This window comes from Mya arenaria, chromosome 8 (genome assembly GCF_026914265.1).
Source record: "Mya arenaria isolate MELC-2E11 chromosome 8, ASM2691426v1".
NCBI lineage: Eukaryota > Metazoa > Mollusca > Bivalvia > Myida > Myidae > Mya > Mya arenaria.
In genome coordinates, this window is record NC_069129.1 from 20,767,766 (window position 1) to 20,839,854 (window position 72,089).

A 72,089-nucleotide genomic window follows, 5' to 3' on the forward strand; every position below is an offset into this window, starting at 1 on the left:
ATACGTCTTTTTCATATACATTAACAGATGTGACATATGCCCTTTAATGCGTATTCATTGCTTAATTATTATCTTTCGCAAATATCTTTGCGGTCCAAAACAGTCGATTCTGAGATATATTTGCAATATGACATTAGAGATGTGGAATTTAATTATCCAAGTGCCATCTGTTTCTTCTAAGTTAATCTTGACATTTACAACAAGTATTCTATATGAGGAACACAAAAGACATAATATTACCATGATAAACAATATATTATATAAATATGAATCGATAGCAACATCCGGGCATTGCAAAATAAAACCCTATTACTAGTAATACAATGGAAACTGCAGGGGCAATGGCTTTAGCGAAATGTTTAAAGATGCACTCTTACTCCCATATAAGATTTACCACAATTAATGATTTTGATGAAATGTTCAAAAAAATAAATAAATGTAGACAACAATGGTTCTTATGAAGGATACCGAGTTAAATTTGAAAGAAATGAGCATTAAACACGGTATTACTACCCTATGCGACCCTAGTAGACCACAATAAATCTTTAAGCACTCACCAATCATTTAATATTTTTGCGATTTCTGCTATTAAATAAGCGGTTACAATCTTGTTATCAGTAGTAACTGTTTTTCTTAAATGCATAATTTAGTAAGTTTTTTAAGGTTTATTAGTAAAAAAATATGTTTGTTATACATGTGTATGTATTGATTTTGAATAAGAGGGTCACTTTAACAAAGACCTTGCCCCAACATCACAAACATACTTAAGTCACACATTTCACCATATATCATCAAAAGTTATTAAAGTTCAGATACGATTTTACACCTTTTAAGACAGCATTCTATCAAAACATTCTGTTAAAAATATAAAGACATGCACAAATTGAATAGTACTATGTTTTTATGTGGTAAAATGAGTTGAGTCTGAGATTGAGAATTGACTTAAGTATTATTGTGATATTGGAGCCTTGTTTAGAAGGAGAACTGATAAACATGTACGCTTCTTATACCAATAATTTGCAATGTCGTTATGTGCTGTAAACAGCTTAGTTTGAGAAGAACACGCCATTTTTTTTCCATAAAATCCTGAGTAAGATCCCTAAGCACGTCATACAAACCATTTTGTTCTGAGTAATTCTGAACATGTGTTGCACTCTTAAGAATATCCCATTGACTCAAGCCTTTATGGCCAGAAAAATAACTTCTATTTTAAGAAATGTACAGAAAAGTACGTAAATCAAGGCAGTCAGTTTTTGATTGCTGGTGTCCAGAATACACCCGTAATCCACGAACAGACTGGAAAGGTCAACTTTGTATGAGACCCTTAGTGTCACACATGGGCTGCCTATTTCACGCTAATCAATCGCCTTTCCGTCGTAAAAAAAGACATTGATAGAGAGAGAGAGAGAAAACAAAATCTGTGATGCAGGAACCAGCTTGGATTAAGTAGGCAGCGAATGTGGAAATGCAAGCAGTTTTCCTATGGCGCTTTGAGAAGTAAGACGTGCCTAACAGTGTCTGACAATATCGTATTGGTTATGGGTTTTTTAAGACAATTTAGACTTAAAAGCAAATAGAGTGTGAACGTTAAGTAGAATCGATTGGACATTTAAATAGAAATTTTCTTTGACGAATATAACAAAGAAATTGATTCATTACTCGTTCGCAGGCGGACGCAGCAAATAGTGTGAGGTATTTTTGGACCAAATGGCGTGTTACATTTTTAAGAAATCAACAGGATTACTAAATCGTGTTTTGTGATAAGCTAATAACGGTTTCAACGATGGAGTGTCCTATATTTTTAAACGTTGAGCCGGCAGAAAATGACAGTCCATGTAGCTTTTATTGTGACAATCTTTTTGTTGATGATACCTCTACAATGCGGAGGCACAGTATGCCACCTAGTCCATTCCGATTATCACTTTCATCCAATGACGTAAGAAATCCTGAAGTATTACGTCGCGTTCGGTCGTTCAAAACAACGTCTAAAGGTGTTGTAAACAAGGGTGATATTTACCGCAAACGTGGATCGGTTGGTTTAAATGTGACGTCAGGACTTACTGTAACGTCATCTGATATTGATTTAACCGCATCAACGCGTGATCGATCACGCTTACCAAGCGTGACATCACAAGCAAGCAGTGCCAACAGTTTTGCGTCATCAGGAGCACCATCATACTACAGAGTTCTCGTCCTTGGCTCCCCTGGGGTTGGGAAGTCAGCGCTCATTAACCAATTTATGTCTTCAGAGAACAATACTAGTGATGATATGAGCGGTAAGTTTATGTTTTATATAGTAATATTGTACGTGTTGTTTTAAAATTGAAGATTTGAAGTAAGTCTGGGGTTGGTCGCCCATAAATTGGTTTAAATCTCTTCAATTCCCAGTGAGTTCTAACTTGGTTTGTTTATGTTTGACTTGGATCCTTGTGCCTTAAAATATCATGGTTATTTTTTTTGACTTCTTGGCAAATGTTTTATAAAAATTTAAGTAACCTAAGATGTCCATTAAAATTTAGGTAGCCTAAGGTGTTCATTAAAATTTAAGAAACCTTAGTTGTCCATTTAAATTTAAGTATCCTAAGGTGTCCATTAAAATTTAAGTAACCTAAGTTACCTAAGTTGTCCATTAGAATTTAAGTCACATAAGTTATCCATTAAAATCGGAGTAACCTAAGTTGTCCATTGAAATTTAAGTAGCCTTAGGTGTCCATTAAAATTTCAGTGTCCTAAGTTGTCCATTAAAATTTAAGTTACCTAAGTTGTCCATTAAAATTTAAGTTACCTAAGTTGTCCTATGAGAATGCCATTTAATATTTTATGAATTTAAAAGGCATCAACTAAAGGATCCTTGATAATATATACAATGCAGCTCTCTGCTACTTGCAGTATGGGGGTTGTTGATATGCAAACTATGAATAAAAATCCACAGTTTTTATTCCTACGAATTGAAATACAAAATAAAAATCTTATAAAAACATTCAAAAGAGATATGATATGAAGCGGCTGTTAATATTTTATAAATTTAAAAAAAACATCAACTTAAGATCATTCATAATAAATACAAGTCACCCATCTGCTACTTGCATGTATGTGGGTTGTTATAGATATGCAAACTATGTATAAAAACTGCACAGTTGTTTTACGAATTGAAACACAAAATTTAAAGCTTATTAAAAGTCAGGACGGGCATGCTATGTAGCGGCCGTTAATATTTTTAAATTAAAAAAGAACAAACTTACGGATCCTTGAAAATAATACCACACAGCTATCTACTAGTTGCATTTTATGGGTTGTTATGTATATGCAAACTATAAATAAAAACAACATAGAGTTTTTTATAATTGAAAAACAATATAAAAGTCTTATTGAAAATCAAGGGAGACATGCTATATAGCGGCTGTACATTTCATATCAGCTCGAATGATCTTGGACACAGTATCGTAGAAATCGCACGGTATTTACATAAATATCACATTCACAAAACAGACAACAACTGGTTAATACTCTGCTGTCTTAATCTTGTTGCTGGCGCTGCCAGTGTGCGTATTTGTTTGATTTCACTCTTACTGATAAATGTGTAAGATGCTGACCCCACTGGGCATCTGTTTCCATGTTGGTGTTACCACCATGGGAAATTATAAACAAGAAAGGCAAATGTTTGGGATGCACTTAAAACAACTTGTTATTCAAACGTGTTATTGCCGTTTGCTACGACTTTGTTTAACAAATATTCATTTGAGTATAACGATTAGAAATTAATAATGTTTATGCCAAAAATTTACAGTACTATGTGATATGAAGTATGAAGAAAACAGCATTTAGCAAGGTGAATGCAAGATTCAGATTTACGGAATTGAGTATGAATCGAAAATACTTTTTGTTAACGTCTAATTCCGCGTAAGAGAGATACACTTTCACTTTGATTTTCTTTGTAATAAAGTTACAAAATGGTTCTTAGTTTTTCTTGAACGTACCCATTCGGAACTCCTCGTCCATTTTCAATCGAAAAACAACCTCGGATGTATGCAGGTCATGCATCATTAAAAGTAGTTCGTAATTTGTTATATAATCGTATTAATAACTTATAGTGTTTTACGAGTAGTTTGTATAACTAAGTTAGTGAAATGTATTATCGCATTTATATTAAAGATTCCAGAGAAAGTCATTAACAACTTAATTGAAATTACTACGCCATCAACTTGCAATGTAGATCAATGACAAGATTCCTGACATTGTAAACCGAGCATTTACGTCCGAGTCTGTTTTTGATGGAAAATTACCGATATGTTCCGAATGTAGTTTCCATATACAATTAAAGTAACACTCTTTTTTAAAATCAATACATACACATGTATAACAACCATAAATTTTGAGTGACAAATCTTGGACAACTCACTTAATAATGCATTATGGAGGATATTAATTACTGATAACGAGATTGTAACAGTGTATTCAATAGCTAAAAACCAATAATATTTAATGATTGGTGAATGCTAAAAGATTTACAGTGATCTACTATAGTCTCATAAGGTAGAAATGCCGTGTTTTCTGCACAACTCGGAATCGTTCATAAGAACCATTGTTTTCGACATTTATTCATCCTTTCTGGTATATTTAAAAATGGTAATAATTGTGGTAAGTCTAAATTGGGAATACTAGTGCATCTTTAATACATGAAGGCTACAAGTAGGTTATATTTATAAAGGAAGCCACGCAAGACTGCGTCAAAATAGATTGCAACAATCTAAGAATCTAATCAATGCTTTGTTTTCCATCTCTCATGCCATTTTCTAATAAATGTCGAGAAAGAAGCAATCTGCATGAATATGAGAGCGAAATGGCATAAAATATTATCAGTGTGGTCATATTGTGTTTTTTATATCTGTCTGGAAGCGTCTGTATGTCGTGTGCCATGTTTTATTACAGTATCTGTGTCGTATCGTGGATGTTTTATATCTCCTTTAAACTAAGTCTCTTCACATTATGCAAGATACGTTCCATAATTATTTGTCGTTATGTATTAAAATAATTGTTAATAATCTATAGAGCTTAGAAGGTAACTTGATTAATGATTGATTTAAAAGGCATTGATATAAAAATGTTGCTTTTAGAATATTATATTTTTTTTGTGATTTCATATATTAAAGGAGGGAAAGTATTAACAACAAAATGAACGACTAAAACAATGAAAGTACAGGAACACCCATTAGTCAATTTTTGTTAAAATTTTAAATGTAAACCCTTTTAGATTCACTAGATAATGGCACTTGAGTATGACTTTTTACATGTGGTTTGATATGCAAGCTTACTGCATTTGCTCACCAACTATTCTTGGTTGTTCCTTAAAGTGACACTCTTATTCAAAATCAATACATACACATGTATAATAAACATAATTTTTGAGTGATAAACCTTTAACTACTTACTAAATAATGCATTTGTAGAAAATATTACTTACTGATAATAAGATTGTAACCGTGAATATAATATCAGAAAATGCAAAAAATATTATTGATTGGCGAATGCTATAAGATTTGCTGTGTACTGTGGTCTACTTTAGTCTCATGACGTAGAAATACCGTGTTTTATGCTCATTTCTTTCAAATTAAACTCGGTATCCTTCATGAGAACTATTGGTTTTGACATTCATTCATCCGTTTTGGAATATTTTAACAATATTATTAATTGTGATAAATTTTATTGGGGAGTAAGAGTGCATCTTTAAATCACATAAGTCACATCAGCGCGGCTGCCAGTATACCTGACATACACGATGCGTATATTTTGCCAGCACGCTTAGATGCAACACGATATTGAATCATTTGTGACAACATGTGGCGTTTACTTTCTACGTACTTCAGCAAACATCTCCTCAATGTTAAGATCAGTTATAAATAGAAAGCTATTAATGATCTTCTTATTCTAGTTCTTAAAGCAGAATATTTATGACGACGGCTTAGAACTTTATGTTGCTTAATGATATACGTCTGGTCATAGATGACAGTATCAGTTCGAGATGGTGAACATTTGCTTTGAATAAAATAATAATTATATGTACAGGGTATATCATGATAGGACGCTTTTCTGGTGACCTGTATCACGTCGTGTTCAGTGTGTGTAAACACGGTCACGTATTTTACTCATTGAACGAGACGTGATACAGGTAACCAGTAAAGCGTTTTATCATAACATTCTATCTTATATATACCTTTCGATTTTTTCTATTTTTTCGATAAAAATGGATTTAAATTACCGCTATCTGTCAAATTTCCATATATGAAATAGCTGGCGCGTATGAATATGTTATGTACTTTTGTGTATTGATGTCAAAGGAGACATTACTCCAACGAAACAAGGCAGCAGCTAAAGAATTTTTATTTAGCAAAATAACTGGACAAAGTTTTAAATTGCAGCAAAATACCAAAACTGCTAATACGAAAACAATTATTAAATGTCACAGCAAAAAATAACAAAAATAACGGTTTTATGTTTTACGAGCATAAACAAATCGTCATTTCTAGTTCAGACGTAAGGCGACTATTTAAACATGGTTGAAAGCGAAAGTCATAGGAATGTTTGAGTATTATTATGTAGAATTGAGGATAGTTCGTGAATCAATTGCTATTATCATCGATGACGCGAATGCGCCTTCTGTTTTGCTTTGGCGAGCTGTATATCTTAATTTGTTATGTTACAATTCATCATTATTATCAGTTTTGACAAACAGTTGACTAGATAGATAATACATACCAAAGATGTTTGTGCGCAAAACACAAAATAGGGGCTAATTTAGTAATCAAAATCTATTTAATGGGATGTTTGATGATGTACTTAAAACTACAGGGACAGTTCAGCGACTCAAACCTCACTGAAAGCAGGTCAAAACCATCAATAGTTTACTGTAAAGAGCAAAATATCTACTGTTAGCAGGTAAAACATAAAGGAAAGCAGGCCAAATTACACCGTAAGCAAGTCAAAGCTCTACTATAAGCCTGTCAGAACCCTATTGTATATGCCAAAACCCTCTTGTAAGCAGGCAAATCTACTGTAAGCAGGCCAACAATCGACTGCAAGCAGGCCATAACTATACGGTAAGCAAGCCAAAATATATGTGAGCAGGCAAAACTTTGCAAGACAAATATTTACTCTAAGCAGGGCAAAACCTATTGTAAGCAGGCCATAACTATACTAAACGCAAGCCGAATTATATGTAGGCAGGCAAAAACTCTGCAAGGCAAACCTTTGATGTGAATAGGGCAAAACTTTACTGTAAGCAGGTCATAACTATACTGCAAACAAGCCAAACTTTAATGTAGAAGGCCGAACTTCTACTTAAAAGGGGTTTATGTTTACACTTTTGGCTACTGGACTTGTTTCTGTAGTTTTTCACATAAATATTAACACTAATGTAAGCGATCCAAAACTGAACAAGCAACATGGAACAGGTTAAGGGACTCTTAAATACTCGCCATACACTGCTTACAAACTTTATATAAATTTAGCTATTACGTTTATGGACAAAAAACAAACAGCAACTGGCAAATACGGAAGTCCAAGCCTTAAACCATTCAATTCTCAATTGCGTTACTGACGGTTTTCGGCAAATAGAGCATTTCCTGTCATATGTTTTCAGTGATAATGTTTTATCACTACAATAAAAAGTATTTTGCTCACATTCAACATGTTTTTTTTAATGGCTGATCCAATGAAACGTGATCAAAGCTGTTGAAAATAACACTGTTATCAGCATTATGTAAACAACATTTTGGAGATGCCGACTTGGAACTGCCACTGAAAATAAAACCGGTTTGTAAATGCTCAACTGTCTTTAACCAACAAAGTATTCTATTTGAGTTTTATCAAATTTGAGTATTTGAGGAATTAAACTTTAGATTTATTCCAGAAACGTATTTAAAAATACGCTATGATATCAAAACCATGGCCTTATGTCTTGCAAAGTAAAATTTCTTCGTCAATTGCGTTTGCGTGTCCAGAAATAATTCTAAAAGTGATATATGGATGAATTGTATACCAATTCCACTTTGGAGTTGACAACATGTTGCTTTGGCGGCTTTTACGCCAATATTGACAAACTTTTGGCTAGTCGTGGGCGTATTTGGCGACTCCTTCCAATAAAGTATGCCAATTCATCTTGAAAACAACAATTTTCATCACGTTACTTTGGGAGTTCATGTAGAGGGCAAATTACACCAATTCGGAATCACTACTCATTGCAACATGTGTTTTAGCACATGCCAATGAAATAAAGTATGGTTATACCATCTCAGATTATGTGCTTCTTTTTATTTTTGTAGTTTATTATGTTGATTGGTTTGTGATTTGAAAAAAAATACCACAAGTATATGTAGATACAATGTTATTTTGTATATACCACGAATACAAATACTTAGCAAAACTAATTGTCACTAAGTTGACGTATCCAATAACAACATATCATGTTGAAAATCCTTTTGGGGTGACCGCTTAGAACGGTCAGAGCATACAGATGTATTTTCACAAGTGGTTAACCAGTTTATAGGTGCTAAACCACATTGTTTTTTCCCACCAAAACAACAATTGTTTTTCACACGAAAACAACAACAACACAATAAATGACATTTATTTCCATGCATTGCTAACAAAATACGATTTGGCGTTAAACAATGACTTTATCCTTTTAGTGGACAATTCTTTGAAAAGTCTGTCTGTTGCGTGTTGAACAAAAATTCTTTAGGTAACATATGCATAGAACGTCCTTCAATGCCACTTGAGATTTGACAACAAATTGCTCTCGAGGCTTTCAGGCCAATATAATCAGACTTGTGGCCAGTCGTAGGCGTATAGAGTGTCTGTTTCCAATAAAGTATTTTAAATCATCATCAATCATTTTGCTTGACCTAATGCTAGAGCGCAAATATGATGAGTACAAAAAAGCTTTGGAGTACATCAAATGAAGAACAGTTATTGACTGTTAATGTCTTGTATGAAGATGCACTGATGCATGTGTTGTATGTTTGTGTTGTTTTGCGACGATTTGTGTCTCTCGTTTAGTGTTTTATGCTTTAAACAAGTGCCTATAAAATAGTGTCCTGATTAATTAATTGGTTTAATACTGGGCTTTTCCTTGTAGTGTCCATTGTTTGATTATTTTCATTAATAGTTTAAAGCCATTTCACCAAATATCATTCTTGAAGGAAATACTAGTTTGAGCGGAGACGGCATTTCTGTTTTTCATTTGACAAAAACTGAAAACAACTTGCAAACTGTTATTTTGTTAAACAGCACTGACGTGACAAAAATATACAACATAATAACACTGCAAACACATAGAACTTCTTATAATGAGATACTGACAGGAAATAAAAAACCCGAGCATATTATACTGAGTGTCTTGCTGATTCTTATCTGTGAAACGCAGATTTATTAAGCCTTACACATGCTTATTTCAAGTATTGAACATTAGATGATCACTCTTATTTTGAAAACATATCTATACCTTCGAAATAGCATCAGTTTCAGATAATGGTTATTGTTTTAACATTGAGAAGTAAAGAAGAACACATGTTTGTATTGTTTAGTGAATTCCGGGAAAATGTGTAATTTAGACAAATTTGTGTTAAACGTGTTAAATTCCTCTTTTCTGACACGTTCAACATGTTATGTCTCATAGAAACCCTTTAAAATATTTCATGAACTGACTTTTACCCGACGGCAGCCATGGTGAGAAATGCAAAAACATATTTATATAAGTCAACAACGCTCTTAGAAGTGCACATTTATAAGTAATATACGTTCATCAATAGCTGAAGACTAGTTACTTTTTTCGTTAAGTTTTAAGCCCTTAATGGGTTAACTTTTGATTTGATTTTTACTACTGGGTATGTGAGAAATATTCTTTCTGGAAAATTGCGGTAATAGAACCCCACCCGCAATTAATGCAATATAGAGTGTAAAATAATTTGCTTTAGTTTACTACTTGGCCTTTCTCTGGGTTTGTGCGTCTGATATTAATATACACATTCGTAGGCAGACAAAACAAACATGTTTTTGTTATCGATCATATTTTGAATTTATGAAACATATCACAAGCGAGCTTAGCGAGCGCCATGAGATTCAAATATGAACGATAACAAGTTAACAGTTTAATCTTATTTGTCACGTACGCATTTCAGTTTGATTATGTAGACGGCTTACTGGAAAAATAACTGTCAGACTTATTTTCTTAATATCAAAGCGTCTGGGTATTTAATCAGAATTTTTTTTTTTCAAATTTCAAATGCAATACAGCGATATCTTTGGCAAACAAAAACAGTCAAACTGTCAATAAATATAGCACTAACAACGTCCATTGCAAATAACAAGCACCAACAGGGCGATAATGAAACGCTCCTTTATTTTCCCTCTTTCACAATTGTACTGTAAGGGTTGTACCTGTTCATGCTCTACAGTTAATTTCGTCCTAAAAAATCATCTCGTTAACGTCTGTGCCAGTTTATTAGGCGTTAGTTGTAGGCATCCGTGCGTAATATAATTGGAAAAGTATATGTTGCTTGTATGCTTCTATGTCATTTAAAAAGATTAAGATAAAACGACTGTCATAGAATGCTGTATAAAAAAAGCATGATATAGATTGTCTTCGATGACAGCAACGGTTGCAAAAAATCACACATATTACACAGCATCGTATGGCAGAGTTCCATATTTGATATGCAGATTTCGTCTACAATAACTGTATATTGATTTATATATTTCGTGAAGGTTTAAGCCCTAACCTTGTTCCTCTAGACAGGGTTGACATTTGACAACTAGGATGGTCCGAGTATTTTCATAGCATGAACACTATTCGCGGTTTTCTCTGGAATCTATTAAACAGATAATTTAACCTAGATAAATAGTTATTTTCCTATATTTACTGAGTAAAAATTGACGCCTCGCAAAATAGCCTTGACTAACTATCGCGGAAAAATGCACCCCCTCCCCCCCCCCGCCTCACGAACAAAAGTAATATACATTGTTAAACTATTTGCTGTAATAAAATGCTATTGGACAAATAACAACATTAGTGTCTCCTGAAATGAGCTCATGGTGCTATCAAGGCATTCGAAAAACCTAGCACTTTTCTTCATTTTCAGCATCTAAATCACTCAAATAATATTATTCGGTCATTTATAGAATCCAACACATTTTTGACATTCTACACCTAGCACACTCATGGTACCTCTCAGCCATTCGTATAATCTTTTTTATACTCTTCATCTGGACGAACTCAAGACTCTATCCAGTCACCGTAAAATATAGCACCTTTTTCATATTTTTCTTCTACACACATAACACCCAAGGTACCCTTTAGTCATTCGTAAAACTTTTTTATTCTACATCTTTGAACACACTAATGACAGTATTCAGATATTCACAGAATGAGCTTACTGGTTTCCAATAATGAACGTAGTAATATATGATACAATGTATATAGTTTCATAATTGCTTAGTCTGTTACAACATAAAGGTAAATGAACCTATAGCAATACACACACACACACACACACACACACACACACACGCACACACACACACACACACACACACACACACACATATATATATATATTTACATAACTTATGAAGTTATACTGCTTTATACACACATCAAGCAATCAATCGTTGGTATAATCGTTCTATATTAAAAAAATATATATAAGTACACAAGTTAATAGTTGCATGAATCATAGACTGAAAACAAACAACATTTGTAATAATATCACTTTGAGGAGATGGCGGTTATAAACCTGTATAAAATTTATATACACATACATTTATATAAAATTAAAAATGTTATGAGCAATTTACACGAACTTTACGATCACCCCTGGTATATACGTTATTGAATTTTAAAAATTGCGTTTCTTAGTTCACAACCCTTATGCAAGTACATCGCTTTTTTCAATATACAACTGGAAAACAAATGGAACAAATCAAACCGCCAAACGATCTACTTTTGGCACGATAATAATATATTAATTGTCTTGGTTTTGGGTCAAATAGTGCAAATTCCATATCCAGATCAATCTTGTACGCAGAAGATTGAACTAAGAGTTTAAAAGTACAGCAAGATAATGCAACATAAGCTTCATGTTTTGGACAGCTCGGTCGGCTAGACGTAAGTTCTACATATTGGCGTTTAATGTCAACAATGAGGAAATCCGTGGGCTAAATATAAACGATGAGTCAAAAATGAAATGCGTCAGAAGTTGTTAATTTCGTGCCGGCTGGGGGCAAATATTCCTGAGACTACCGTAATGAAAATACGAACGAAGAAAATCAGTGAAAATTAAACGGAAGGAGTGAAAAACTAATTCAATAACGAGCTTGTTTTCTTTTTCTTTTCTTTTTTTCTAAATAATACTGTATTCAATGTATTGTTTATTTATGTGTTTCTTTTTCGATCCATATTTCCACACCTATGATATACGAGCTGTGTATTTCAGCACATAAATATGAAGGGGATAACACAATAATAAGATCCAAACATTAATCGGCTTGCGATATTGCATTTATAACGAATTATACAATATTCCAGTGAATAACAACAATCGAAGCATGTTCTCCTAAAGAGTGTTATGCTACAAGGGTATCTGCATATTTGTATATATTTAAACCAATCAAATAGGAAATAATCAAAAGCGTATCTTCGTACTAGAAATTGATATGAAAGTAACATTAATGCTTTATCTTAAAGGGCACTCCCACAGATTGACAAGTCACTGAAAAGTTTAAACACAAATCTTATAGTTGAATTGGTTTAGTGCTGACTTTTTTATTTATTTTTGTGAGTAAAATGTTAAATTCAAGGTGCGATAATTGAATATAATCAAAAATTCATCAATGAGATATCCCAACATTGGTGATAATCAATTATGTTCATCAATTATCTATTTTCTTCGAATTTTATTATTTTGATTAAATTCAATTAAAATGTATGGGAACATTTATGAAGACGCATGTTCGACTTAGGGTTCCTATAATGATGAGATGGAATATGAGCATTATATCATCGAAAAAAGGTCCTAAATTCATGAATAAATCACTTCTTATATTCATTATTTAATTATACCCCCGAATTTCAATAAAATATTTTTAAGTTGTTTAATGAAACGGAAACCAAATGTATTCTTATTAGCATCAGCTAAGGTTAATGTTTATTTTAGCATACATTTAAAACACCTAGAAATTGTTGGGCAAGTGAGCTTTATAGAACCTACCTATGTATCGTTTATATCTATAATATACCAGGAACAATAGTTGCCAAAGCACAACTAACCTTGTTTAGAGGCACGATGTCAAGGCATGACAGACAATTAACGAAAGACACACGACCTCAACAAACTAACTTTCATCTTACAACACATCCATATATGTTTCTGTTTCATATTATAAATTCATTAAATACGTTTGATTTTGTTTGGTCTATATTGTGTCGTAAGCGCAAGGAACTACATTGTAAATCAAAGGAACAGCAGACACAATATAAACATATAGGAAAATATGATTCTAGTTGATTATTAATCATTTAGGTTATTTTACCATCTTTGACAGTCAACCAAAGCGCAAACCGGTTTAAGATGTCTCTACCTCAAACACGTCCAAATATTTAACAATAATGCCAAACTTTAACCTTACAACAGAGAAACAAGCATCGATACCGATATCACAAATGGAAGCACAGCTAAAACACACAGCACCATTTAGCAAAGAAATTCAAATCTTTATCTAATGTTTTTGTGTGTTTTATTGTCAATAAAATAAGAAATACAATACATTAACTAGAACACTTCCACATAAAACAACTTCCTAATGTTGTTTTCGCTTAAGAGTTGGTTGAAACGGTCTTTTCAATTTGCGGCAAATCAGGGCTGGATATCCCACAGGCATCGTAAACCTTATTGGCACAGAGTAATTTATATCCAATTGAGCCATATCATGTAATTGCAAACGAATTTAGAGTTTTTAAAGTTTAATAATCGTGTTTTAAACTTAATTGCATTTGAAATCTCATGTAACATGTATAGTCTGTCGATCGTATTCACAGATTAAAGTAACAGACTGCCGTTATCAGCAATTTTGCGTATAGGTTTAAATGCATAATTTGGAACTGCATATCGAAGAGATGGGCTCATGCAACCGCGAAGCTCATATGCACATACGGTTTTCACTCATTTGATTTTACTTAAACCGACCAATTAAATCATAACTTAAAAACGCTCTCATTAACGGCGCGGAGACGAACAAAACTCTTTGAATTGTTGAAAAGCTGCTCGAAACCACCATTATAGCCGTTTCAATAAAGATTTTAGCCGATTTTATTCGTAAATTAAAATAATCTTAGTGCAATGATTGCATTATTTTGCTACATATTTGAATGAATTAAGTTTAAGCCAACTTAAAAAATGAACACAAAGTTGAGGAAATAGAACTAAAACGATCGATATATTGCGAATTTTGACGTTTATACATATGTAAGAATATTGAAGCTGTGACTATAATCCTTTATTGAAACAGCCTCCAAGGGCGAATGCAATTGACCGTTACTTCGGTACAAAATAACATTGCAATCTACCTATTTTTTACCTATTGATGAACAATCATTGCTGAATGTATTTGCAAACAGTAGTATTACAATTTCTAATATATACGTATTCGCAGGCTGAAGCCAAATGTTTATTCTCCCAGAATACCACACCTACTATACAAATATTGCAACAAAAGTAAAAGTTGCATGTTTTTGATAGATCGGTGTACTAGACAAAAAATCTACCTATTGGCTTTTATTATTCATACTTTGGAAATCCGTTTTCTAAATGTAAACAAACAGGTTGAAACGACTTTGCGTACAAAACCGCACTGGAGCAAAAACCTAATATTTGCGCTATGAAGTGACAAATCGTTTACAATCGGTTAGAAAATTAAACGGATTTTGTGCATAGCATAAACAATGCACACTTACTTCACCCGAGATGCATTTTCTTTCATAATATATTTACAACATCCAATGTTTTGTTTATAAAGGTGTTTCTTTTTAGATTTGCATTTCCACACTGTTAGACGATTCGTTTATTTTATCTCAGGAAAGTATTTATCTCATAAGCCTTTAGTCTTTGCTATACCAGTTGTGCGATTTACTGGATAAACTGCAATACTTATATCAAACTGTTAATATTGATATATATTAGTATACGGTATTCAATTGTTACGAGTTTTACAATGTTCTCAGGAAAAAAAACAGTAATAAAAGGCACACATTCTGATGAAACTGAGTAGGATTTGTTCTAGAGAAAAATACGTACATGCATATGTTTCATGTACTAACAGTATAACAGTTTTTAATGTTCATTTGTGTAGGATAAGCTCCATAAAATCCATCGGCCTCCTCCTCCATTTGTTTGTAAAATGTTGTGTGTGTTTGAAAAATGTGAATTCATACTGAATAATGTTTACAGCGGCCAATAACTAACTGTATCACAAGGTTCAAGACTAACAGTCAAAGAGAGATAAACAACATCACAATGCAACTTACTAAAGAAAATGAAGACTATTTAAACTGTATTTATTGAGAACTAACTCTCGGTGAATCTTTTTTAGAATTGGATACATGCAGGTGAAACAAAAGCGATGTAAGATCTTTACTATTAACAAACAAAAAACAACAACAGAACATCTTAGACTATAACAATATTCTCGTTTTCCATCTGCCAACGATCTAACAATCTCGAATCGTTCTAATGCCGTCTCAGGTTGGGGCCGTTCATCTTGGGGGCAAATTAACAATCTGAATAATTATATTTGTAAGACGTTCGTCTTTAAACAACACCGTTCATTCAACCCTTCTTCAAGAATTAAGCCGTCAATTGAATTGTGATTTGCTGTAATCTAAAAAAAGCATAACAGAGAAACATTGTGTTTTCTTGTTAAAAGACTAAGTCTGAAGTTTGTTTTCTATAAACAGAATTTGAATAAATTCTTTATTTTGAATATAATGACTCATTAATAACATAAGAATATACTTGTTTTAAAGTGTCTTCATAACTTTATACTGGAGGTAAGGGTTCTATGGTAAATGTTTTTACTAAAAAATGGATCGACAACCGTCTTGAAATGAAGCAGCATATAACCAAACGTTTTAAAGAAAATATCTCATTGATCATAAAGTTTCTTACATAGACAAAACATACACAAGATATGACCATATAAAGATGCGATGTTTTCTAGAAACAGCAACTACATTTCTAGATGCCCATTCATTTTCCCGTATATGTAAGCTTAAAGCAGTTTGCGGTCAAACGTCTACACAGAAAATATACGTCTTAGATACAATAAGTTGAACGGGAAAAAGTGTTATATAAATTGCGAAATTTCCAATTTGAATACAGTAACAGAGAAACATAATAGTATGATTAATGTAGGATCTTACATCAGTCGTAATCTAATACAAACAACCACGAAACGACTTAAGGAAAGTTGTTAGTGAGCTGTTGGTCGGCTTTATAATCTTTTAGTACCTATCTTCATAAATGTTTGTATTAAGTGGAAACGAAGAAGAATCATTATATCATATGACACATTCCTCAAAGTAATGAAGATGCTATTAAGTGTTCCGGTGTAATGTATTATGTTACATTAATAGGGCAAAATGAAGTTGATGACAGGTTATATTGCACGTCTAGTGTTATATATAAATAAGTTATGGTTGTATTACACTCGTAACAAGCAACGTCATGTGATAATACTATATTGGAGACTTAGTTTATGCAAACGTGGACACTATTATAAAAAGATACGTCTTAAGGTAAAACATTATAAATAAACTCAGTTGCTTCACTCATAAGGCCAATGTTCAGAAACACCCTCCGCTTCTTGAATTTAAGTCAAGAAACTCACACATATTATGACGTCACATAATATTTTGAACATGGGAAGAACTTGCATTAGAACGTGTTGTGTGAGTTTTGACATGTAAACAAAGCGCTCTGTTAAACATAATTGTTATCTTTTTCAGCTACTGATAGCACAGTGTCTGTGATGTTGGATGGCGAAGAATCCCTGCTGGAATTCTGTAATTACCAAGATGAGCAGGTGCGTGGATAATTTATGTGACGTAATACAGATGACGTCATCTATTTGTTGTTTTAATTTGTTTTGAAAAGTGGTTATACCTTTGTGAGTTAAATGTTAAGAATATATACGCTTTTGACAAAAACAGAATACCCGGAATATAAGTATTCTATTTATCATTATTTCACTGCCGTCAATCCGGGATACGTACGTCATTGTAACCATATTAAGTATGCTATTTTCATTTAAATGTATAATTAATAAGTATTATAAGAATAAGTATTATTAATTTCGTAATTGGATACATTAAGCTGACATAATTCTGATATTATTCTCTTGTAATCGTACGTGATGACTTTACGGCGACATTACGTACAGCTTTAATTATATACATTTTTGCTTATTTTACAGTAAGTTTATGGTAGAACTATATTAAGATATGTTTCGAATTCTCTAAAATAATTCGTTGCATGGACAAAGCCTCAAATAAAACTCTAAAAAGAGAAGAAAATCCTAAAAAATAAATAAATTAGATACAAAGTATGTTATACATTTTAAATTTTGGTGTTTGAATTTTTGTGTGGGCTAATGCCAATGGATGATATTTTTGATTGTTTGTTCATTTTTTACGTAGGTCAGTTCGGATGAATACACGGCAAATAGTTTTATAGAGTATATGGGGTTCAGTCTGTCAATTTTTCGAACTTACTGCTAATCTAATGTCAGTAGTAAAAGGTAGCATCTTCTTGGTGTTTGCATTTTTGTTGGCCAATTACAGTCGCGGATTTTTCAAATTTTCAGTTCATTAATTTCACGTAGATCGATTCTGAGAAATGCCCCATCAAATAAGGTGAGAGTCCAATTATGAAACATAAACTGATCATTGTCGTCAATGGAGGATGCTACACTGCCAATGCTTTTTGCACCAGCGTTCTCAGTATCGTATCTCAAAAGCCATTAATCATAATTAACGCTACCGAATAATGTGATATTACACTGTGTCTTTTTACCGTTCTCTTGCAAGGTCTTTCAAAATGTTTGGCCCAAAGTATATGTTACATGTCCTTTTATTCAGTTTCCAGAAGAAGATATCAACGTGGACGCCTACATGGTAGTATTCTCCATAACGGATAAAGAGACGTATGACTATGCTGTCCAGCTCGTACGTTACCTTAGAAACGAGCTTACCACTGACAAAAGCATATTCTTTGTTGGGAACAAAACGGACCTAGTCCGAAAACGTACAGTGGAAAAAAATGGTATGTTAACTAATATGAAGAATGTATCAGCCTCTTATTGTTTGGAATTTTGATTTTCAAGGACGTCTGACATGTAAAGGAATCATGAAATTAATATTATACTTAAACAGGTTTTGAGGTATATGCAAATATTTTTTTAACAAATATGAATTCTTTTGGACATAATATAATAGTGTACATATGCATTGACTTTATATGATGGACATATTGAAAAAACAACAACAACCATATTTTCAATTATTGATGTATATTTTGATAGGAAAGTACAGAAGAAAACCACCCCAACAACAGCAACCCGTTTTTGTAATTTGCATCTATTCCATTTTAAGCGACATATTAAAGTGACACTCTTGTTCAAAATCAATACATACACATGTATAACAAACATCGATTTTGACTGATAAACCTTTAACTATTTACTTAATAATGTAATTATGGAAAGTATTAACTACTGATTAAAAGATTGTAAACAGGTATTTAATATCAGAAAGCACCAAACTATTAAATGATTGGTAAATGCTTAAAAATTTACTGTGGTCTACTAAAGTCTCATAAGGTAGAAATACCGTGTTTTATGCTCATTTCTTTCAAATTAAACTTATCATAAGACCATTGTTTTCGACATTTGTTCATCCTGTTTGGAATATTTAAACAATGTTATTAACTGTGGTAAATCTTATTTGGGAGTAAGAGCGCATCTTTAATAACCCTTTCTCTTTCACACAGATGCCCGCTTGTGCGCTTCGTACTACAACTGTAAATACGTTGAGACGTCTGCGTCCCTAAACCACCACGTGGACAACCTACTTGTCGGAATCCTTACACAAATAAGGTGATTAAAACGAGAAAAGAAGCCTTGAAATAACGCCAATAACCGTATGTCTAGGGATTTAGAGAAACCATATGTCTTTTTGATGTTATCAAAGATAGTGTATTTCAACAGAATGAGGTTTTACTTATTACAAAATGGAGGAGTTGTCAGGTCGACCAATCTTGTTAACCAATAACATGTTTGGTTTCAATGCTGTATCATGTTTATGCTGATGGATGTATTCCGCGGATTAAAAAAATGTGTGCAATTATACTATGACATAACTGAATTATTTTGTTTATCAAGACATACTTCAACCTTTACATTTTCATATGTACATAAGCATAATTTCGGATATTATCCGTGGCATATGTTCTTTTTAACTGTATTAATGCCTTAAATAATCATAAATAAACACTTGTAGAAAGGAAATATTTATTGTTTCAGACTTAAGCTCAATCCGAACAAACTCCTACAACAGATGGAGAAGTTGACTGCACCAGGTCGTATAAAGCATCGCCATGGCTCACTAAAATCTGCTCGAAGTGTGCTCCAAAAACTTTTCAACCGACAAAAGTCCTTGTCATGTGACCATTTATATGACCTTTGACATGGTTTGTGTTAATTGACATATATTCCAGGTTTTATTATAAAACTGAAGTTCGAAATATGGAACCAAACACCAAAGCGTCCGTGCGTTCAGATATCAGGCCTTGGTAACCACAAAGAATGTGCACTGGGTTTTGCTATAAGTTCGCCCGACAAAAGTCTATATAATGCGACCATCTGTACTCTTTATGACACCCTCCTCTTCCATGCTTCAGAATTATAAGGACTATTTATTTAAGTTTTATATCATTGATAAATAAAATTTTCCAATTAATGATCTATTGAGGTCAGAATAAGACAAAGTGTAATCATTTAATATTAATAGGAAAAAACTATAGAAACAAATACAGTTGTCGGATGTTTAAACATACACCCCATTCACTGGCACAGGGTAAAATCCAATGACATAGATTAGAAAAACAAACATTCATAAAACACACACACATCAATACAGTGTTTAGAAACTATTTCGTGTATCTCTGTAGGCAATTTAGAATTGAGTTTTACTACTGGACTTGCATAGAAACAGAGTGAAACAAGTATATTGTACTGTTTCCGTGAGTGAATCGGTGAAGTTATATTATTGTAGCAACTAGCTCGACAAAGTTAAAGTCAAGCAAGTAATTGAATGACCTCGAAACACGTTATGCACATGAGTACAGTTACTTTCATAAGCTTTAGTAATGGATTTCACTGATTCTGAACCACTATATACAATATAGGTTGATGTATGTTATAAAGTTTTAATGCATTTATATGTTTCTCCTATAAGAATTTAATGTGCAAAACAAAACAAAATGATTTGTTTTTGGATAAAAATATATTAGGTTTTAAATAATTTGAATTTTAATTGATTAAGGTACGTGGTCACAAAGATTTCGCTATTTGGTATCTGTGCCAAAATCATATGGTGCACTAATTAAATTATTTCAACACAATAATGTTTGCATCTATCAAGTGTAACCCAAATTGTGCCACTCATATTTATTAAAGTGCATTTTAAGATTAAGAGTTAAATGGGTTTTTTTTATGCTGGATAGACAAGTCAGCCACCAAACAACAGTATGAACTACCAGATTTCGTGTAATTTTATTTCTTTTCGTGTTCAATGTCGATCCTTTCACGAATTTTCATCTTCTTGGAAAAATATGAATAAGTAAATAAATGTTATTTACATATAAACTAGCTTAACCCTATTACCATTGTCCGACAACGAGTAAAATAATCATAGCCTTACTCGGGTTTCCTTTGTAGCTTCGGTCCTTGGCCTTTTCACGATTTTTACATATTCTTCGCCATGCTGACAGTAGCATGTCGCAGAAAACGTGTTGCCACTATTGACCGTGTGCCAATTATAAGACTTATTAATAGTTTGATATCAGTTTAATTCAGAGACATTTTTTTCCATAAAAGTTTAAACGGAAACGAATGTATTTGAAATAACCAGGACATGCCTGAGTGCCAACGCATCCTATAATGCTGTATAAAAAATGAGACCACAAAACACACAGCCAAATAAACATTCGACATAAAAGCAAACGCAGAAAATTGCACAATAACATATATGGTAAAAGTGTGTTTACGTGCTGAATCAAACGACATCAGGATGTTTATCAGACGACAAAAATACATCCCTGGCAAGAGCTGCTAAATAAATATCATATTCTTCCTTTGAAGCCAAACATATGTCAATTGAAATGTAAATTATTCGATTGGGTTGCTTTCATTTCTATTTGGGATTGTATATTATATCATATCATTTACGTTGCGGAATTTGGTTTTATTAAAACGTGATGAAATCAGAAAGCCTGAATGCTTCATTTGGTGTTATTCAATAATAAATCATGGACGAAACGCTTGTTTTTGTATATAAATACAAACATTATTGTTGTTTAGAAATGTATTTACGACATATAAATTATATCATAGATGCGATGTTTTATACCATATCAGTATCATATAACTGAATACTTAGATGATCGCATACACTTATTAACTGCATATGATACTGATTGTTCACAGCTACATAAATATATTGTTAGAATATGTGTTAATGTGTTTGATTCATAATATCATTACAAACTATGGATAAAATTTGTTTGCGTATTAATTTGTCAAACATATTTGTTCAGAAATAAAAAATGTTATAATATTTGTTTTTTCTTTGATATAACTGCCGAGAAAAGTCGAGTAGTCGAAAAAGTAAACGTCCACCCTGTTTAAAGAAACAAGGTTAATGCTCCACAGACACGCAACGAGAGACACACAGAGCAAGAATAAACCACAAAGACAAACTACAAATGCATCATAACAGTCACAAATGGTTTGCGTCATTCTTGTCGAAACGATAAAGCTAATGAAATATAAATTCATTGCAAATTTTAGCGGGGAAGAGGAATCCCCTAGCTTAGCTTATATAAAAATTCAGAAACTTTCGAGACTGTTGTAATCGATTTGGCAATTCCTATATATATCGAAGCAAATCTTTCACAATATATTTTTAATAATTATTCGTCAACGACCACATTTTTCAGAATTGTAGGGTGTTCTTTTTATCTTTGCAGGTAACTGATGATTTAAATCAAACTTGTGTATTAATGGAATCAGGTGGCAAGACGTGGATTTAGGGTTTAAAACCCGCTTACGCTACCCGAACCCATTGTCCAAGTAAACTTTTATACCAATATGGCAGATATCAATACACCAAATCTCCCATCAAAACCTTCAGAGCATTTAATTTACATTAAAGAAGACAAAGTGCGCGCGCACGTCCTTGTTATTAATCTCGGTAATAAATGAATGAATGAATTAATTAATTAATTGTAAACATACTGTTAAATGACAATTCAGCGATAATTGCTAAGAACTTATTTGGTTTTCTGGTGTTTTCATACCTGTAAAACTTCTCAATTTACAAAAAATATTATACCCACGTGTAAATTCAAGAATGGGACAAACCAACAAACCAACAAACGAACAAAATTACTGACGAACAGACGAATGTTCTATAGAAATATATTTTGCTAGAAGCACAAACTTCCAAATAAGTGAAATGCAGGTTACACAAGGACAACCTTTTTGTGAAAAAATGTGCTTTGGTATGCGACCGCGTTTGACCGTACGTATTTTTCGCAAGTCGAACGAGACTGAAATCAAGATACTAGTTTCCAAATGTATATATTGAATATGATATTGATACAAATAATTAGAGCTTATAAGGACTGCAGACTTCATCGAATACCTCCCCGCACCGAACAATTCTGATAACGGTGTTAAACCTAAAGTGGAAGTCGTACAGTAGAGATCATCTCACACTGTCTAGATACGGAAATGGATGATAAATATCTAAGTTTGTATTTTTAATGCAATTCGTCATGCAGGATGCCAATAATGTGCTTGGTAAATTTGAGAAATTTGTGGATATCAATTTCTGATGAACTGACGAACTGACGGTTTGCAATAAATCAACAAAGCTGCGTAAAACTACACACTTTACCGACCTTACTCCCAAATGTTTTTAAGAAATGTAGTTAGCGACGAATTACCAATCGATATCAGGAGGTTTTGATGACCTAATGACTGTGGTTCGAAACTTTAAAGAATGATGACGAACCGTTGGACTTATATCAGAATGTAGGCGATTTAATTATTTAAGAATACAATAAAAACTACATAAATAAGCCCGGTTGTCGATAATTGAGGAAAAATGGCACAAACGACGACCATGAATATTCAATATATGTTCAATCGGCGCTCAATTTAGTTTGAAAGACCTGCTCGATTAAAGGCGTTGTCAATGACTGCTACACCACATTTTTATGTCCTGCCTAGTTGTCTGCACCACTTTGAAATAAGTTAACCGCGCCGTTGTAAAATGGATGCCTAGCGGATGTCATTCAAGATTTGAGTCGTTGCTGATTGCTGTCAATGGCCAATTGTTCATTTGTCTGCCAAATGGTTGCCGATCAGTTGCTGAATTGCGTTAACCCAAAACAGCTCAATCGAAAACCGGTTCGGGTACTCATCCAGTAGCATCATAGGGCAATCGATTATAGGCCATGAATTCTTTTTCTCGACCAGTTATGTTGGCAAAAAATATACATGCAGCAGCATATCCCCCTTAATGACCGTTCCAAAACAACGGCTTGATGAAAACCGACAACCAAATCAGTTTCAAATGTTTTGATACCAAAGCCCGGTAGGTTTTTTTTTAAATCAAATAACTGTGACAAGCATACATGAATAGTTGACAAATGATATATGTAATAACACTAAATAACCAGGACACAATTGAAAAAAAACAGCTTTGAACTACAATATCTAACTTGTCTTCATATCAATACTGGCTCCACGTGGGCTTATATGTTTTATTGTTCTCTTAGCAATGTCGGGACAAGTGTGAGGTGGAGTTCTTGTAAACTCGCCCTCTTTAATGCGCCGTGATAAACGAAACTCTTTTAAGTGTTGAGAATCCGACGACTGCAGGTAGCCACTACGGGGCGTTGGAAATTGACCGTTTCTTTGGTGCAAAATAGCATTGCGTTCATGCTTTGCTTCGCCTATTGATGAGCAGAATTTGCTGAATAAATTTCCAAAAAAATCGCATTCGCAAACTACAGCAATATGTTTGTTCTCGCAGAATAGTGTACTTATTATATAAATATTGCAACCGAAGTTGCATGTTTTATACAGAAAGGTATTCAAGATATACAATCTACGTATTGACTTTTATTTTCAATAGTGAGAAAATCAGTTGTCTAAATGTAAACAATGAATTTAAAATCGTCCTCGATCAAAACACCTTAAGCCAATGATATAAAAGGACGAATGCATTACGATCTGATACAAATAAATAGCATAACTGCATAGCAAATACTGATTAGTCTAACATCTCTCATAAGCTTTTAGTCTTTGCTATACAAGGTGTGCAATAATGATATCAATACGTTAATAATGATATGTATTAAAATACTCCATAAAAGTGTGACGTATTATTCAATGTTCTCAAGAAAATATCACTAATAATTGACAAATATTCTGATTAACCTAAGTTGGATTTGTTCTAGAAAAAAAATGGACTTGTTTGGTGCATTAGTAGTAAAACAATTTATATAAAGGTAAATCTGTGTAAAATATGCTCCATATAAGCCATTGGCTTCATCCTGTATTCAACATCGTTTTTGTATAATGTTTTTGGAACAAAACAATAAAAACTATGAATGAAGGTCAAAGACCTACCACTCAGAGAGAGATACACAACCTCACAAAACAAATAATAGAAGAGACATGGAAGGGGATTTAAACTGTATCAATTGAGAAATCATTCTCGGTGAGATGTTTCCGCATTGGAAACCTGCATGTGAAACAAAAACGATGTACTATCTTTACTAGAACAAATAAATCAAATAAAAACATCATAAAAGAACTATTACAATCTTCTTGAATACCACCTGATAACGATCTTCCAGTGTCAAATAGGTCTTGTGTCGTCTTAGTTTCGGAACGTTGATCTTTGGAACAAATTAACAATCTGCATATTCCTTAAAGACTCGTCTTCATACACAATCGTTTATTCAACCCTTCTACGAACATTAAACCATCAATCAAATTGTGATTAATTGCATACAAACGTGAATGACAAAAACATCGTATGTTCTCATTCAGTTTCAAGACTTTCCCAAACAAAATATCATTTTTCTCGATTGCGTTGCTAATATTTAGGATGACAAATGACGTGTTTTGTCGTAAACAGTCAATACATTTCTGCCTTCTTGTCATAACGAAGACATTGTCGCTTTGGAGAGGGGCGTTGTCAATAATTTTACAAATCAAAATAAAACTAAACGAGATGTTCTTTTTCGAGTTAGACATAGATATTTATGACTTTTGAAAGAGTATTTCATATACAATAAAAATTCGAATAAGTGATATATTTTGAATGTAATGACAAATTAATTTAACAAGAAAACAATTGCTTTATAGCTCATATATTCATGCTGAAGTTGACCTAAAGAGGGTTTGATATTTTCATAGAAAGCAAGCATAAAATAATCAGGCCTTTTGAAGAAAAATATTTCATTGACATGAAATATCATACGTAGACAATACACATGCAATTTATGACATTGTAATAAGCGATATATTCTACTAACAGCAACAACTGTTCTATATGATCACTTAAACACATTTCCCGTATTTGAAAGCTTTCCTCTCATTAAGTCCAATATATTTTTGAAAGTAAATATACATCTTAAGTTGCATTTTCACAATTTCCACTAATAGGACAAGTTTCCTTATTCATGTGGAAAAGATGTGTAATTGCAAAAGCCAATACAAATGCAGACACTATAAGTATATAATAGAATGGTATATGTGCTGATTAAGATTAGTCGTTTTGGCGGTTAACTGTTTGAAGTTAAACAAGGATCCACAAACATTCCGCAAATATCACTTAAGATAAAAAAATCAATAATAAAACTGTTTCAGTTGCTTCTATTATCACTGCGGACACGATGTATGTCACGTGATATCAATGGTGGCGGTGGAAAAAATGGGCAGTGAAAAAATGGATGATTTTATGTTTCTAGCAAGGAAATAAGTGATAGATCAATCATTCAGACACTATTTTGGATTAATATGAAGTAGTCTTAATGACTAGAAAACGAAAAAAGTCAAAAGCTTCACCGGGAGAAGAAAAACAAACTCCAAGTAAACGGCGGGAAAGAAAACAAAGACAAACAATGGACACTGACAAAGGTCAAAACAGTGGCAATAACAATAAGAATGGGATTACAACCAGCCAGTTTAGTCAATATCCAAACCCTCAAACTCCACAGGCACAGTACTGCAGCCCGGGATCTGGCTTCATGTACCCGCAGAGCTTAAACATGGCGGCAAGCCCGTACCCGGCCTGGGGATCGCTACCACCCGGGATGCCACAGAGTGGACAAACAACATCAGATTCACCAGGTACAATATAAATGACCTAGTTTAAATGCTTATAAACAGATTAGACAGCATGGACAGTAAACTCGCTCGGCTGGATTCCATTCAAACTAGTGTAAACAATATAAATACACGGATCCAGAGCATGGAGACAAAGATCAATGCTCTCGAGAGTAATGTGTGTGACATTGAGAGGAGCCGCGAGTTTGATAGCCAAACATTGTCGGAAATAAACAAACAGCACAAAGACTTAGATAGTTACATTCAAAAAGTAAAAAAGTTTGAAAGTGAGCGCAATGCCAGTGAAACAGCTCTAAAAGCAGAAATCCAGGACCTCAGATGCCGCAGTATGCGTGACAATTTACTGTTTCATAAATTATCAGAGGAAAAGGACGAAAACTGTGAGGAAAAAATATTACAATTCATACAAGAAAAACTAAAAACAGAAAATGCCTCTCAACAAATACGTTTGCAGCGGGCGCACCGGATAGGTCCCTACAATCCCGAAAAAACTCGACCGATTGTGGCCAAGTTCGCCAACTTCCCCGACCGCGAGAAGGTACGCCGTGCGGCGAAAGAGCTGAAAGGCACAATCTACGGTATTTCTGAACAATTTCCAAGAGAGGTAGTCGAGCAACGCCGGAAACTGATACCCATCATGCTCCAGGCCCGGAAGGATGGAAAGGAAGCCTACATTAAGGTCGATAAATTGTTTATTAACCACCAGCTTTACCGTGGACCGTGTTAGGACGCTAGTGAGAGTGTGCTAAAGTGTATATCATGGAATGTAGAAGGACTTACACTTCAGAAAAAATCTTCCAATAGTTTTGTAAATATCATTAGTGAATATGACATTATATGTTTAAGCGAGTCATGGACTAATAAGAACTCTATTATAGATATAAAAGGATATTCTAAACCTATTCATTCATATCGTAAATATCAAAATCGACGGGCCAAACGATCCAGTGGTGGAATTATAGTATATATTAAAGATGAAATTCGTAATGGTGTGCATTTAATAAAAAATACAATTGATTGTATTATTTGGATAAGACTAGATAAAAACTTCTTTCATATTGATGATGATTTATATATTTGCTTTACATACATTGCCCCGGAGTCATCTCCGGTTCATAACATGTATAATGTTGACATTTTTACCCAGTTAGAACAAGATATTTTATTGTTTAGCCAACGTGGGAAAATATTTTTGTCAGGCGATTTAAATAGTAGGACTGGTAGTAAAGCGGATTTCATTCAATGCGATCGTAGTATAAATGTAAATGACGTTATCGCCATAGATACACCTACGCCACGCGTCTCGCGAGATTTAACTTCCAATCGCTTTGGTGAATACTTACTTGACCTGTGCAAGGCAACCAATCAGCGTATAGTTAACGGTCGATGGCCAGGAGACCGTGGGAATTTTACCTGTATGACCTATAACGGGGCCAGTGTAGTTGATTATTTGTTGACACACCATGATAATTTTGATCTGCTTGCAAATTTTACAGTCGGGGATTTTAATACGTTCTCTAACCATGCACCTGTGTCATTCTCATTTAAAATAAAGACAATATATCGGGATCCAAGCGATGGAAATAATGAATTCACATTTTATAAATTTGACACAAAATACACGGCTTCTTTTGTGAGAGATATAACACAAAATATCGATAGCCTGATACATGATCTAAATACTGAGATCAGCGGGGAGGGGAATGTTGATAGATTGACATCGATTTTTACAATCTTTTTATGTGATCACGGAAATAAGTATTTTCGTAAAACAGCTAAAAAAAGAAATGTCGGATTTCATGATGGGAATAGGAAACAGGAATGGTTTGACGATTTGTGTAAACATAAATATGAAATATATAAAAATGCAGTGCGTCAATTTAATCTTAACCATTCTGATGTTGATAGAGCATCTTTGTATAACGCGAAGAAAGACTACAAGTATCAGTGTCGGAAGTCTAAAAATATATTCAACTATGCACGTTGTCGTAAAATGAATGATCTCAGACGAAAGACCCCAAGAGAATTTTGGAGAATATTTAAACCATCGAAGATGGTAAATGGGTCCGATAATATCACTAACGAGGAATTTCGAACTTTTTTTAGTAACCTCATGTCAGGTGTTGAATCTCGTGATAATGATGACTATGATGATTTTGTTGGCCAGTTCGATGCGGAGGTAGAACAAAATGTTACATTTGATTCGTTGGATGCACCTATCACAAATGATGAAATTAAAAAAGCAATTGGGAAACTAGGCTCAAATAAGGCTGCTTCTATTGACAATGTGTTATACGAGTATTTTAAGGTATCAGTCCCACTAATCATTGGGCCATTGAATTCTTTTTTTAACCATATATTGGACATGAAGTCATTTCCAAGCGCTTGGGCATCTGGTGTTATTATCCCAATTCATAAAAAGGGTGATCAATCAGATCCAAATAATTATAGGGGGATAACTCTTACTAGCTGTTTTTCAAAATTATTCACTGTTATATTGAATGAAAGATTAAAAGCGTGGGCGGAGGAAAATAGTATATTAACAGATGCACAATTTGGGTTTAAAAATAAGTACAGTACTGTGGATCCTGTTTTTATTTTGCATTCATTGATTCAAAAGCAGTTTGAAAGAAAAAAAAAGCTTTACTGTTGTTTCATTGATTATAAAAAAGCTTACGATTGCATTGATAGAAACAGACTCTGGTATAAATTTATTAAGTTGGGAATTGATGGTAAAGTTTTGTCCCTAGTAAGATCAATGTATAATGAAGTGAAACTATGTGTAAAACACTTGGGAACATTATCAGATTTTTTTAATAGTGACATTGGCCTGTTTCAAGGAGAGATAACCTCGCCGATATTTTTTTCTCTCTTTCTTAATGATATTGAAATGCATCTACAAGAAAACCTTGACGTCGGAATTAACATTGACCATATTTCAATTTATTTGCTGCTTTTTGCCGACGATGCGGTTATTGTATCAGAAACTAAGGCAGGATTGCAGAATTCTCTAAATAGTTTACATTCATACTGTCGCAAATGGAACCTCACTGTTAATATAGATAAGACTAAGGTAATGGTGTTCAGAAAGGGTGGAAAACTAGGTATTAATGATAAATGGTTTTATGACAATAAGGAAGTGGAAATTGTTAGCTCGTTTAATTATTTAGGAATTGTATTTAGTAGTGGCGGTGCATTTATGCAAGCTACAAAAACTTTAGCTGGAAAGGGGTTGAGATCACTTCACTCTTTGATGGCGCTAGTCCGTAATATTAAAGTGCCAATAGATATAATGTTTAATCTGTTTGATGCATACGTATTATCAGTCCTTAACTATGGTTCTGAAGTCTGGGGTTATATAAATTCGGACGTGGTAGAAAGAGTCCACAAAAAGTTTTGTAAATGGGTATTAAATGTGAAACAGTCAACCAATACGTTGGCTTTGTACGGAGAGTTGGGCAGGTTCCCATTATATATCGAAAGACATGTAAGAATGGTTAAATATTTCTTAAAACTTCATATAGTCAAGCGAGATAATTGCATTTTAAATGTTATATTACAGGATCAAATGTATAGTGTTGAAAATCATTCGTCTACGAACTGGGCATCAAAGGTTAAGGAAATTCTCCAATCATCCGGTCTTTATGAAATATGGTTATACCCTGAGTCGGTAAAAATGGACGTATTTGTTCCCGTACTAAAAAGTAGACTCAGAGATATTTATATCAGCAATTGGAGGTCTGGGTTAGACTTGTCTCCGTCTCTAGATGTGTTTAAAGAAATTAAGACAAATTTTGAACAATCTTCATATCTCAGTCTTGTTGAAAATACAAAGTATAGAAGTATTTTATCTAAATTACGCCTTTCATCCCATAAACTAATTATAGAAATAGGTCGACACAATAAGGTTCCTAGGAATGAAAGAAAATGTTCACTCTGTAATTTAAATGATATTGAGGACGAATTTCATTTCGTCCTCAAATGTCCAGTATATGCGGACCTTAGACGTCAATATATTCCGAAGTATTTTTACACTCATACGAGTTTGATGAAATATATTGTTTTAATGCAAAGTAACAACCAAACCACCCTAAGGAAGTTAGCGCTTTACTGTGATAAGTCCTTCAAATTACGTGATTCCTTAATATAGTATAAATGTTTCTTTGGTATTTTGATTGTATCATAAACGGTAGTGTTTGAACATAAATCTGTAGATCCTTAGGACATACGAGATGTACATATTCTTTTTCCTTTTGAGTGCGTGTTTTTCCTTTTGTTGTTATTGTTGTTGTTGTTGGTTTTGTTGTCTTTTTTGTAATATTCATATCCTTAAACAGTAGCCACAAAGTTGTATGTATCACGCAGCTTGAACCTTGCGGCTGTATTAATCAACGTTGAGAAGTATTTATATAGAGAGAGAAATTCATATAGATTTTTATAACACCGAAATCATTACCTTTTCATATTATACCTTAATATCGATGACATTCTTGTTATTGTTATACACACTCTCACAATATCTATATCAAACTTATGATTGATTTATTAATAGAACTTATGTTATATTTGTCACATGCCATGCATTGTTTCTATACATATTGTTGTGACGATGAGCTTTTTATGCTTAAGTCGAATAAAATTTCTGTTCTGTTCTATAAACATGTTTAAAAACACCAACATTTTCTTGTTCATTGGTACACAGGTCATACACACATCCGAAAAAACATATTTAGTATGACGTCACTGAAAGTTTTGAACATGGGAAGAGCGAGCATTGAAACGTGGGTGTAAGAATGTACATGTAAACTAAGCGTTCGGTTAAAACAATAGCATTGTCTATATAAGCTGTGGAAAGCACAGTATCTGTAATGTTGGTAAAAAAGAAACCCTGCTGGATTTTGTAATTACCTAGATGAGAAGGTACGTGAGTTATATATGCGACGTTATCCGAATAGCGTCATATGTTTTAACTGTTTTAGTTTTTTTGTTAAGCTGCCTTACCATTTGCGAATTGAATGTAAGCTATAAACAGTAGACTCCAGAATATAAATTTTAAATTTCACGATCATTTCAATGCAGTCAACACTTGATACGTACGTCATTGTATCCTGGTTACGCATGCTACTTTAGACTATATATCGGTGAGTAAATAACTCACTCTGATATTTTCCTCTTTTAATTGCACACCATGGCTTGATTAAGATTGCAAAACTTCATTAAGGCGACATAATGTACATATTAATCCTATATGTACTTTGTTTCCGTTAGTACTGTATTCAGATATTGTTCGATTTTATTTTCTTTGCATGAACAAAGCCCTAATAAAACAATAAAGAAGAGAGAATCTTAGAAAACACATAGTATATGCAAACTTTGAATATGTCTTTTAAATTATAGAAACTGTTCATTGTGAACAATGGAAGATGTTACACCGCCAAAGTTATTTTTACCACTGCGTACGCAGTTTCTTTTTTTCAAAAGCCATTAAATATATATCAACGATGCCGAAAAAGTGAAAATTATAATTTTGACGTTTCTCCGACAAGGCCTTTCACATTGATTGCTCGAATGTAGATGTCCTTTTGTTCAGTTTCCGGAGGAAGATACAAATGTGGACGCTTATATGATAGTATCCATCATAACGGATGAAGAGAGGTATGACTGACAAAAGAAAAGTTTTTTGTTTGGAACAAATCGAACCTTGTCCGGCAACGTAACATGGAAGGAAACGATAGGTTAAGTAATATCAAGAAAGCATCAATCTCTTATAGAATCGCTTGAAAAAAGTTATAACGAATAAAGGTGAACATAAAAAAGAAATTTGAAATATGAATACTACAACGGGTATATACACATCCATTTGGACATACATGTATATGTATAAACATGAGAATTAAATTGTTTTAAATAAAAACATACATGTAACTATACATGTATATTTTGATAGGACACAGCAAAACACCATTACCACCAAACAACAAACACTCTTAGTAATTTACTATATTGCAACTATAAATGGCCAGTTAATAACACATTCTTTATCAGAGAGATTCTCGCTTGTGCGCTTACAGCTGTAAAACGTAGGCGTCACAAATCAATCACGTGGACAGTCTTCTTGTCGGAATCTTAACACAACCGAAGTGATTAAACTGAAAGGGAAGCCATGAAAAAAACCATAACCGTATGTGATTGGATGATGTGAAGTCATATGCCTTACTGGTGATATCAATAATAGCTTATTCAGATATTTCTAGGTTTTACTTGTTACGAAATAGAGGATTTGTAAAGTTAAATAATCTCATTTCTATCAATAAGTTTCGGAAAATATAAGTTTAACAATTATGTTTTTTATTGTACTAACGCCTCAAATGATCATTAATAAGCACATGTGAAAATGCAATAATTATTGTTTCGGACTAACGCTCAATCCGAACAAACTCCTACAACAGATGGAGAACTTGACTGCACCAGGTCGTTAAAAGCATCGTCTTGGTTCACTTAAATCACTAAAAGACACTTTTAAACCGACGAAATTCTTTGTGATGTGACCATTTTTATGACTTTTGATTTTTGTTAAACGTAATAAAAGCCAGGTTTTATTATAGAACCGAAAGTTTGTCGAAGTATCGAACCACAATTTTTTGTTTATGGATTTCACTGCTTCGAGATCCACTGTTTTTATACATAACTTGGATGTTTGAATTAAGAGTCAAAAGGAAATCAACTATACTAATTAACAAATTTCGTCTTTTTATCATTATTATCAATGAAAAGTTTTATACCGCTGTTCTAGCTAGTCATCTTACTATTATTTGACAACGAGTAAAACATTGATTATCACGTCGCTTGCCTATGTAGCCTCGGTTCTTGTCATGTTCACGCCTTTTACATTTTCCTCGTCCTGTTGAAAACAGCGTGTCGCAAAAAATCATTTGACTTCGCTGTATAATTATTTATCGCGGGACAATTATAAGAATTATTATTTTGATTTTTAGTTTTTCAGGTGCCAGCCCCTTATATTGCTGTTTAAATGAAAAATATGAGATCAAAAAGGACAAGACAAAACAAACATACACATTTATAGTTTACGCACACATTTACCCTAACATAATAAAAGCTGTGTTTACGTGCTGAATCAAACGACATCAGGACGTTTATTAAACGACAAAAATACTGTCCTGGCAAGGGCTGCTAAATAAATATCATGTTCGTCCGTTGAAGCCATACATATGTCAATGGAATTATTGGGTTGCTTTCATTGCTATCATATCATTTACGTTGCGGCATTAAGTTTATTGAAAATGTGATATAATCACAATGCCTGAATGCTTCACTTGGTGTTATTTAATAATGTTGCGGGAAAGAGCAATCCCCTAGCTAGCCAGGCTTTCATAGAACCAAGCTAGACGACGAAAATAATAAAATTTGTTAAATCCCCGAACTTGTGTGACTGTTGTGATCGATTTGGCAATTATCGGAGGTTATTTTTTACGTATGATTTTTAATGATTATTCGTCAAAGACCTCATTTTTCACAATTGTATCAGCGTTCTTTTTATCTTCGTGTAGGTAACTGATGATTTTTAATGACTTAAACTGTAGTAACGAAATCACGTGACAAGACAAAATAGGTCATTTGAACCTTAAGTGTGAGTCTTTAGGATATCGCCTAGTGCTTGAGTGCTTTACACCACGTGCACTAGCGGATCAATGTTTCGTGCAATGAGTTCGCCCTACCCCCATCCATTGTCTATGTAAACTCTGAATGACAATTTGGCAGATATCAATATACCCGAACTCGCATTTCAACCTTTAGAGCATATATCTTACCTTTGAGGTAAGAGGGGGAGCACGTCCTGGTTATTCATCTTGATAATAAATGAATGATAAACACGCATAAAATGACAGCGGTAATTGCTAAGAACTTATTAGTTTTTCTGATGTTTCATACATGTAAAATTACTCAATATACAAACATATTATACATAGGTGTAAAAGTCAAGCGATGGGATGTATGACCAACAAAGCAACAAACGAGGAAAATTACAAACGAGCAGACGAATGTTCGATGGAACTATAGTTCTATAGATATTTATATGAAAACCTACAGAAACAAGCCCAGTAGCCAAAAGTTTAAACATAAACCCCGTTTAACGGCAAAGGGTAAACGCCAAAGACACAGAACACGGAAACAAAAAAATCACAAACAAGAAAACATGGAAAACAGCACAAAATTTTATATAAATATAAAATAGATTGAGATTATAAGGACTGCAGGCTATATCGAATTTTGTGTTTGTATAGTGAAAATATTTTTTTGACCTTGAATACCCACGCACGCCCCCCCCCCCCCCCATCCCGCAGGGAACAATTCCGATTGAGGTATTAGAGTGACACTCTTATTCAATATATATCCTCAATAACAAACCTAAATTTTGATAGGTAAACCTTTAACTACATACTAAATTATGCATTTATGGAAAATATAAATTACTGATAACAAGATTGTACCGTGTATTAAGTAGCTGAAAATGGAAACATATTAAACAATTGATTTCGACATTTTACATCTTTTTGGTAAATTATAACAAATGTTTTAATTGTGATAAATCCTTTTTGGGAGTAAGTGTGCATCTTTAAACAAAAACAAGGAAAGCTGTACAGTTCAGATCTCCTGGAACTGTCAAGATATTTATGTTGATGACAAATCCCTAAGTTTGTATTTTCATTGCAATGCGTTATGCAGGATGCCAGTAAAATGCTTGGTAAATTTTAGAAATTAGCGGATCTTTGCGATTCGCTTTAGTTTTGACAACATGACGGTTTGCAATAAATCAACAGAGCTGCGAAAAGCAACGCATTTTACCGATAAACCACAAAAGCTTCTAAGAAATGTATTAAGCACTGCCAATCAATATAAGGATGTTTTGACGACTGTGGTTCTATGTCTTTTGCCAGTGACATACAAGTATAGAAACATAAATAAGGTCTTAGAATGATGACTAACCATTATATATTAGAATGTAAATTTAATGATGTAGACTACAATGCTAATTACAGAGACAAGCCCAACAGTCGACAATTGAAGCAAAGAAAGAAAACGTATACCACAAGAACCAAGGATACAAACATCACAAAAGGAGCTCACACCCATCAAAGTATCTAAAGGTTTTAGAAACATGAATCTTCCGATGTTCAATCGGTGCTCGTTATAGTTCGAATGACTTTAGATAGCTCGATTTAAGACATTGTCTACGACTGTTACGCCACATATTCATGATGTCCTGCCAAGTGGTCTGCACCAGATTAAAATAAGTGAACCGAGTCATTGGTAAATGTATGACGAGCGGTTCCTGGTTTACTGCCGAATCATGGCTGATTGCTGTCGATGCTCGATTGCCCATTTTGAGAAAGGTCGGTGACCGATTGCTCTTTTGTCTGCCAACTGGTTTCCGATCGGTTGCTGATTTGCGTTTACCCCAACTGCTCAATCGAGTTCTAACTAGTTCGGGAACTCATCCAGTAGCACCAAAGGGCAATCTATTTCAGGCCATGAAATCTTTTTTCCGACCAGTTTGATTGGCAAATGAAAAACATGCAGCAGCATATCCCACTTGATGCCCTTTCCCATACTACGGTTTGTTTAAAACCGACAATCAAATCAGCTAATCAATTTTAGATTACCAAATGTCGACCGGAGTTTGTAGACAATCCGCATTTAGAGGCAAGGGTTTTTAATGGACCAATGAAACGACAAAAAGATGATCTACCTTGGCCAGAACTCAAGGTTAAAAAAACATAAAAGCATGTATGCACCAAAAGTTTTATACTCTTCAACACTGACTTGCCAATGAATGTATTAATTCAAACGCTAATTTACATACACATTAAAAATGGTCAATGCTTTGAGGACAAATGATTTAGTTTATAGTTTTGTTTTATTTTCTCTAAGGAATTAATGTTGGGGCAAGTGTGAGGGCAGATGCTTATATTAAATAAAAAAGTAACTATAGAACACGATTTACAACCTAACACTGAAATAAAGATACTCAACATCAAAATGCAAATAACAAAATAATCTTAATCTTAATTTAATATGTTAAGCACTCATTCTTGGTTAATTGTTTTCAGCATTAGAAAGCTGCGTTTGAAACTATGGCGTGAACGATCTTTACTATGAACAAAAAGAAAAGAAAACAACAAAAAAAGTTTTGTAATTTTTTTCTTGAGTTCTATCTATTAACGATCTGACAGTCTCGAATATGTCTTATGCCGTCCTAGTTTGAGAACGATGAACTTTGGAACAAATTAACAATCTGCATAATCATATTCCTGAAAGGTTTGTCTTCATACAAAACCGTTCATTCAACTCTCCTACGAACACTCCACTCTCAATCCAATTGGGATTAATTGTAAACTAGAAATGCATAACAAATAGTAAGATAAAGAAATGCATAGCAAATAGTAAGATAAAGAAATGCATAACAAATAGTAACATAAAGAAATGCATAGCAAATAGTAACATAAAGAAATGCATAGCAAATAGTAACATAAAGAAATGCATAACAAATAGTAACATAAAGAAATGCATAACAAATAGTAACATAAAGAAATGCATAACAAATAGTAACATATAGAAATGCATAACTTATAGTAACATAAAGAAATGCATAACAAATAGTAACATAAAGAAATGCATAACAAATAGAAACATAAAGAAATGCATAACAAATAGTAACATAAAGAAATGCATAACAAATAGTAACGTAAAGAAATGCATAACAAATAGTAACATAAAGAAATGCATAACAAATAGTAACATAAAGAAATGCATAACAAATAGTAACATAAAGAAATGCATAACAAATAGTAACATAAAGAAATGCATAACAAATAGAAACATAAAGAAATGCATAATAAATAGTAACATAAAGAAATGCATAACTTATAGTAACATAAAGAAATGCATAACAAATAGTAACATAAAAAAATGCATAACAAATAGTGACATATAGAAATGCATAACAAATAGTAACATAGGGAAATGCATAACAAATAGTAACATAAAGAAATGCATAACAAATAGTAACATAAAGAAATGCATAACAAATAGAAACATAAAGAAATGCATAACAAATAGTAACATAAAGAAATGCATAACAAATAGTAACGTAAAGAAATGCATAACAAATAGTGACATATAGAAATGCATAACAAATAGTAACATAGGGAAATGCATAATAAATAGAAACATAAAGAAATGCATAACAAATAGTAACATAAAGAAATGCATAACAAATAGTAACGTAAAGAAATGCATAACAAATAGTAAATAAAGAAATGCATAACAAATAGTAACATAAAGAAATGCATAACAAATAGTAACATAAAGAAATGCATAACAAATAGTAACATAAAGAAATGCATAAAAAATAATAACATAAAGAAATGCATTCACATTTAGTAACAACACTTTCCAAAATTAGTTCAGCTTCTCATTTTTGGCTTGATTTTCCAAGAAATATTAAGTTTGCATGAGTCCCTTAAAATTTGAAATACATATATCGTTTCAAGATAGTCTAAACAGTATAGATATCATGAAACATATATACTAAAACGGATTTGGTTTTTTAAACACAAAAACAAATCCATTTATGCCATCATGAAACAGTGAACATAAGAATTGACTTGATTATTTGAACAATTTGAATAAAAAAACAACATATGTACATCTAACTATCAGTATACTTGCATACTATAAATGTTTTAGTAATATACTTTTTTTGAACTCTTTAAGACCATTTATCAACACATTTTTTATACAGTCGTTCGCTAGTGCTTTCTATTACAACTGTAAATATGTTAATATGTAAATATGTCACCAAACCATCACGTGGACAACCTACTTGTCGGAATCCATACACAAATAAGTTAATTAAAACGAGAACAGAAGCCTTGAAATTACGCCTAAAACCGTATATCTAGGGATTTAGAGAAGCTGTATGTCTTCTACGTGTTATGCAAGAATGTTTATTCCGACATAATAAGTTTTACTTTTATACACATAGAGGATTTGTAAGGTAAACAACTACTCTTGTTGACAAAAAAATATCTTGGCTTAAATGAGTCTATTATGATCATTTTGTTCTGATTTACATTGTAGATTGAAAAATGTGTACAATAATACTATGACATAACTGTATCATATATTTAAACAAAACATAGGGTTATCTGCGTTGAATATCTACGTTGAAGCACATTTTCGGACAAAGACATTTTTTTTGTAAAAAAGAGCTAATTAGTTCTGTTCATTTTGACTGTACTAAGGCCTCAAATGATGATTAATCAGCACTTTAAGTTTTTTTTATTGTTTCAGACTTAATATCGTTGATTTCCTTAAAACTCCTACAACAGATGGAGAAGTTGACTGCACCAGGTCCTATAAAGCATCGCCATGGCTCACTAAAATCTGTTCGAAGTGTGCTCCAAAAACTTTTCAATCGACAAAAGTCGCGTGTTATCTCTGGCATTGTCTGTGAATTTGAATACCAGAATTTGGTAACTACAAATAATTTACACTCTGTCTTGCTACCAGTATGCCCAACGAAAGTCTCTCAAATGTGACCCTTTATGTTTTATATGACAACCTCTTCGTTCATGCATCAGTATGATACGGAAGGTTTTATCAGCCTTAAAGCACTAGATAAAATATCGAATCAATAATTTATTGACGTAAGAATAAGACAATACGTTCGAATAAGCAATTTATACTTATAGTCTAACGTCCTTGGATCAAAAACTTAACATCTGATATGTAACGATTCATGAATACTATATATAAAAACTGTTTCTAGTATCTGTGTCGGCAATTCAGAATTGAGTTTTACTACTGGACTTGAAACTATATTCGATTCAGAATTGAATAAAGGAAAGTTAAGCAACTATATTGTACTACATGTATATTCATCAGTTAAACGGTTAATTTATATTTATAGCAACTTACTCGACATAATTCCAGTCAAGCAACTTATTGAATGACCCTGAAATGTATTATGCTCATGAGTACAGTAACTTTTATAAGCTTTGTTCATGGACTTCACTACTTCGAGATCCAATGATTTAATTTATTTAAGTGCATTTTTAAATTAAGAGTTAAAATGCTGGATAGACACGTCAACAGTATATCAGCTGTATGGATTTACTGATTTCGTGTTTTATTAAAATTATTTTCGTGTTACATTTATATGAAAAAAACACTTCGGAAACAAGCTCAGTAGCCAAAAGTTTAAACATACCCCGTTTTATGACACGCAAAAGACATAGAACACAAAAACAAATTATCACAAACAAGAAACATGGAACAACAGCACATAACTTCAAAAACTACACAGTACAGATTTATTAAATAAAAACTAGGTGTGTTTATCAAGTATTGTTAGATACCGACTTGAAACCGTCAGTAAAATTTAAATTTACTGTGGGTTTAAACCAGTTTACGTGCACATCCTCATATTTATCATAAAAGTCCTGAATAAAGTAAAAACGTAAAAGAAAAATCTTATCAAAGTATGCATTAACTTAAGGAAACTTAATAATAAAACAAATAATAATAAACTAATAGATAAACCCGAAATACTTCAATGATTAGATATCCCAACTCTATCTGCAGACGAAAGTATACAACTCAGAGTACCTAATGCAAACACTTTACAAAGATACGATGTAGTCATTGTTTGAAAGTATGAGCATCACACACAGTCTGCCTTTTTCATTTTCTCCGCCCTGCTGACAACAACGTGTCGCAGCAAACATGTTGTTTTCGCTGTATATTTAATAATCGCGTGCAAATTATAAGACTTGTTAATACATTGATTTTCAAAGTTAATCAGAATAAGCTTTTTTCGATGAGATCTGATAAGAAACGAAACTACAGGAACAAGCCTAAGGGCCAACGTGTACTATATTGCGTTTTAAATGAAAAATGGAGACCACATAAAAGCACATGGCTAAAACAAACATATGTCATTTTTTTTTTAAAAAAACGCATAAATTGTACAATAATTGATAAATCAAAGTTATGTTAACGTGCTAAATCAAATGATGTTTATCAGACGACAAAAATCCTGTCCTGGGAAGGGCTGCAAAACAAATATCATATTCGACACTTGAAGCCAAACATACGTCAATTAATAATAAAACATACGAATGGGTTGCTTTTATTTATATTGGAATTGTATATGACATAATGATGTATATATATATATCTTTCATGTTGCGGTTTCTGGTTCAGAAAACGTGATGTGATCACGTGGTCTCATTTAGTTTTATCTAGCAATAACTCATGTAAGGAGGGTCTGTATATACATACAAACATAATGATAGTATACGAATGTATTTCAGAATTGTTCAAGTCTGTCATAGATACAATGTATAATATCATATCTGTATTCTATATTTGATATATCATATGTACACATACATTTAGTGTTAGAATAACTGTGTAAATGTTTGTCTCAAAAAAATATCATTTCAAAACATGGATGATAATCATAGCACGATTGTTTTGCGTATTTATGTCTTGAAACACAATTGTTCAGAACAAAATGTGAGAATATTTGGTTTTGTCTCTAAATCATCAAAACATCATTTCAATTTGTAAATAACTACTATGATGCAATGAAAATAAGGAGACAAGCCGAGTGGTCAAAAATACAAACGGTTACCCTAGAAGCACAAGGTCACTTAACAAGAGACATAAAACGCCACAAAAACATTGAGACAGACTAATCATGCATCATAACATGTCACAAATCGTTTGCGTCATTATTGTCGAAAGCTATATCAATCCAATGCAAGTTTTTGCCGATAGGAGGAAACTCGAGGCTTGCTCTTAGAATACTTGAACAAGGATATTGCGTGAACTTTTAATGACAATTTTGTAAACAAAACTTGCATGAACTAATAAAATACGTACTTTGAACAGCCCAATTGCGTTCATATCCCAGATAATGACATTAATCCTGCAATTTATTACTTATATTTACACCAATAGTTCATTATCTCATTCAATAATTGTTAAAAAAATACTTCATTTCATTTAACTGATTCTTCATCCTTTCTTACCCATTCTTTAAATAGAACGACCCGGCTGTAATCGGAAACATTTTTTTCAAATGACGTCACAATAACTCGGGAAAGATCAACCACTTGAAATCACTTTTAAAACCTAAAATCGAAACACTTATGGATTTAATTTTACGGGACCTGCTGACACAATACAAACAATAACATAATCAATAGTTTTCACTAATTGTTATGAGATGTTACTTTCCTTTACAAAAACACTTAAACTAGCGTAGAAATATATAATTGATTATTTCTTCAGCCTTTATTTTTTTAACCAAAATCTGGCTGGCGATTAATATATAGGAGCGGGCGCAGAAAAAAAATATTTTTTATATTTTCAAAAAAATTGGAGCGGTAAATCCGCGGAGCGAAACATCAATTTGGTGTGGCCTTAGCGGATATTGGCGGTCACGCTAAAGTTATGATGGACTGACGGCATGCAATAAATCAACAAAGCTGCGAAAAAGCTACACTTTCTGCCGACCTAAACTCCTAGACGTCTAAGAAATATATTAAACCATTTATTGTCAATCGATAGCAGCATCTATTGACAGTTGTGTTACGAAACTTGTACTAGCGAAGATTGGTGTCAGTCCGATTTAGCTTATATTAGATTCTAGGTGCTTTAATGCATACACAACTGGTTGCAGATACATGAATCGTTCGATATTCATTCGGCGCTTATTAACGTTTGAATGATCTTGGACTACTTGAATAAAGACATTGTCAACGACTGCTGCTCCGTGAATTTATGTTGGTACACGTGTGAGCTGGGGTATTTGTTAACCGTTTTAACCTCAACCATGTCTCTCATTGTGTGTCGCTAGATGAGTGTCTCTCGATGTGTTTCGCTAAATAAGTGTCTCTCGTTATGTGTCGCTAGATAAGTGTCTCTCATTGTGTGTCGCTAGATATATGTTCCTCATTGTGTGTCGCTAGATAAGTGTCTCTCGTTGTGTGTCGCTAGATAAGTGTCTCTCGTTGTGTGTCGCTAGATAAGTGTCTCTCGTTGTGTGTCGCTAGATAAGTGCCTCTCGTTGTGTGTCGCTAGATAAATGTATCCCGTTGTGTGTCGCTAGGTAAGTGTCTCTCGTTGTGTGTCGCTAGATAAGTGTCTCTCGTTGTGTGTCGCTAGATAAATGTCTCTCGTTGTGTGTCGCTAGATAAGTGTCTCTCGTTGTGTGTCGCTATATAAATGTCTCTCGTTGTGTGTCGCTAGATAAGTGTCTCTCGATGTGTTTAGCTAAATAAGTGTCTCTCGTTATGTGTCGCTAGATAAGTGTCTCTCGTTGTGTGCCGCTAGATATATGTTCCTCATTGTGTGTCGCTAGATAAGTGTCTCTCATTGTGTGTCGCTAGATAAATGTCTCTCGTTGTGTGTCGCTAGATAAGTGTCTCTCGTTGTGTGTCGCTAGATAAGTGTCTCTCGTTGAGTGTGGCTAGATAAATGTCTCTCGTTGTGTGTCGCTAGGTAAGTGTCTCTCGTTGTGTGTCGCTAGATAAGTGTCTCTCGTTGTGTGTCGCTAGATTAATGTCTCTCGTTGTGTGTCGCTAGATAAGTGTCTCTCGTTGTGTGTCGCTAGATGAGTATCTCTCGTTATGTGTCGCTAGATGAGTGTCTCTGGTTGTATGTCGCTAGATGAGTGTCTCTCGTTGTGTGTCGCTAGATAAATGTCTCTCGTTGTGTGTCTCTAGATGAGTGTCTCTCATTGTGTGTCGCTAGATGAGTGTCTCTCGATGTGTGTCGCTAGATAAATGTCTCTCGGTATGTGTCGCTAGATAAGTGTCTCTCGTTGTGTGTCGCTAGATATATGTCTCTCGTTGTGTGTCGCTAGATAAGTGTCTCTCATTGTGTGTCGTTTGATAAATGTCTCTCGTTGTGTGTCGCTAGATAAGTGACTCTCGTTGTGTGTCGCTATATAAATGTCTCTCGTTGTGTGTCGCTAGATAAGTGTCTCTCGTTGAGTGTCGCTAGATAAATGTCTCCCGTTGTTTGTCGCTAGATAAGTGTCTCTCGTTGTGTGTCGCTAGATGAGTGTCTCTCGTTGTGTGTCGCTTGATAAGTGTCTCTCGTTGTGTGTCGCTAGATAAATGTCTCTCGTTGTGTGTCGCTTGATAAGTGTCTCTCTTTGTGTGTCGCTAGATGAGTGTCTCTCGTTGTGTGTCGCTAGATAAGTGTCTCTCGTTGTGTGTCGCTAGATAAATGTCTCTCGTTGTGTGTCGCTAGATAAATTTCTCTCGTTGTGTGTCGCTAGATAAGTGTCTCTCGTTGTGTGTCGCTAGATAAATTTCTCTCGTTGTGTGTCGCTAGATAAGTGTCTCTCGTTGTGTGTCGCTAGATGAGTGTCTCTCATTGTGTGTCGCTAGATAAGTGTCTCTCGATGTGTGTCGCTAGATGAGTGTCTCTCGTTGTGTGTCGCTAGATTAGTGTCTCTCGTTGTGTGTCGCTAGATGAGTGTCTCTCGTTGTGTGTCGCTAGATGAGTGTCTCTCGTTGTGTGTCGCTAGATTAGTGTCTCTCGTTGTGTGTTTCACGTTGTATAACGCTCTTTGCATATCTCTAGTTGTTGTTTCTTTCGTTATGTGTCTCCCGTTGTGTGTCTAGGGTTAAATGTCTTCTATACCATGAACGTTGTGTCTGTAAACAAAAGGCCATCCATATCTTTTGGCAGCTTGGCTTGTCCTTGTATTTTCCATTGCTTTGTGTTAACTTTTTTATAGCCCCTCTGAGTAACTTAACTCAAAAACATTTTATGATGTTGTTTTACTATAACCATTTATTCAAAGGCATGACCGTCCAAATCACAGAGATACATCATAATTATATTACGTGCAAAAGGCAATATACAGCTAAAATTTTCAGCAAATTTGCATTAAATGTCATTTGGATAGTCGCGTGTCTGATGAAAGTTCCTTTATTGCTTGATAAAAGTAGCGGAATGCTTGACAAATAACAATTGCTGATATTTGGTTACTTAAAATCTCACAAAGCATGACATATAAGCACACCTTTCGAGTGTGTTATGGTTATTTTATGATTAAGGTATTGAACCCTGGATCTTTCTTGCGAGATGCAAACAGGTTGGTGTGTATCTCGGGTCCCATACCCACTGCTTTTTGTAGTGCACTCAATGTGTTTGAAATTGTGAATCAATATGTGCACAACAAAATATACTTGAGTCTTATAGTTTTATGATCAGGCACCATAGCAATAAAGGCATCAAAGAGACAAATTGAGGCAGATCTCAAAAAGCCACTTCAATTCCACTATTGTCATATAATTTAACAATTCTTAAAGGGACTACACACCAGTTTGGCACCAAAAAGTTTTTTTTTTCTGTAACGAATCTCACGACAAATTTTTAATATAATGTTTTGATATAATAATTGTTAAAGAAATACCGAAATGTAAAAAAAAATCGAGTCGAAGACCGGGTTCAAACCGGTGTCGCCAAAATTGCAGTCCAGTGTTGTATCCAATGTGCAACGAACGCTTACCCTAAACTCTTTGAATATTTAAGCTATATACCTAGCTTGGTAATATCACGTGATTACATCGACTAGCCAATTACGCATAAGGAATGAAGTCTACTAGGTAGACATACATAGTAATCTTTTTGAATGGAAAAATACGAAAATAACTGCGAAAAAAATAATGGTAAACTATGTGGTACTTCAGTTAATAAGCTTCAATGTATTGTACACATATATACCATGTTTATGTCATTTTTCGACAATTTTCTCTTTTTTTTCGCTATTTCATCATACGGAGTACAGCACCTTTAAACTCAGACTAAATCCATATGTTCGCTTTTCAAGGAATACTGCAAAAAGTTTATTGCAACATAAGTGTCATGTTTTTGATAGTTCGGTCGGCTAGGCATTCATCTACATATTGGCTTTTATCATGTCTACAATGAGATCATCCGTTTGCTGGATGTAAACAATTGTTGTAGAACGAATTGGCATGATAAATTGTTCATAACATTGGGTAACATTTTCTCCGACCTCAGATAAGTAGATTTAATAATTTAACCATGCTAGATATTCTTATCTTGCCCACGGGCGAAGATAAAATGCCCGTATGGAACTCCTTTTAATGGTCACCACATTGTAATTACCTCCCTTGTTGAAGACTATCGTCAGTAGCATCAAGGAAATCTTGTCTTATGGTATTATTTAGAACGCTAATTAACTATCTCTCGCTTCAAATGTCACCATAAAACAGTTTTCACGCACCATTCAAGAAATAATGCTTCATTTTCCTTAGAACTATTTAAAAATACCGATTTTGACTATTAACATTAACTGGATCACTGCGCGCATATCCATGACAACCACGTGCTATCGCATATCCATACGCAATTATTTTCACTAAGCACAAAAGAGTTCCAGAAAAAGTACATTTAAAACCTCGTTTCCGCAAAACACCCTACGCTCGGGTCGGGATGAACCTGTCTTACACTCTCAGCCATGGAAGATACTTATATTCCTGCAACCAGTAGAATGAAAAAAACACAACAACAAATAAATTGAAATCTGAAAACATCAAAAAGTCAAGTTTTTAAAGCATATTCAATTAAAACATTACAAATACACAAAGACAAAAAAAAACAAGATGGAATTTAATGACAATAAGAATTTTGTAAAAATGACAAATGACGCCGCTTGCCGTATATTTCCGACCAAGTTGTTGCTTCGGATATATTTACAAAACATAAAAGAACGAAAAGAGATTATTTGTCTTGCAAAGACGTATCCAATTTAATGTCGTATACCATATGAATACACTAAACTTCAGCGTAAATGCAAATTAATTATATACTTATATACTCGTATATTAGAATCCAACGTCGAATATCTGAAAAACTCATAAATAACAGGAATAAAAGTATGTTCTTTATTTGTTCTGAAGTTGCACTAAAAACGCGGATAAACTGATCTCTAGAAATTTTCGCATTATAAAACCAGATTTGTTGAATATGCATTTTAAACGGCTGTGAGGTACCCTACGTAGACATCAAATCTACAACTTTGGACTATATATAGAGGTGAGTCTCTCTAGCAACAGTCAGCAGCTAACGCTCTTAATGACCACTAAAACAACATTGTTTGCGGCAAATACTCTAGATAGTATACCATTACCAAACTTATAACTTGTAACATCGTGAAGTTAAGGCGAAGCAAAAAAATAGGTTAACTAAATGGCACATTTTTTTTCTGACCATAATGTTTTCCTTGCGGGTTTATTTGTTCGGTAGTTTTTTGTTTGTTTTTTTTTTTGTAAAAATATTGATTTTATAAAGCAGCTTACTCAGACAAAATGGAGATAGTTCAAAGTATATTTATAAATTAAACATACGCAATCAGTCTACCGATGTGTTAAGCACAGACATCGATTTTTATTATTTTTTTAAGAAAATTTACTCAAATGAAATGGCAACGGTTTAAAGTAAATGTATAATTTAAAATTGCCGACACATCAACCCATATTTGTGGCCGAATAATAGAACAATTTTTTTCTCTGTTTGTGGTAGAGTTGTTTTGCCTGGGGATTGCGTCTTTAATTGAGCACTTTGAGATGCGGAATAAAATGGCGGTGTCCGAATATATTTTGGTGTTTTGGGAGGATATTTTCACCTGGTAAGTAAATTTTATCACTTTTTTTGCAATGTAAATCCGCCTACAAGTGTAAGCTTCTATGAGTTTTATAACCTATGTTTTTAGAGGCATTAACAAAAAAGTTATTGAATGTACAAGCTGAACGATTGCTTGTTTACAAAGTGAAAATAGAAAATTGCGTGACTTGAAACTGTTGTTTTAAGTCAAAGTGCACCTTTCTTGTACCTATTCTAGCTATTTTGCATTGCTTTTTTTTATTTTATTTTTATTTTCAACGGTAAGTGCACTTACTTGGGCACTATACGGCCGACTTTTCTATGTTTAAACACCTTTTATGTTGGGCGAGGAAGTTTTATGTAGTTTTTGTGCGATGCAGAATCAGAATAAACGTGTCTTAATAAAAGTGTAATTAAGACACGAGATGTAAGAAAGGTTAAACTTTATAAAAAAGGCAAGTTGTTATCCAATAAGAAAGTACAGCGTATTTGTTATGCAAACTAACCTACCAGATACTCTTGTGTACTTTTCTAGCGATTCATATATGTGCTCATTAGATTGTTAATCTATATGTCAATGTAAGAACTCTTGATGTAACACATGCGTCTGGCAATACGGCAAAAAAATTGAATGCAAACATTATAAGTCTGATACTAGTTCACCACGATAGCTATAAGCGTCATTTACAGCTATACTTGCTACACTTCCTTGTTTTACAGCAAGTTAAACAGTGATTATCATATCATGTTTTGCGTTGTACCTTGCCATATAAACAACCGTGTGCCAATTATAAAACTTTTTAGTACTTTGATTTTCAATTTTATTCAGAATCAGCTCTTTTCAATAAAATTTGATACAGAAACGAATGCATTTGAAACTACCAGGATAAGTCTAAGTGCCAATAAACGCGTACTTAAATGCTGTTAAATGACAATACGGGACCACAACACTGCCAGCCAAACAAGCATATGATATACAAGTAAACGTATAAATTTTACCTTAAGCTAATGGATATGATAAAACCTAAGTTTACGTGCTTAATCATACGACATTAGGACGTTTTCAGACGCAAAAATACTGTCCTGGCAAGAGGTGTTAAACAGATATCATATTCGTCCTTTGAAGCCAACCATATGTCAATTGAAATGTATATCATACAAATTGGTTGCTTTCATTTATATGGAGGATAGGATATGATATCATCTAAAATTGTTTATTGATGCACAACTGTTACGTTTAATGCCATATCCGCATTATATAATTGATCAGAATATTCTCATATATTTACTCTTATTGTTAGAACATTTGTTTATGTGTTTGACCCAACACAATATATAACAAACTATAGATATTAAACATTGAAAAACCGGTTTGAAACAAAAGTCATTACAAAATAAAGATAATTACCATTTGTGTGCGTATTTATTTGTCAAAAATATTTGTTCAGATATAAAATGTTAGTTGTTTTGTTTAAGTTTTAGTTGAACAAAAATATAACGAACAGGAGACACGTAACATAGGACAACCGGTTGGTGACAAAATATCATTACAAACTATACATAATTACAATTGGTTTCAGTATTTAAATCCGGCATATTTTTCAGAAATAAAAATGTCAGAATGTTTTGTTTATGTGTTGGCGCAACAGTAGATATGTAACAAATTTAGACACTTAACAAAGGACAACCGGTTGGTGACAAACTATCATTACAAACTACTCATAATTACAATTGGTTTTCGTATTTAAATGTCAGGCATATTTGTTCATTGGGTTTTGTCTTTTAATCAATAAAATATCATTTCATTTTCTAAATGATTACCATGATACAATGTAAACCACACAGAAAAGCCGAGTAGTCAGGGCAGCAAAAGGTTACCGTTTTTCGAGGCACAAGGTTGTGCTCAACATGTGTCAAAAAGTTTTTGTTATTAACCCTTACCCTAACCAAATTGAGAGCTAGAGCCGACAGACTCTAAACAAAGGACACAACACGCCACAAAACACTTAGACAGACTAGAAATGCATCAACATATAACCCAAATGATTTACGTCATTCCTGCCTAAACGTTAAGCTATAATTTATAAAATCCAATGCAAAATGTGGCAGGTAGAGTAAACTCCTAGCTTGGTCAATGACTTACACACAATTTGTTAGATCTCACAACTCACAAACCAAAATGTGAAAAATGTGAGCACATTATGTACAAATGTTTCTATGTACAAAAATTTTGTGATCGATTTGGCAGTTTCCATACAAGTAAAACGATATTTTCACAGTTTCTAGGACTTCTTTGTTTGTCAATGACCTCATTTCAATAATTTTATATATTATCTTGTCGACTTTTTAAGTTTTGCATAGGTAGCTTATAATTTGTAATTAAACTCCTGTATCAAAGAAATCAAGTGACAAGACAAAACAGGTTATTTGACCCTGAAGTGTGACCTTGTTCTAAAGGATATAGTCTAAGCTTGAATGCAACATACCACGTGCACAAGCGGATCGAGGGGGTGGGGGGGGGGGCAATGCACTGGATTCGCCCTACCGCAACCTATTGTCGAAGAAACTGTGAATGCCAATATGGTAAAAATCAATATGCATGAAATATTAAGTACGGCAGAATGTTCCATTTATACTTGAACTCCCAAAACCACTTTTGATGCGTATATTTAAAATTTTAGGAGAAAGTTGTTTATCTCTGTTGTGAATGAATGAATGGTGAACATCAGTTTTTTAAAGTAAAGTGATTGGAGTTATGGCCAAGTAACCGAATAACAGAAACTAATACAGACGACCAATGAAAGACATGACAATATTTTACTAGTCGCAGTACCTTCCAAAAAAGTAAAATGCAGTATACATTGTGAACATGTGCTTAAGTATGCTCAATTGACCTTTCACAGTTTTCAAAAATCGACGAAACCTGTATTGAAGATACTAGATTGCCACTATTTGGATCTAATATACTATGAACAAGTATGAATTGGAGCTAATAATGACTGCGAGCGTGTTTTCAGTATGAACACATGAGCAATGCGAGCAATCCTTTAATTATCTTTTCTGATTTAGGTATTTAACAAAACAACTGTCGTACAATTGAAATTTGCCGGGATATATCCATTTCAAAACGAGTCCCTATTTTGTATTTTCCGTTATGTATGATGCCAATGTTAAATGCCTGGTAAATTCTAGATATAAGCGGATATGTGCAGTAACGCTCAAGTTTTGTCGGAGGACTTGCAATTAATCATCAAAGCTGCGAAAAACAACCAATTCTGCCGAACTCAACCAGGCGCATAGCTAGGGCCAATTTGGGATTACGCAGATGGATGACGAACAACATATTAACCCCTTCACTTCAAAAACTTCTACTTGTCAAAATTTCATTAAGCAACTGCGTAGTTGCGTACAGTCAGCTACGCTCCTGTCAACCCCAAATACTTCTAAGGAATGTGTTTATCGATTTATTTTCAACTGATAGCATGATAAATATTGACAGTTATGATATGAAACTTGAACTAGCGAGTATTTTCATTCATTTAGCAGTCACTATTGGACTTCTTGATTGAAGAAACGACTGCTGTGCCACCAATTCATACTGTCCTACCACGTGATCTACACAAGTTTGAAACACGTTAACCGAGCGTTTGATAAACTGTAGGCTTAGTTAATGTCAAGCGGTTGCAGATCGACTGCCAAATGGTTGCTGTATGTCGGTGACCGATTTGTTCATTGTCCGCCAGCTCATGGCGGATCATTGCTGACTTGCGTCATCCAAAAACGCTCAATCAAAAACCCGTCCGGTTATCATGGAGTCTACTTAAACAGGTACATATACCCATTGCCGACAACAGGTTGTCTAAAAATAGGCATTCGTGGCCAAGGGTGACAAATCACAATACATAAAGACGTTTTAATTCGGCCGGCACTAAGGGTAAACTTTTATGTAAGCATTTATAAACCAATGGTTTTATTCACTTTAACACTGCTTTAACACTGTCTCTGGATGAGTATATTTCGTAATGTTTCTCTCATTATATCATTGGTATGTCCATTGTTGAATGTGTTTCTCGTTGTGTGTCGTTCGTTGTGTGTCTCTAGTTGTTTGTCATTCGTTGTGTGTCCATCGTTGAATGTATTCTGGGTCATGAAGCTTGTGACTGAAACTAGACCTTTTCTTATAATTTATATTGTAATGTATTAACATAGTTAAATTCCCCCTGAGTAGCATAACTGTAGAACATTTTATGATGTTGTTTTACAATTACCATTTATTTAATTTTATGAGCCTTCATATTTCAGTAATAAATCATTGTTCTATTGCGTGCAAAGGCAAATGTTTAGTTGAAATATACAGAACATTTGCATTAAATGACCCCGTTGTCTTGCTCGTGTATAAAATTGTGCGACCAGTTTGTTTGTACTTGTAGTTTTTCACCAATTGCGTTTTGTGTTTTAAACTAGAGATGATGAGTTTCTTACGTTTTATTTGGAAAACAAAGTAAATGTATCATTCCTCTTTAACAATATAAATACCAATTTGACCGATCGACCGGAAGCTAAATCTACATTGTTACATTACGTCTACGCCTTTTAAGGCCCAAATGAAACTGCAATTAAGCGTTCAAAAATCCAGAAAGACAGACTGTTAAGGTTATATCCGTGGAACAGTCAGTGAAAGACATGTTCACTTGGAGCTTAAACTAGTTAATGCGCACACAATCTCATATTTTGTCCAAAATGTATACTAATACTTCCCTCTTAATGCCGAGAGCCAGACAAGGGAGCTACTGTTGCCAAATATGTAAACATCTTTTGGTTTGACGCGATCGCCGATTGAACCTGGGACCTTCTTTTCCCTAATCAAACAGGTGGCTACGCATTTCAAGTCTCATACCCATTCTCTTTTTTCCAAAAGGACGCATTATCTTTGAACATGTGCATTAATTGGATGCGTTGTTGCACAGCAAACTAGATTTGAATCTCAAAATTGTATGCTTAGTAATACGCGCATGGAAGGGGCGAATTAAAACAGATATCGACAAAAAATCTCAATTATTTACTACAGACAAATACTTTTACATTTCTAAAACGCAGAAGTGTTTGGTAATCGGGAAAAACTACAATACGGATTTTGCAACAAAAGTTTATTGTTTTTGACAGCTCGGTCGGCTAGACTTTAAATCTACATATCGATTTTTAATGTCAACAATGAGATAATCCGTTTGCTTAATGTATACAAAGCGTCTAAAACGAATTTTCGTGAGAAGTTGTACCACCTGGGATCAAACAGCCCAGCAGCATGCAGAACAAAAGAAAAAAACAATTAAATAATAATATAAACTGAGTTAAAAATAATAATGAATTAAAAATGAAATCTTTTTTACAACATTTGATCTTAAGGAGAAAAGTATGAACCCTTACGATACCTGGCATAATAAAAAATATTATCTCAAAACAACATGACTAAATGTTTGGCCAGTTCATTTCATACCTGGGTATATATTTTGTACGTATGTTCCTATAAAGAGGACATTTGTACAAAAAATGTGACATTCTATTTTCTTAGCCTTTTTTACGCGTAATTAAATAAATGTTTGTTTCTGGTTTGCCGACCGATCCTACAATTCAGCCCTGGCCATAGACTATTGTTTTGTCTCAGATTTGTTTCCTTCTTAACAAATTATTTATGGTATTGTTTTCCGTAGCATTTTTCTCTAACAATCAATTGAAGCATACAACTATTAAAATTGAATACACACTGCTTAAAAATAATCTGTCACGGAAGGGGTCAAGTAAAACAAACAACTTCCATGTTCATTGACACCTTGACCGAGTTTGAATCTAAGTAACGAGTGCTGACGGTAAAACCACATCGTAGACAGTGGAATCGCCTGAATTGCATCGGTGTATATGGGGGATGCAAGTTTATTTTATTACGACATTGGCCTATCCATAGGCTGAAGTCCCAGTGAGAATATCATACTTTTTATGTATTGGGAACAAGCCTCACACAGAATAGAACCCAGGCTAGATATAACCTTGTTCTTTAACATCTAAAATACATTAATTATTCATATTCGAATATTTTAACAACCCTCGTTTATTGATTATTATCATTAATATATAGGATGTTTAATAATAATAAAAATACCCTACGTACCTACCTACGTACCTATCAATTTTGTGGGGATGAAACCTAAATACGAATATATTAATTACGTTTACAATACCAAAGTTTTGTTTATAAATGTGTCTCGTTTAAGAGTCGTATTTGCACACCTTTGACAAACTAATCGTTAAAGGGCTTGGTTCACGAAAGGTAAAAAATGGCCCCATCTGTAATGTGCTTGATTCCCGTGAATTTTGGTAGAACAACCAATGGCAGTTAAAGAATGAAATGTAATATGATGATTCTATCAACATTTCGGTTGCCATGGCAACATATCAATCAAGGGGTATTTTCCAGTTAAAATATATAAATGACAATACCCTGAACATGAATGATGATATATTTTACTTCTAAAGCATTATTGCAACATATATAAAAAAAAATGTTATATACCTGATTTCTGTACTTAACTGATACTGCGAGTCTGTCATCATCAGAGCATGAAGATGAAAGTGGCGGAAGATATTTGTTGCAAACGGCACAAATTATTTGCACAAAGTCGCCAATAAATGGAACCTGGCTGTTAGGTAATACTCTGTCTAAGTATTTCCATCTCTTGAGCCGTGCGTTGGCAGACTCAACCACCCATCTGATCTGAAGTTTAAAAGTATGTTTTTAAAAGGGCTATACACTGTATGATGAAATAGCGAAATAAAAAGAAAATTGTCGAAAACTGACTTAAACTTGGTATTGATGTGTACAATGCATTAAAACTAACAGTTTTTTCGTATTTTTCCATTAAAACAGTTTATTAGGTATGTCTACCTAGTAGAATTCCTCTCTTATGCGTGATTGGCTCTTCTATGTTATCACGTGATATTACCAAGTTAGGTATATGTCTTAAATATTCAAACCATATAGCGTAAACATTCGTAGCACAGTGGATACAACACTGGACTGCAATTTTGGCGACCCCGGTTCGAACCCGGTGTCCGACTCAATTTTTTTTTACATTTTGTTTATTATTTTTTTACAATTATGATATCAAAGAGTGCAACATTTCATTAAATAATTGTCCTGAGATTCGATACTGAAAAAACTTTTTTTGGTGCCAATCTGGTGTATAGTCCCTTTAAAAACATTTAATATGAGAACATTTTGTCAACAAGGCGATGCCTGACTGGTTTATCTGTGAGGGTGCAGCTTTAAAGCTGCACCTTCACAGATTGATAAGTTTTTTTAAATTATTGTCTCAGAATCAGCTGATTTTGGCATGAATGCCTTCAATTGGGCCATATAACTTACAATGTAACAGATCTCAATTGTTTGGAAAGCGGATTTTTTCTTAAAGCTTTAGTAAAGTTTTTAACCTCATTTTTCAAACTTAAATATGAAAAACTGGGATCTGATTTTTTGTCAGCAGTATCATATCTCTATTTTCGCGACATTAACTCAAAAATTGGCTCAATTAAAAGAAAATAAAAAAAATTAAAAAAGAAGTTGTCAAAACGGTCAATCTGTAAGAGTGCAGCTTTAATATATATCATACCATATTTATTAGAAGTGTCATTATGGTGCTGGACTTGGACCTTACTTACGATTATAAAGCATGTGCAATGAATTTGGATCCTGAAATAATAAAAGAAGATTGATACCTTCGTGACAAGCCTGCTAGTGTTGGCGACCTCGGTTTGGAACTGGGTCTCGCCTTTTGGCAAAAATGAAGGCATCTTTGACTGTATTCCCAGATCCTAAAAAAAGATATGTATGTTTAATAAACATTATATTAATTATTTATATTATTAAAGAAATATAAACTTTTGCTGCTCATTATATGAAATGGAAATCACAGATTCAAAGGGCAAATCACATAACTTTTTTTTCTTTCCTATAGATATATCTTTTTAAACAAAATATCATAATGAAAACTATTGATAAATATGTTGATACATCTGCCCTACCTCTAATAGCTGCAGGGAATCCCTAAACCCTCTGTCCACCACAAATATGTCACAAGGATGGACATACGATTTGATATCCTCAACGTTTGTATTGATGATATGGTTGAGGATTTTTGCATCATTGTTCTTTAAATTAAAGTTTGTCTTGTTGTAGCGATTGCTCTTCGAACACTTGATTTGGAAATACCAAATATAATTGACAGAATAGTATTTGAAAGTCCTGATTTTAATTTAAAGATTTTTTTTTCGACTGTTGTGAGAATATCTCTGACAGGGGTGTTACGGATATGTCCCTCCACACCAGCACAAATATCCCGAATGGCCTCCTTGTTAAGTCCGGTGAGATCAACATATTCCTCATTGTTCAGCGTGTTGAAGTCAAATCGTTTTTGGGTCTTGTTACATGATGCCCTCAACTTGTTCAATAGTTCCAACACAGTTGCACGGTTTACAAATGCAGATTCAGATGCCTTGACAGATTGGAGGGCTTCATCTTTTATTTGGGATTCATCCATGTGGACCGGACAGCATCTTGTGCCACTTTTGATGATTACATTCCGCTGAACAAAAGCTGTGAATCTTGCCTCTGATGGCACAACTATAAGCTTGGGTCCAGGTCTCTTACAAATAAAGCACCGTGAATGAGATTTGGGTGTTGAGGGGATATTCAGTCTAACGGATGGAGGGCTAGCAAATGAGGTTTTCTTTGATACTGGAGGTTGATATTCCTCATTGTCACTTTGGTCAATGAGTTTATTATCGAAATTTTCAACAGGTGATAGCTTGTAAAAGTGCTTTATACGGCATTTGTTGCAGAGTACATCAGTGTCCTTCAATTCAATTGGCAGGCAATTATGTATCAGTTGCTAAAGTTCTGAATTTATTTTACGTCTATTTTTTGGATTTGTCCGTTTTTTACATACAACACACTGGAATGAAAGCCGTACTCCTGGCATCTGAAATATTACGGATGAATGTATATTTTATCATGCAATAAAAACAGCAAAAAATTATTATTTTTTTAAATTGTTTTTAATTATCTGTTTCACTCCTATTGTAAAAATAACAATAATAATAATAACAATGAATGATTCCCCTTGATCATTAACGATATTAAAATTAAAAATGTTTTACAAGTGAAGAATTAAAAAAAAAGTTACCCTGGTGAGACTCGAACCACCGTACTCCGATTTTGAAGTCAGCCGCTCTATAATAATAACAATGAATGATTCCCCTTGATCATTAACGATATTAAAATTAAAAATGTTTTACAAGTGAAGAATTAAAAAAAAAGTTACCCTGGTGAGACTCGAACCACCGTACTCCGATTTTAAAGTCAGCCGCTCTATCCATTACACCAATACCCCATTGGAACGTGGAGTTTATCAGAACCTTAAATTACATTAAAAACGTAACTTAATCAGCAATCAAGTGTTATTAATTTCAAAATATATATTTAATGTTGTAATAATCATATTTGTACATTTTCAATACATGTACAGTTTAAATAATTAAAAATATGATCACCTCGTGCGAACAAAATAACTCGTGTTATTAATAGCACACAGCAACAGACGTACTTATATATTTATTCGTTTAAAAAAGGCACATTTAACAATTTATGGTGCAAAATCAAAAGGCCAGTAGGTTGAATGTATGTTATAGAAGTATTTAATTAAGGTGTTTAAAATATTACCTTATAAACGAAGTGTCTACTTTATTTACATCGTTGTGACATTGAAAGCTGCTAACAGACGCTTTTTTCTTTTTACCGCAAAGAAAAATAGTGCGAAATAAAATATGCTATGGAATCGTCATATGTCGGGAGAGTGTTTTTTCGTTGATGTTGTTTTCTTAACTGTTTAAGTATCATTTCTTTGACAATATAATATATGTTTATTTCAAATATACAGCTCATGCGTGGAAAACTGCAAACAATTCAAAAGCATAACAATTCCACATGCCTGATTTGCCCTCCAGAAAAAGTTAAAATCGACCAACGGATGCGATAATTTTCTTTTTTTTATGTGGCGGCAGCGTTCACCAGTTACGAACTTTTCATATTGCATTTGGGGTGTAGGGCAGAGGTTGTTGTAAAAAAATTATGACTGGTGAGAAATGCCGCCACATTCAAAATCTAAAAAAACGGCACAAACACGGCACAAAAACGACCATTTTGGTAAAAGTATGGTTTCTTTAGGCTGAAATTATTAACGCAAAAACACAATATTTTTTAAAAAAATATATATAGCAAGAACACATGATAATTATTCTTTGTAAAAACAGTGATAATGATGCTGGGATGGGAAATTTACAATATGGTGAAAACCGGTGCCATTCATGTACTTTCGTGAACCAAAATTTGTTAATCTTAAAGTATCTACCATACCGTGTACCATACCGTGTATTTTCAGGATAAACTACACTAGTAGTATCTATAGGTATTTGAATCGCCTTTCGAAGATATATAGTATTGAATTGTTGTGAACTATAAAAACATCTCAGGAATAGAGGTAGAAGAAGCATATTCTACTAAACGTCAGTGCGAGAGAAGAATACCTCTATTGCATATGATTTCAGTGTTTAAACTTATACGTTCCGCATTGTATTCACTTTAATACGTTATACACATCGTTGATAAATCCCTATGAACCAATGCTCGATATTTATCATTGATAGAACCGTCGAAGGAGATATAAGAGACAAGTTCATTTTGTAGAGAAAAGTCGAGGTATTTTGAGAGCCTTGGTGTCGCCGTCTTGCTATAACTTGAATCTTTGGAAATTTAAAAACCGTTTGAAACCTGGTTCACATCCCGCAGCATAAAACGTTCATAAGTAGCAAAGCCCAAATATCTTGCTGTGGTTTTATTACGTTATGCCTCTTTTCAACTGAAAATATCCCCTCAACTGACGAGCGTTTGCCTTCGCTCTGTGATGCACGTGTTTGCTTCGTTTTTGTAATGGGACAAAATTAGATCTGCATAAAAATAATTTCGCAAATCTCGCATTTAATCCCGTTACGAGAGTTCAGTTTAATGGTGATTTGCTGCATACAAAAAACAAAGAAACGAAAAACACTCGTTTGCCCTGAAATGTCCCAAATGAGCTATCTTTTTCCAGTTGGTTTTGCCGATGTTCAGCAGCGGATTGACAAATGACGCAGTTTGTCGTAAAGTAATAGATAAATGTCTAACCGCGCTATTTTTCGGATATATTTAAGCAACATGATAAAGCCGAACAAGAGGTTTATTTTGAGACAGGCGAAGCCGTATGTAATTTATTTTCATACAAATATAAACTCTTTTCAGGTTCGTTATAACTAGATGCTACATAGAGGGTGTAGACTGGTACCCGCTTTCTTTTTTGTAGGCAAAGTAACGTGAGACACCAGTCTAAGATGTGATCCAGGATGCAATCTTCATTTTGAAGTTTAAAAATCTACTCCATATTGATATTTTGTTTAAGTCTGCGTGAAGCAAATATTTTATAGTTGTTATACTTTCAATACAGTCTAATTGCACTCAGAGAGAAAACATTCATAAATATCTCAGAGATTAAATCTTTTTTGCTTTACCATTACTTGGCTGTCTTCCAGCCTGCTGCAACATGGATTACTTGAACAGTTAACGGTGCTTAACTTCAAAATAAATACATTCTACTATGAACGCGACAGCTTTTAATGATTCAGTCAATTGGGTTTGAACAGAATTTTAAGGAAAAGTACGGTTGTCATATACGAGTAACATTAGAAATGGCATTTGTTTTCCAATTTGAAGTGTTGTCAAGTTGCATTAAAATGTATATTGAAATTGTTAGTAAAAATACGAATACATTCTTAATCTAGAATGTAGTTATGAATTTCAGACAAAATGGAGAACTATATGAAGAATTGATGTCCTCAAGCAACAGTTTAAAACTAATGCTAATGTTTCCGCGTTGTAAACCTTTGACCTGTTAGCGACAAGTCTACTCTACATGATGCCTTTCCTAAACTTATCATTCGAGATTTTCTGATGGTAAGGCGAAAAAATATGAGCTTACCTACCGACCCTTTTAACCAACTTTTCTGAATACCACAGGACAGTTTTTTCTTACAGTTCTTTTTCCTTTTGTGCATATCAGTTCATTAGTTTCTTGTACCGTCAAGAGGTGTAAAAGAATTGATTTTATGGAGTTCATTAATTAACATTTACCCAGAGAAAATGGCTAACGTTCAAAGTTTATGAATTTATTTATATAATACAAAATACCGACCTGTCGACCCTATATTTTAAATGCAGGGACAATCTCAGAAAACTCGCCTACTCTTAGTCATTTGTACACAGAGTGAAGCCTGGCAAACAAACTAGGATAAAAACACAAATACGTTTATTATGTAATCACAGACAATTTGAACATGGTTATTTCGAGCATTTTAACGTGTTGTGTTTCGAGGGGTGAAAACGAAAAGGTTCTATCTTCTTCTTTATTTAATGTCACTTAGAACTTTTTCGCATTCACCCCTCCGTATCTTTTCCAGGGAAGTAATTAATACAATTGCGTTATGAAATTTATAAGATGATACAATTCTGATTTTATTATCGTTTAATAATACAAGATGCCTTTATTTAGATTACTGACGTCTTTATTAGGTGAATATCATGCCAATATATATGTATGTATTGTTTTCGCGTTTTACATAACCTTTCAGTAAGGTTAGTTTATGATTATATTGAGATTCAAATTCTCATATTCCTCCTTCCTGGGACTAAGTCCATTTGAAGTACGTTAAGTACAGACAATCCTTGAAAACATAAAGTATAAATATTCATAATTTATGAAAACCTACAAAAACAAGTACACTGTCACTGGCGTTGACCCTGTGCCTCTTAAATATTTTATTTAAGTGTGGTTTTCCTTAAACACCAATACACATCCGTTTGGACATTATAAAATGGCATGTACATGTATAAATCTGATAAATTGATCATTTTTTTATCATTATATGGCTTTTTAGGCAAGAGCCATAGACGAACACCCCAAACAGACATCGAACCATATTTTGTAATTTACAATTATTCGACTGTATGAGATAAGATAATAACACATTCATAGAGGTGCTCGCTTATGTTCTCCCTTCTACAACTGTAATCACATGTAAACGTCAGCGCAACCTTATCATTATGTGTACAACTTTCTTGTCGGAATCCTTACACAATTATAATGAATATAACGAAATGAAAGCCTTGAAATCACCCAAATAACCGCATGTCGGGGATTATGTGTTGCATTATATCTTCCTGTCATAATTAGGACAATAAAAGATTTGTATAGCTAAAGAAATGCCATTAATGACCAATTATATTCTACGTTTTTGCCTATAATTGTTCGACTTGTTGATACATTAAAAGAACTTAATGGAGGGACATTTGTTTTCGATAAAACTTCATTCAAAAACACATGACGACCCGGACCCGGCCAAACAAACAATCGACACATTAGATCACGCACATTTAAAACCTGATGAAATTGCTGATAGACAGATGTACGCTATTCCTAAATGCTGAATGAAACGTCATCAGGACGTTTTCCAGACGACAACAATAACTTCCTGGCAAGGACTGATAGACATGTCATAACCATTCCATGAAGCGAAACAGATTGATTTGTAAATTGTATTAATAATTATGTTGTTGGATGTGAGGAGGGGTATTGTTTATAATATAATATTGTCATGTTTTGGCCTTTGATTTATTTAACACGTGATAATTGATCATTTATTTGGGGTTATGTAGCAATATTACATGGAAGGAAGGTCTGTAAAGGATATACACATTGTCGTTACAATTGTACGTCAAAATTGTTTTGTTGTATCGAAGACGCAATGTTTCATACCGTATTAGTATTTGATATTTGATCACTACGGTGTTCACATGCATTTATTAATTTAAATGTATCATATACTGATTATTCACATTTACATACATATATGTTAATATTTGTTCGGAAATTAAATTGTTTCAATATTTAACTTTAGTTGCTTTAGTTAAATACGGTATGTTTGTTTACTGCAAAACAAATTATAAATACTACTAAGTAAAACTATACTGGTTAGCGACCCCTTTTCGGCCGGAAATGGAGGTTTTTCCTATGTTACTTTTGACACAAGATAGCTATTACGATAAAACTTTACACTCAGATAGGTCGGCCCTTCTGACAAAAACTGTGTAATTTGTTTTTAAAAATAGCTAGGGATTCCGAATATTCCCACGTGCAAAGTACCCCTATAATTTCGCTAAAATAAGCACCCTACTCTACCAATTATTCGCCCACCCCATAAATTCGCTGTTCATACAATGTTTTCATATATTTCTCTCTAAACTATATCTTTAAACATGTTTATTTTATTTTACCAGTCTAGCGACCGTTTAAAACGACAATTGATCAATAAATATAATATGTTAACTATTACATACTGTTTATGTATGTTTAAAATGATACAGCACCTACTCGGTAAGCCACCTCTTTGCAGAAATTGAAAAAGCTACCGGGATTCCTTCTTGAAACATGACCTACACTATGTATGGTTATTTATAGACTTCCGAAGAGGGACAACGCATGTCCGTATAAGAATGTAATCATTAATTCAAATTTGAGTTGCTTCCCTTAGACGAAAAATCCAGCGATTACTTCACCGTTTTCAGGTTTTACCATTTGCTTTTTCTAAAATTGAACGTAAAATACAGCAATTTATTGTATTTGTATAATTGAACACCGTTTTTTTACTTTATAATGACAAATCAATAATGTCGTCTGATAGTGCAAGGTATAATGAAAATTAAAAAAATCCTTACAGGGCCTCATGCAAATGAGCGCGCGCGTGATGACGTAATCCCCGCATTCAACTTACAAGGTCAGAAGTGTAAACAATGTTTATTTGGGTCAAATTCCACATACTACTTACATTTGAACGCAAAAAACAGCTGATATCTGTCAAAAATGATGCCGCAATGAAACGCCATACTGATTTGTGTAAAATATTTTGTTTTGACTGCTTTTAACTGGGTGGGCGAAAAAGTGGTACGGGAGAATAATAGGTCGCTAACCAGTACAGTCAAACCTATTCGGTAAAAATAATGTCGTCTTGTTAAAATTATACAACGAACATTTTAGGGACAAGCTGCACTAAAGAGTTCAGTATGATAATGAAACGTATGCTTCATGCTTTTGACAGCTCAGTCGGCTAGACATAAATCCGCATATTGGCTTTTAATGTCAACAATAGGAAAATGCGTTGGCGAATTTTCAGCAAAAATCTGAAACTAATATGCGTCAGAGATTATTTTTTTCGTATCGCCTGGAAGGAAATACTTCTGCAACCAGAATGAAAAGACAAATACATTTAAAAATGAGATAATTAAACGCAAGGAGTGAATACCACAAACAATTTGTTGTTACATCATACGAGCGGCTTTTAGTTTCTTAATCTATTTAAAACAACCAAGGTAGTGTTTATAAAGGTGTTTCCTTAGAGATATGTATTTTAAGACGATTCGATTATAGAGAAGTGTTTATCTCAATACATTTTAGTCTTATCCATGCTTTCCTCATTTACATGGAAACTGCCATCATTATACCCGAACGTTGATATTGATAAGATATTTGTATCGAACAAATACAGCACTAAAATGTTGAATAGTGTGCAATAATCTCATGTGTAGAAAATAAAGAAGCAAATCCGGCTCAACCTTTATTCACGCGAAAATTTCCCGTATTTTTATTTACTAGAGGTCCCGCATTTTACATACCCGAATACGATCTTTGATAAATTCTTATGATCCAATATTCGATATCTATCACTAATAGAAATGAGAATCGTGCGTGCAAGTGTAGCACTAACAAATGTACGAGTTTTATGCTGTTGTTCCATGTTTCTTGTTTGTGATTTTTTGTTTTCAATGTCTTTGGCGTTTACCCTGTGCAATAAACGGGGTTTATGTTTAAACTTTTGGCTACTGAGCTTGTTTCTGCAGTGTTTTATATAAATATTGAACATTTAAGAAAGATCAAGACATTCACTTGGAATTTGGTACACATGTCGCAAGAGATAACTCTCGTATGTAGCAATGTCTATATTTCTGGCTTGGGTTTTTGTGTAGTTAACCCCTTTCCACCTAAAACAACACTACAAAATGTGCATTTGCTTATATGTAATGTGATCTTGGTGTCAATTAACAAGACAAAATCATATTTGATTATACAAACTCTTTAAACGTTCGTCCTCATAATTGTTTCCATTAAATATCGCCATAAGTCCAATTGTGATTACCAAAAACAACAAAAATCGGCGCTGAGTGACTTATTTTTTCAAAACAGCCCTAAATGAGTATTTTTTTTCGAATGGATTTGGGGATGCTCAGTGGCAAAAAGACAAATTAGACCATTTTTTGTAAAGCAATCGATTATCGTTTTTTGGCAGATTTTCACATTGAAGACGCCGTTGCTTATTTAATGAACAAAATGAAATTGAAAAAGATGTTTGTTTTAAATCAGGCGATTTCGTTTACAATAAATTATTGTAAACATATAAATTGTCTTTCACCGAAATTACGAATTATATCTAAAAAGTTTTTTTTAACACCAAAAAATTGTTTGCATATTTATATTTGTCATTCTTAAGATGATAATTCAAAACTGCCATAGTTCTAAATGTGAAAATGGCATTCAGACACAGCTTTGCCACACGAGAACATATATGTCCTATTTTAATTCCAATGTACCCTTTGTATAATTATGATTTCGTTTTGCTCATCGAAATGACGTCTTTCAATATACTCTTACTTTTGAAACTACAGAGACAATGTTACTAAATAAACCTAGCACTTTTGTATTATTTGGTACACATATTCAAACAAAACCAAACAGACAAACGGGAATACTCACGAATATATTAAATACATATGCAGTAAGTATTGGTATGTTTACAGAAAGCAGTTGTAGTTATTTCTGCTCTAGTACTTTTCTGAACAAACATATGCTCAAATAGCCGTTGAAATGTTAGCAACCATTGTGCCAAACAATCATTTGCATGGCATTTGAAATACATTAAACAAGTTCATGAGTAGTCTTTGTCATACTAGCGTAACAATTACTGCTTCGTACACTTTGTTTACATTATCCTCTACCTTCCAAACATGGATATAGAAATTGTCTTTGAATTAGCAGAGGGATAAATTTACATTACTTTCACGCATTACTTTTAAGCATTAGATTATGCATTTGGAATGGAAATTTGAAGAAGTCTATACGCTAATGTATTTTAGATTGAAACTAAATATTTTGTATACCTCGCGAACAATGAACACTATTTTTCAGATTATAAAAAAGATTCAAAAGGCTGTCTTTAACATGCTATTGAGTCATGGTAGTTAACTCGACATAGTTCCAGCTTAGCAATTAATTGGATGACCATAAACGTATCAGATAACAGTTATATTTTTAAGCTGTGTTCATCGATGAAGCAGCAACCAGCAAGGGCTAATGTCATAGATTAGAATACAATCATTTGTTACTACAAAAAGCTTAGAAACAACATATGAACAGAAACCTTGAGCGTCACAATTGACCAACTGAAGCAATTATTGCATCTTGTAATGATCAATTGACGGAGACTTTCCAGTCAATCCATTGGCAAACGAAACAATTTGTTTTAGCTATTTACAATCTCTGATTGTTTGGTTGAAAAATGGCGGCTATTCAATAATAAATAAAGTCGACTGATCCGTGTTTTATTGTTGTTCTTCTTGCTTCGAAATTAACTCCTTCAATTAATTCGCATGTTTTCCTGATTAAGAGTCAAGATGTGTTTCATAATATATAAACGCGTCAACAGCAACACAACTGTATGGACTGTGTGACAAAGAAAGTAAACACTAATATTGTAGTTTTATAATGTACTTATTTCGTGTAGCTTCAGTTGAACTGTTAAATATTTATGCGAAAAGATACAGAAACAAGCTCAGTAGCAAAACGCTGGGTAAACGCCGAAGACATAGAACATAAAATCACCAACAGGACATATGGAAGAACAGTACAAAACTCCACATGCAGCAAAGTGCATACATACTATATATAAAAAACTAGGTATGTTTATCAAGGATTGTTAGGTACCGCCTTGGAAGACTGTAACAAATCGTCACCTTACTGACACCTTCGTTTTGCAAAATACATAATGTATAAACAGTGTAATGAACTGCTTGCTAACTTCAAAGACTTGTTGATACATTGTTTTGTAAATTTAATTTGGAATCATCTCTTTCAATAAGATTTGATACTGTGCTGCAAGACTAATTTTCTTCACTTATTTTGTGAAGCAAAACATATGTCACTTGAATTGCATCGTAAAAGAACATGGTCTTTTAATTTCTGTGAGGGGTATTGTATATGACACCATGAATGTTGCAGATTTTGAATTATATAAAATGCGATATGATCACGTGGTCTTAATGCTTCATTTCTTGTTATCTAGCAATAAATCATTGAAGAAAGGTCTTTATAAAAGCATACAAACATTGGGGTAAAATACGACTGTTTTTCAGAATTGTATCGTCGGCACAATATTATAACCATAACAATACCAATCCATTTGTCACATGTATATTAAAACATTTTGAGACACAAAAAAACTCAAAAAGTCGACACATGCATCGGAATAGCTTCACCGATAAATGATGGTATTATCGCCTTAAAACGGACAGTAAAACACACGTTCACTGGAACATAAACATTACCTCGAACTTGTTCAAACTTTTATTAATATTGCAAAATAAGAAGATCTATCATCAACCTAAAAACATTGAAGAATAAAGCAACTCAAACATAAATACTAGCTAGACTCTATTTTCTGATGTTGTTTTACAATTACTATTTATTTAAAGGCATGAGCGTTCATATTTCCGTGATAAATCATAGTTCTATTGCGTGCAAAGGCAAATGTCTAGTTGAAATATGCATTAAATGACCCCGTTGTCTTGCTCGTGTATAGAATTGTGCCACCAGTTTGTTTGTACTTGTAGTTTTTCACCAATTGCGTTTTGTGTTTTAAACTGGAGATGATGAGTTACTTACGTTTTATTTTGAAAACAAAGTAAATGTATCATTCCTCTATAACAATAATTTAACCGATAGAACGAAAGCTAAATCTACATTGTTAAATTACGTCTACTTCTTAAGGCCCAAATGAAACTGCAATTAAGCGTTCCAAACTCCAGAAAACAGAATATTAAGGTTATATCCATGGAACAGTCAGTAAAAGACGTGTTCACTTGGAGCTTAAACTAGTTAATGCTCACACAATCTCACATTTTGTCCAAAATGTATAATTATTATACCCTCTTAATGCCGAGCGCCAGACAAGGGAGCTACTGTTGCAAAATATGTAAACATCTTTTGGGTCTTTTCATCATTTTGATCGCCGATTGAACCTGGGACCTTCTTTTCCCTAATCGAATAGGTGGCTACGCCATTCAAGTCAGATACCCATTCTTTTTTTCCAAAGGGACTCATTATCTTTAAACATGTGCATGAATTGGATCCATTGTTGCACAGCATACTAGACTTTGGTTTCATAATTGTATGCTCAGTGATACGCGCACCGAAGAGTAGAATTAAATCAGATTTTGGCAAAATATCTGAACTATTCAATATAGACATTTATTTTACAATTCTAAAACGCCAAATTAACAATTCTTAAACGCAGAAGTGTTCGGTAATCGGGAAAAAATGCAATATCGACATTGCAACAAAAGTTTATTGTTTTTGACAGCTCGGTCGGCTAGACTTTAGATCTACATTTCTGTTTTTCATGTCATCAATGAGATAATCCGTTTGCTTTATATATATAAAGCGTCTAAAACGAATTGGCGTGAGAAATTGTACCACCTGGGAGCAAATAGTCTTGCAACATGCAAAATGAAAAGACTAAAACTAATTAAATAATAACAAAAACTGAGTAAAATATATATATATATATATATATATATATATATAGTTTTAAAACCTCTAAAATATTGGGGCCCTGTTTATATTTACACCCGAATTATTGGGTCCACGGTGTATTTATTGGGGCATACCTCAATATTGGGTCAAAGACCCAACATATAAGGACCCAACATAATTGTTTGTTTTAAATGTATCTGCAGGGTCAAATACGTGATTGCAACCTGTATTCCTAAACACATTTATTGGGTCGCAATTTCACTGTTGGGTCGCCAAATATACACGCACCGTGTTTCGTGTATATTTGTATATTATATTATATATTTTGACCCAATATTGCAATATATTGGGACATCACAATAAAGTGGAAAAGCTATCGTTATTGGTATATGTTATACTTATTTTTTTCCATACACAGTAACAACAAACCTTAACGTAGCAATATAACACCTTAACCGTTTAGTTGATGTACTATTATATAGATGATGACATCATTTTCTATAAATAATTCAATTTTTTTTTTTTTGCTTGTGAATAGCTTTGAAAATATGATGTAAAATGGAGAATTTGCTCCTTAGGAGCAAAGTTTCCATGTTTCATCGTGTTTTTAAATATCACATTCTACATTCTCTAGATGCGTTAGAATGTGTCTCTATCAGTTATTGGGTAGATGTGAACATTAACATGTAACTCAAAATAATTTAATTCATAGAATAACTCCTATGTCAGCCAGTATAGATCCCAGGAAAAAAAATCAGGCATTCTAGTGCAAGAAAACTTTCTAAATATTACTTTCTATGAAGTTTAATGCTCCTTCCCTAAAAATCTGTTTCTTAAATGCTAAATAATGGTTTATTTTTTTATTTCTTTCCTGTACATCATCGTATCACTTCATAAGCATACAACTTGAATCCAAATGAGACGCCGAGTAATTGGACGTCCCATTCGGATCCAAGCTGGTTGACATTCTGATATGAGTTAACAATCAACATACAATAGGGGAGTGGGTACACTGACGAGCAATGAAAATGCAACAAGTATTTTTGAGTGTAACTACAAAACGTGCATTTTCGTAGACAACAGACCAAGACATATTTCATATTAGTTACCTATGCTACTCCCTGAAATGGTTTTGTTTTCTGAAATCAACCATGACTGACTACGGCCGGACTTCTGGCGTATTCAACGTCCGCGACGCGCACGCTTTCTTAGCGACGTTTTTAAAATTCGTTTTTACTTTTATTGCACGTGTGCGTTGATTTACTTTATGAAAATCACCTGAAATAGCAAATCTCTAAGAAATAGGCAATGACACGATAAAACAATCGAAAAGTCAGTCTTCAAATTGAACGGTATAACGTCACGGGCTCCGTTTCAGACTGTCCATGACAAGGTACACAGCGTGCAACGCCGTCAAGACAGAATGTCTACCAACGTTAACGTAATCGATTCCTTGCAGCCCAATCGACGACAGAAGACTTGGTCAGGACACGGTGGTAAACCAAAACATTGGAAACTGTGTCAAGAAGACTTAGGGACTACGGTGGAAGTTGTCATCGGCTTTGCAAATTGTCGTGTTGCGCCGTAGCCATCGTATTGAAGTTACAGTCAGCTTGACACAGGCGTGGTAACTGTGTTGCTCTGGGTACCACATCTTGCACACCCGTCTCTCAGGCAATGCCTTGTTTAAATTTTCTTTTTCTGCAGGCATTAAATCTTAACACTTTGCTAGATGAAATGACGACCTTAAGAGATTTGTATATGTTTGCATTCAAAAGATATTGAAGCATATATTCTTTGTTGCGTTTTCATTGCTCGTCAGTGTATAATCCGAAAGCAGACGAAGACAACCAAAAATAACACATAGGCAAAGCAAGTTTGTCGTCACTAAGTATTATCTAACAACTGTCAACAAGTGTGTATGTGTTTAAATTTTCCAAACACTGCTGTCTGGTTGTGAAAGATGTTTGTAAAGCACTGACAAATCCTGACGAGTCCTGACTAGCAATTGTGTATAATTAATCAGAGCTTAAGATAAGGTGTGTATTGCATGTTCTAAAATATCCATTTCTCAATCTATTCCTATGTTTGACCACTTATTAGAATCGCAACCGGATGTTTGGATTCCTAGAACAGGGGGAATGTCTAATATATGGGCATCGCAGATACGGCCACAGTACCACTTCCGGGTTTAATCAGCGTGTTTCCTGGTAGTATCGTGTCAGTGTTACGAAAGCTTTCCATTTTATTAAATCATATTTTAAAGTATTTCAAAACTGGATAAAAATATCTCGAGAACATTTCAAGGATACACCCACTCTTATCCAGAAGCAGTTTTAGCCACTTGTGCCTATTTTATAACAACATGCTGTCGCATTTATAATTCCACAAAGATGTAACGCCCTCGCATTTTTGAAGGAGTAACATTTTTGTGGACTTAAGGTGACGATGTGACATCATGTGAAAATTTCATTAGCACCTTTCTCAACCATTTACCTGTTTATCACGTGTTTTCACGCCCTTGCAAACAGAGTAGACCCAGATCAGGCAGCTCCTAAAGATCTGGGTCTGCTCTGCTTGTTTCACTCAGGGGTGACAAAATTCCAGAATTCCGGATTTTGGGCAAGTGTCCAAAAAAAATAAAAAAAATGTTTTGGACACTTGCCCACTCATTCTCAATATGTTTCTAAAACACATTAAGAATTAGTGGGCAAGTGTCAAAAACAAATTATGTTTTTTTTCTCAGCTCAAATACAGTTTTCACATAAGCTTGAGTCGGATATTGTTTATGAAATTTGGACCAGGTCTCTTATTCTTGCATGCTCAGACTTCACCCTTCCTCCACACAAGCACAGTGCACCTATTGAAACCTTTGAAACTTAAAGTGGTTGAAAATTTAAATGAAATTAGAGTATGTGCTCCTATAGAGCAAAATGCTCCATTTCCCATGATATTTTTAAAGGTATTCAGACCATCATTTTTTTCAAGTTCATTTTGTGCTCTTTTTTTTTAACTTCATTTTCTATAAATTTGTAAACAATACAAATTTATAGAAAATGAAGTGATGATCTAAAATTAATGTATGAAGTAAATAGGACTGCAACGGTTCACCGAAGTTCGGTTATTTTCGATTCTTTTTTCTCGGTTCGATTTTCGGTTTGGCGCCGCAAAATTTCGGTTCGGTGCGTCAATTTACGGCCATGACGGCCCATTAGACTATACCGCTTATTTGGACCAATCAGCTTGCCGATAATATTCTGCCTACCGTTGTTAGGTAAAAATGTCTGAATTGTGCGATCCACTGGCTGCTTTAAAATCGGCACTTTGGAAGCATTTCGGCTTCTTCAAGAAGGCTTGCAGCATAACTTGATAGTTGATACAGTTGACAGATGTATATATTAGTCTTATTAGATGAATATTGGCAAGTAAATGAGTTGTTTTAAAGTGTTTCTATAATTATCTTGTGTTCCCTATTTCCGAACCGAATAATCGATAACCGAGAGGGTAATAATCGAAACTGAACCGAACCGAGAAGTACCTGTATTGTTGCAGGCCTAGGAGTAAAGTGTTAAGACTTTGGAATAGTCTTGTGTGAATGGAGAAAACGTTCGAACAGAAGCTGATAATCATTATCAGCTTCTACCAAAATGGTTATTTCATTCATTTGATTGAAAAGTCCCAACTGTGAACTGAATACATAACACTTGACAGTCCAAAAGGTAGCAGGAGATTGCATTTTGAGTCTTGATTTCCATTTAAACCCAGGAGCTTTCGGGGGCTTTGCCCCCTGGCACCCCTGTTCACTAAACAATGTAGTTTGAACTTCAGACCAAGGCTTGTAAGACAATTAACTCTCAAACCAGGACTGGTGGGACATTTTAATCTTAGACCTGGACTAATGAGGCAGCAGGCAGTGCAGTGCTGACCAGATGGAAACAGTTGACCCAACAATGTTATATATATTACTTGCAAAACCCTTAGAATTGTTGGGTCATAAATTTTCTCGCAAAACCTGGTGAAAGTGATGATATATAGTAGACAAAATTGGCTAGGGGCCCAAAAAGAGTCCCTTTAAGCCAAAACAAAAGTGACAGTTAATATGGTTCCGAATTAACCAACAATGTTGCCTAGATGCCCCTTAAGGTTACCTTTAGAGCTAAGAAAGCTACAAGCTGTAATGGAGATCAGTGATCCAACAACATATTATACATGAATACCTGTTGGGTCATAAATTGTTTTCATACAAGTCCTGTTCCCATAGAGACCATGACCATTGAGACAGTTTACTCACAGGCCAAGACTAGTGAGACAGTTTAATCTCAGACCAAGACTAGTGAAGTATCAGGCAGTGCTAACCAAATGGAATTGACACAACAATGTAATATATACTACTTACAAAACCCTAAGAACTGTTGGGTCATTAATTTTTTTGCAAAACCTGATGAAAATGATCATATATAGTAGACAAAATTGGATAGGAACTCTTTTGAATCCCTTTAAGCCAAAACAAAAGTGACAGTTTTGGTCAGACCTCGGGCCAAA

General features: G+C 33.8%; 2 protein-coding genes across 2 annotated transcripts; both read left to right on the forward strand.

Moving 5' to 3' along the window:
* The first annotated feature begins 1,496 nt into the window (after positions 1–1,496).
* Positions 1,497–21,940, forward strand: LOC128243813 (GTP-binding protein RAD-like). The gene is made up of 5 exons (XM_052961773.1): positions 1,497–2,276; positions 17,054–17,130; positions 18,185–18,368; positions 19,095–19,200; positions 19,627–21,940. The coding sequence occupies exons 1-5, from the start codon at positions 1,784–1,786 to the stop codon at positions 19,787–19,789; spliced, it is 1,023 nt and encodes a 340-aa protein (XP_052817733.1). The 5' UTR covers positions 1,497–1,783; the 3' UTR covers positions 19,790–21,940.
* Positions 21,941–26,806: 4,866 nt separating this feature from the next.
* LOC128244052 (uncharacterized) lies at positions 26,807–27,481 on the forward strand. Its single transcript, XM_052962069.1, has one exon. It carries the CDS (start codon positions 26,807–26,809, stop codon positions 27,479–27,481), a length of 675 nt encoding a protein of 224 aa, XP_052818029.1.
* The last annotated feature ends 44,608 nt before the right edge of the window (positions 27,482–72,089 follow it).

Coding starts and splice junctions, on each gene's coding strand:
- LOC128243813 (XM_052961773.1), top strand. CDS start 1,784: ATGGAGTGTCCTATATTTTTAAACGTTGAGCCGGCAGAAAATGACAGT. Junction 17,131..18,184: donor GTAATTACCAAGATGAGCAG/GTGCGTGGATAA, acceptor CCTTTTATTCAG/TTTCCAGAAGAAGATATCAA. Junction 19,201..19,626: donor GGAATCCTTACACAAATAAG/GTGATTAAAACG, acceptor TTATTGTTTCAG/ACTTAAGCTCAATCCGAACA.
- LOC128244052 (XM_052962069.1), top strand. CDS start 26,807: ATGGACAGTAAACTCGCTCGGCTGGATTCCATTCAAACTAGTGTAAAC.